Below are 72,089 nucleotides of genomic sequence, written 5' to 3'. Positions count from 1 at the left end.
GTATGAATTTCTTTTTTTTTTCCAATACAATAATTATGGGGAGGAGAATTAAACATCCGAACCTCTTAGGATGGAGGTCATCCTGTACTATCGAGCCAAACTCACCTTGGTTGGCTCCTTTATGAATTTGATATAAACAATATTAATATTATGAATTATTAATCCATTAATTTCTACAAATTTAATACATAACTATTTTCTTCCCCTAAAAAAAGAATTTTTTATTAATACATTACCTGTGGAAAAAAATAATAAAAAAAAAACCTTCTTCGAATATGTGAGTAACATTTTGATTTCAATTGAGGTTTATTTTGATAGAATTTTTTTTCCAATTCTAACTCATTAGAATATATGTTTATTACAAAGTGATATTTGGGTGTAGTTCAGGTACACTCATTTTCATGGATTCTATGAAAAAAAAAAAATTCTAGTATTAGTGTAGTATTAAAAAAAGTTATATTACCTTCATTCATTAATTGCCACAAAAGTAAAATTTAAAATTTGTATGGGATCTACAAAATAAATGGATATATTAATTGATGATGTGTCAAATTACGATGGTAAGTAGTAAGTCCTAACATACTACTAGAAATTATCCTCATTCCCTTCAATCACCAAGGGAAAGAAAACTAAAAATATCTTTTTGAAAAAGAAATTTGTCTCGTGAAAATTTGTGATTAGACATGGGAAAAACTGCACAAAGATAATTTGGGATGTACACACGTATTTTTTCTTATTATTTTAATGTTTCTTATAACTTTGGTCAGTATTTTATAAATCCTAGAATATATTTTAAATATTAAACAGTTCTGTTTCAAAATTTTTCCTAAAAATTATTATTATATGTCAAAGCGAGCATATCTTAACTGATATACGAATGTGTTAACGATAAAGAAACATGTGGTTCGAATCTCTCTACCCTATTATACTTTAAAAAAAAAGAATTTTTGTTATAATACTGGAAAAAATAAAACTAAATAAAAACTATATATATATATATATATATATATATATATATATTATATATATATATTTCCTAGCTAGCTTGAACTTACTAATATTATTTATTTTATTTTTGAAAATAATAATTTGGTTGAACATGCATACAGCTTGATGTGTCTCTATCTATAGCTGTTGCTTCACATTCTCTATCGCTGATTGCGGTTTGTGAACTCAGTCTCACAATAAGTCTTTTAATTTTCTCACTATATTAATTAATCATAATATTCGGTTCCACAATTAGGAGTGCATATTTTATTTGACTTATGAGTTTTGGGTTTATCAAATTTGGACTTGAGAATTCTCTTCCTATCGTTTGGATAAAAGGATAAGTTATCCAAATATGGATTTGTGCTGAGTGTTGATATAATATTAAGTTTGCTGAAAGTCGTACGTATGGTTTTTAGGAGAGATCTTTTAAACATTTTGATTCAATCCATTCATGGAGTCAAATAATGTTGTCGGGTTTAGCGTGTGAATGGTGTTGAAAAAAAAAAACCCTTCACTACTATCACGAGAATAAATAAGAAAAATAATAGAAAAATTAAAAAAATAGACGTAAAAACACAATAATTAACGTGGAAAACTCCAAACCTAAGAAAAAAAATATGAAAGAATCAAATTTCTTGCGGAAGCATGTAAACGTCGTGCAATTGAATTTCAATTTTGAAGAATCCAAAATACATAGAAGAAAACATGAAAATTACAGGATAAACAATTAAATTCTAAGCATGCTTCTACAAAGGGAAATAGGAAAGAAGAAATACTAATCCTTGATAGTCACTTCTCCTTGAATTTCCACTCGGATGGTCATGATCAGCAACTTCACTATAAGAACAAGAAAGTCTTCCCTTGAACCGATAAGATCACAATCACAGCAAAAACTTCTGGACATCACCACGCGATCAACTTGCTATTTTCAAGAACAAGTAATGAGGATGAGTGGGCTCCTTATTGGATTTTTGGGGAAGGGAATTAGAATACAGAAAAGATGAGAAAATTTTTTTTGCTTGAGAGAGTTTTCTCTATCTACGTGTTTCTGGTGTATATCCACACTACTGTGTTTTCACAAAACACATATTACTTAGAGGTGGGAGAGGGCGTTACAATAACTCCCTCACATCTACATCAAATAACTCCCCTATAATGGGGAATTAAGAAATTATTTAATAATATTAATATATAATCTTTGTAATATGGTTAACTAATTAATTAAAAAACCATATATTATGCATCTTAATCACATTAAATTGCAACTCTCTCTTATAATCTATAGTATGTATGTGAATCCTATCCTTCTAAATAATATAAATAATATTTAAATTTTATTCAAAATTTTATCTCTCATATATTATATAATTTTAAATATAAATCATATCTATAACTAACTATATACTACAATGTATCAATATACATTATATTTTATATTAATCACATTAGTATAATTAATGTCTTTAATTCCCTTAAATAATTTGAACAATTCAAACTATTTCAAAAACAATTATTACTTGTTTTAACCTTAATGAGCTAGCAAGGAGATCTTATGGACCTACAAATCAGAAGCTTCAATGATACGAGATTAATTAATTAAGCTCTCTAAATAAATTAATCAATATTCATTAACTATCGGCCACTCTACTGAAGATAAGCAACTGCACTCTTCACCCTGTAGATATATTTATGTGTCTAGGGATATAACCAATCAATAGTAAGTCAACCCTTCACAAATTTCTCATAACTACAGTTGGATCAAATTACCGTTTTACCCCTGTAGTTACATCTAACTCCTTAACTGCTACTGATCCCTCTAATGAAAGAACAGTTTATAATCCAACTATAAACTAACCCTTCTCGGGCCAATAAGAGAGTGAGGTCGCATTGTTCAAGACCTAGAACCAACTATTAACGGAGCAATTCATCTAGTTTCCCTAGAGAACCCATGAGGAGCCTAAAATGAGCATATGAGTCAAATGAGGGAACTTAGAGAACTCATGAAAAGACCTCTGTCGAACCTTAGAATGGTAGAGTTTAAACCGTCTAAATTCTAAACAGACGAGCCATAAAGGAAATGTTGAGAAATTGAGTGGGTGGTGCACTTAAGCATTAGTTACAATGATGGTGTAACCATCCAATGATCGAGTATTAACTCAACACTTTCAAAGATTTAAGATGGGGATTATGGGCTTGAGCACTAGTTACGCTTTACTATTCTATATAAACGGACAAAGTTATTGGTCAAAGGTATGCCTAAAATATCCCATCATTTTCTACTGTCAAGTCACTCAAAAACTCGATATTGACTTGAGCAACGAACTATGTGTGGCTTGACACTACACTGGTGCTCAATTTCTTTTGTCTTGTAGGCACTTGGACTATTATTCTCCGTAATACAAATTTATGGTTGATCCATTTTTTGGTATCAACGAAAATGACTTAGCTCAATTGAATAGTTTTAAAGTATTTAACATTATGTTATTTAGTTTAGGTTTACTTCATTTGCAAAAGTCCATTGGGCCTGTTAGAGATTTTGTAGTATTTTAGTATGCATTCATTCTCATTGTAGGCTAGTTGGAAACCCTAATATGAAAATCTCCATAATCTATCTCTCTCTATTTCTCCCTATATCTCTCTATCGTCCCTTGAAATGGCACTAATCAAATTCCAATGTCTATGCTACTATTATTAGATATTTATGAATATTCTTTAAATAAAAAAAATGAAAACATGTCTGTTTTGTTTGGTTTTAAAAGTGAAAGAAGCCAATTTTTTAAATAATGTTATTTTAATAATTATTAATAAAAATAGGGTTGGGTTGAAACTATTGTCAAAAATAGATTTTTAAATCGTGTACTAGGTACACAATTGCGCCCCTAAATCGTGTACCCGATACACGACTTCCTTCAAAGCACATGAAGTGGCAGTGACCTAGCACACGTAAACTGCTACATGGACAGTCTATTGGGTTGTATGTCCTTAAACTCATAGTTTGTAATGTTAAACATATTCTATTATCAATAAAGATGTTATTGACGTTTATTAAACAAAACTGCTATTGAATATGTGAATTGCACTTATAAAGACTAAATCCAATAAACTAAAGATCCATGACTATTGAATGAATACATGAACTTTATATGGAGATATAAGAGTAGATCAAGTTCAGTAAATAGCCAAAATGGTCTATAGTTGTGACATTCCAAATTAATTTGTCACTTAAACTCAATATTTTGTGGTAATTGCGAATATTTTTATTTCGGTGGATAAATCGAATTGTTGTAAAGGATGACACAATCTAATTGATTTGTTCAGAGAGGAATTTTGGATTTGATTGAAGGAAATTTTGGGATTTATGTCGAACTTGTTGAGGTTAATGCCCTAAACTCTTGTTGGGTTCTATAGTTTGTAAACACCTGTATTGAACAAACGCTTGTAATGTAATAATATGAGATATTTTCTTCACTGTTGTCTATGAAACATGAGATGTTTTGTTTTACCACAAACCAATAAACTAAGATCTCTGGTTGTCGTTATAACTTAAGCATGTATGTGGAGACATACAAATGGATCATGTCTTAAGTGATGACCAAAATGGTCTGTAGTATATGGATATAGGAGGGAAACCTTATCCTGGTGACACTATGGATGCAGCCCGCTTTATAGATAGTTACAAGTGCTAAGACGTGCTACAGATGGTCTGATCCTGATCATTCATGTAGAAACATGCGAGCAGGGGTGTCCTATACAAAGGTTTTTGTATAAGACTGGACCACGAAATGTATAGTCTCGTTATATAATGCTTTTCAGACAGAGACTTCACTTCACTAGGATGACCATAGGTAACATGACCTTAATCCTGAGTGAGTTAGGAACTTCTGCCTTTGAGGGCGGTCCTTTGATTTGCATGGGCGCGAGTGGCCAGATCGTCGACTCAAACATACCACTTTGGGGATTCGTCTGATTGGGGAGTAGGAATCTCAACTACACAAGATGGAATTCGCTTATTCCCCAAAGTAGGGGTAAGTAGATAGATTGGTCCCTTAAAGGATGATTCCATGGCTTGAACGATGTGGCGCTATACACCTTTTCATGGCCTGAGAGGTGTCCACTCATAGTAGGAATATGATATATTGTTCATTAGAGGGATTAGTGGTACTTAAGGAGTTAGATGTAATTACATGGACAAAATGATAAATTGGCCCAGCTGTACTTACGAGTATCTATGAAGGGTTATCATATTGTTGACTGGTTATATACGATGGACATAAAAATATATCTGTGGTGAGAAGAATGCAGTTGTTAGTCTTTAGTAAAGTGTCCGACAGTTAACGGATAGTAAATCTCATGGCTAAATAGTTTAGTCAACTATTCACGTATCGTTGGAGCTTCAAGTTACAAGTCCATAAGGTCCCCTTGGTAGCTAAATAGATTCAAGTTGAGAATCAGTTTTTGGGTCAGTTTGAAGTGTTCAAATTGACAAGGGGGAGTTTGATTATATATGATATGATAAAACTGGTTCTGATATAATTGACATGATATATGAGATACATTAATTGGAGGAAAATTATATAAATATGATTTATATCAAGTAAAGGAGAAAATGATTATGGTTTCAAATTATGGGTTATAAATATAATATGATAAGTTAATTATTATATTTATTTATGATTAAAACAATTATGAGATCATTGTTGGTGGTTTCTCCTTAATTGTGCATGATAGTGGGAGGTTGTATTTAGTTTTCATAATTGAAGGATAAAATGAAAATTGTTTCATTTTGGAAAAGAATCATTGCATCGCTTTATTTGAGTACACAGCCTATCGTTTAGCTCACGAGAGACTACACGACAACTTCAAGTGTTTGTCTAAATGATCGTGTACATGCACTGTTAACTAAACGATCGTGTAAGGTTTTACTAAACGGTCGCGCGCCTAAGTGAGCTTCACTAAACGATCTCACCTAACTTCCTAAACGATCGTGTACCTTTACTAAACTCAAGCATAAGTCTATACAATAGATACTTTCCTTCTCCCACTTGCTTGGTCGTTGAATACGATTGGTTTTTCCTCTTTTTCTCTATCAAATCCAACAGAGCCCACACCTCCTGGATTCTCACTCCGAGAATACCAAGGTCACTAAGTGGTGGTGTCCGAGAGGCTGCTTATTTGTGGAGAAGACTGTCCGTGTGCTAAGCGATAACGAGAGAATTGGGTAGACAATTGCAGCAATAGCGAGAGGTGCTAGTTCCAGTAATTCATGAGAGCGAGAGAAAAACAGAAGAAGAGTTCTTCAAAGGTAAGTTTCTCGTTCCTTTGTATTTAATTTATGAACGCATGTTGTAATTTATTCTGAAATGCATAACTTGTTTCTATGTTTGTGAATGCTTCTAAGTCTGTCATAATGAATTTGGAATGATCTTGCTTCCGCTCATGGGTTCTCTTTTTGTAGAGTTCCTTCAAAACTGTTTCGATTTTTAATTTAATTTGGAAAATTTAATTAAATTTGGACATTCGAGTTCTTTTGTATTTTTTGGAGAAGATAATTAAATTGAATTGATTAATTGTGATAATTGGTTTAAAGCAGTTTTCCCGGGGAAAAAAAAGGATTTGAGATTCTAAATCCGAAAGGGATTTGGATATCTTTTTTTTTTTTTTTTTTAGGAAAAGGGTAAGGTGTAAGTAGCTTTAAATAGGTTAAGTTTCATCATGGGTTTAAAGAAAGAAAAAGGAAAAAAGGGGAAAGTTTTTTTCTTTTATTTTCCTTTTTTCCTCTCTCTCTCCACGCGTTAGCTCTCTACCCCCTTCCCCCCTTGTTTTCATTTTCTACAAGCACCAAAGCCCTAGCCGCCCAGACCTCCATTCATCGTCATCGAACTCAGCGCGCCTAGACCTCCATCTGTCGCTCGTCGAACTAAGCACCACCCAGACTTCCGTCCTCCGTTCGGTCTTTGAGGCTTAGTGCCACTTCGGCTGGTCGTCTTCTACATGCGCGAGCTCCAAGCTACGATTAGAGGTCACCGTTCATGGTCTGAAGCCGTTCGCGGACCTGAAGCTGGTGTGGATTTTCTTGTCACCAGCCTCGTCGTTCGCTATCGCAGGGACCACCGGCCTTGCCAGTTGTCGTCACTCGCGATTTCTGCTAGTCTTGCTGTCAAGTTCTCCAATCGTGACTTTGTCATAATCTTGAGCTTTTGGTAAAGATATTTGGGTTTTGTTGTTTTTCTTGAATAGATGTTGAATACCCATTAAGTTCGTGTTGAAGCTGGTTTTATTTACATTATTTTGATTTTTAGATGCAAGTTTTGAGAGGAGTTGGGGTGTTGTCGTTTTGAGAGGAGTTGAGGTGTTGTCCACTTGATCTGAGACCGCTTTCAACAAGATTTAGGTAGGTTTTGAGTTTTTCTATGGATAATTTTTAGTTACCCACTAAGTATCGGCTTAATTATTAATATAGAATGTGCATCGAGGTTATGGTTTATTGATTGTTTTCAAATTCAATCTTTGAGGTTAGATTCGAGGTTTGGAGATCAGTGGCGTGCTTTCTAGCAGGATTAAAGATTATTCGATCCTTTCATTGGTTTTAGTTCAAGTAAATTGTTGGAGTTGGTTATCGAGATAACTTTCTTTGACTTAATTTGAGCTAAGTGAATCTGTTACCAATGCTTCCGTGTCAAGCACCCTAATTTAGATTTATCAAGTTACTAATTGGAATCTAGAAGTTAAGTCTTGGAATTTGTGATACGTTCTTGTTGCATGAATGTTTCTTTATTTGAGGAGTTTGAGCATGTCTAAGCTTGTATGCTATGTTATGTTATGAGCTATGGGACTACTCATGAAATTTATTTATATGTTGTATGATTAGACTAGTAGGGGTGATATGTCGTCTCATCTCGATGCATGTTTATTTATAGGGGACCAATGGGTCCAATTTCATGTTTGACGGTGTGCCTTCGGGCCACTAGACATACGTGAATAAACGGGTTCACGTTTATGTTACTTTTTCATGTTTGACGGTGAGCCTTTAGGCCCTAGACATTCGTGAACTGACAGGCTCACGATATGTTTCTTTTCCATGATTAACAGTGTGTCCCAGGCCACTAGAAATGCGAGTTGATGCGAGTAAGGTTATCCCTTTAGTTAGCCATGCAGGAACAGTTTCATCATGCATGTTCCACTAACCTCAGACATTCATTGCATGTGAATGCACTGCCTATTCTCGATAATGGAATCACTTACTGAGTATTTTATAGTTATCCTTTATGTCTACATGTTTTTCAAGTAAGGGCAAGGACACCCGGGCGACTGACAAGAGGAATCCATGACAGGGCCAACGGTAGGAAACGCTTCCGTATTTGATTTAATATTTCTCCTCATGCTTTACAGTTTCTTTTCATGAGTTTTTTTTTTTTTTTTTTTATCTTGACTGAGTCTAGGTGCTGGATATTTTCTTTTTAGTTAATATTTTTTTTATTTCCTAAAATTTATGCTTTAAGGGATACCCCGTTTCAAATGAATTGGAATATTGAGTAGGAATAAATTCAACATTTTCACTTTTTTTTATAAGGCAGTCCAAATTTTCTTGTTTTCAACGTAAACATTTATGCATGCATGTAGTAACGACTCTACTAGTTGTCTTAAAAAGTTGGGTTGTTACAATAGTATACGAATAAGGCTGGGTACCTTATTTTGGTAACATTATCGGATGCGGCCCACTCTGTACTTGTTACAAATTGTTGTAAATGCTACAAACGAAGTGATCAGGATTCGTTTATGTATTGATATGAGGAGCGGGGGCGTCCTATGCAATGAGTTTGTATATGATCAAACCAAGAATTAAGTCACTTTTACTTTATAATGTTGTTTACTTTTTAAGACTGGGTATTTCGAAGTGATGACATAGGTAACTTGACCTTAATCTTGAGCTAACTATGAACTCTTGTTTATTCAGGATTACCTTTAGATTTTCATAGGTGAGGGTTGGTTCAACAACGCCGACTCAATAAGCCTCCCATTTCAAGGGTAAGACTGGACAAATAGCTGAGGACATGGGATGCAAAACGAAATTCATTTCTACCCGCTTTTAGGGATAGAGAAAGGTTGTTCCCTTAAATGCTAACTCCAGGTCTTGAACAAGGGGCCCCACCCTCTCATTGGCTCGAGGGGGACTCAGTTTAGTGATTGGATCACAAACCAATTGTTCATTAGAGGATCAGTGGGACTTAAGGAGTAAGATGTAATCTTGGGGGTAAAACAGCTTTCGACTGAGCTGTTATTACGAATAACTTATGAAAGATTGACTTACTTATCATGGTTATATCAAATGGACACATAATATATCTACAGTGAGGGGAGTGCAACTACAGGTTATAGTGGACAGTCTTATTAGTTAACAAATATTGATTAACTAGGTCAAAGAGTTTGACCGGTTAGTCTCGGATTGTTGGAGCCCATGATCTGTAGGTCCATCGGCTCTTCTAACAAGCTCACTACGAACAAAATCGAAAAACTAGGTGAAGTAAGAATTTGAAATGTTCAAATTTGGGCATTGAGGAAAATTATATTTTATATAAGTTATAATTTACAATTAAATAATTAATTTATTAATTATTTTTTAGAGTATTCTTGAACATTAGCATGAAACTATTTTTTAAACTTGATTAATATGATTAATCAAAGTTAGGTGTCAAAAATAATTTAATATGTGATATTAAATTTATTTTTAAATATTCTCTAAATTATGAAACTGTTTTTCATAAAAGTTTGTTTTATTTATATTAAAATTAGTTAGTAGAAAAACCCAATTATTGAATTTTCCCACTAACTAAGTGGACTTTGAAGTGGCACTTCTAAAGCTTGACATCTAATGATTACATGCTAGTGGATTTTGAGGTAGAAGACGTGTAAAATAGGATTGTGCATGTAATTTGTCTTTAAATAGTTTGTTTTTTGAAATGTGAAAAAACTAATGCATCTTTGACTCTTCACTTGACTCTTCCAATAAAATCTCTTCACTCTCCACTTTTCTAGAGTGAAATTCCCTTGTCTTCACTAACAAAACGGTCCCACCACCGTGTTCTTCAACCGAAAAATAGTGAGATTTACCGTTGGTGGTGTCAATCGAGCACGGAGAGGAAGATTGCGGTGGATTCTACAAAGGTTGTATTTTTCAACCCTTTATGCATGCTTATTCTTAGTTTTATGTAATAAGATTGTTATCGATCCTTGCTTCTGTTGTGCATGTTGTTCTTTATGTTCCATTGCAGTCATGCAACATTGACCAGGTAATCGTGGACGAGGTCCACGATTATCCTAAGTCGAGTACACGACTTAGTGGTCCCATAAACCCAACGACCCTTTCCCTTTCCTCCCATCCGAAGCTTTTGAACCTTCTTCCTCTCTCACAGTCACCGGTCGCCTACTCTGTCGCCGTCCAATCAATTGTCGCCGTCTTCGATCTTTTTGCTGCTGCCACCATGAGCCGATCTACCACCTGCCATCCTTCTTCTCGTCGATCTACCATCCGCCTTAGGTAAAGTTTTTCTTATTTATTTTTTTCCAATATATGATTTTGTTCATAAAATATAGAGATTTCTTCCATACATGTACCACTTTGTTTTTGTTTGGGCTCATTTAAGTGTATGGTTCATATATCTATTATTTTGTTTTTATTTGGGCTATTTTAAATGTATACTCCATAGATCTCAGATTTGAGCTGATTACTTTTTTTGTAGTTGAATATCAAAACTTGGACTGCCGATTTTTTTAGATTTTTTGGACTGATTTTTTTTTTTTTTTTTTTTTTTGCTATTTTTTGGATTGATTTCTGTAGTTTAATATCTACTATTTTCTATTTTTTGTTGTATCATAACTTGGATTTTTCATTTGAATTTAGGCTGATTTAAGAAAATATTTGGAATGTTTGGACTGGTAATCGTGTACCCGGTATATGATTTAGAAACCCATTTTTTACAATAGTTTCAACCTAACTCTATTTTTGTTAATAATTATTAAAATAACATTATTTTAATAAATTTTAAAAAATATTTGTATTTTTTAACAAGAAGAAACAAACTTTTTTTTTTGTATTACATATTTTTTGTCAACTATAATAGTTCTAAAAATTTAGTCATTCTTGAACCTGGAAATGACGAAGACATTGATATAGATGTTGAACTTGATGAATTATTTGGAAACGTTAGAAGTGAGGAACCTGATCTTGAGTTGGTACCGTCAGATATGTTCACACAAATAAATTGTGAAATTATTAATTCAAAATTTGAACAAGGGTCAACATTGGAGGAAAAGATTAGATGTGTAGATAATTCTAGTTTAATACAAAAAGGAATGTTATTTGATACTAAAAATGATATACGACTTGCTATAAAAAAATATTGCGCGACAGAATACTACGAGATTATAGTAGTAGAATCAAATCAAGATATTTGGTATGTGGGATGCAAAAAGGGGAAGGATGGTTGTGATTGAAGGTTGTGGGCATGTCGGCATAGGATGGTTGTGATTGAAGGTTATGGGCATGTCGGCATAAAATCATGGGATGTTTGAAATCACCAGACTTGAAGAAGAGCAATCATATTTGTATTTAGAATTAACACAAAATCATTCACAGCTTGATTCAAAAACTTTTAGTATCGAAATCCAAAATATGGTTAGAGCTGATCTTGCGGTACCTGTGGCCCTGCTTCAAGAAGCAATTAAAAAATAATATGGGTATAATGTTAATTATAGACGGGTGTGGTAATTTAAGATAAAAGCATTGATTGTTGTGTTTGGTGATCGGGAGAAATCATATTCAGAGCTTCCATATTGGTTGAGTGTTGTTGTTCATTACAATCCAGGAACACAATCAGATTCCTATTTCCTTCCGTCTGATGTGTCAGGTACAACTATTTTTATCAAGTTTTCTGGTCCTTCGGTCCTGCAAGAGAAGGGTTCAAATATTGTAAACTATTAATCCAGATTGATAGAACTTATCTCTACGGAAAGTATAGGGAAAAATTATTGACCATCGTATATATTGATGCAAACGGGCATATATTTCCCCTTGCTTTTACTATTGTTGAAGGTGAAAATTCGTCCAGTTGGTCATGGTTTTGTGGGCATTGCGTGAATATGTTATTCAATGAGATGGTATTTGCTTGATTTCTGATACATATATGGCCATTTTTGCTGCAATTAAAATTGAGAAAATTGGTTGGAGTGAACCTAGTGCATACCATCGATATTGTCTTCGTCATGTTAATAGTAATTTCAACACGATAAATCGAGGCAACTGAAATATTTGGTGTCTAAGGCATGAAATCAACACCAAAGACGCAAATTCATTTCGTGCATGAAAGAGTTGAAATAATTGAACCTTAAATGCCTTGAATACTTTTCTGATATTGACTTGAAAAAATGGACCCAATCACATGATGATGGGTACCATTATGGGTGGATGACAAGCAATGCAGCTGAATGTATGAATGGTATTTTCAAAGGTGCTAGAATTTTACCCATTACTTCTTTGGTTAGGCTAACATTCTAGAAGAAAAGAGATAAGCGAAGCACTCGATCGTGGGGACATGTATACAGAATATACCATAAGAAAGCTTAAGAAGTAGGGGAAAATGAGCATCTATGCACGCAGTGACATCTATTGATAGAGAAACTCAAATTTTTGAAGTACAAACTGGCATAAGTATGATTTCTCCTATAAAAACCAACGCATACAAGTTGTGAGCTTCAAAGAAGGAACTTGTTCTTGTAATAAGTGGTAGTCATTCAAGATTCCATGTCCTCATCTAATTGCAGTTTGTAATTATATGTGTTTGACATACATACCTCTTATTGATGAACGTAACAAATTGTCCCATTTCAAGCGATGTTATGAAGGTCGCTTCCATCCAATACAACACCCAGATTATTGGCCAAAATTATCATTTACAGAAGTTCGTCTAAATGTAGACTTACTAAGCGAACAGAGTCACCCAAAAAGTATGCGTATTCATAATGAAATGGATTGGAGAGAGGCTAACCAAAAAGTTCGATGTACAATTTGCAAGGGAGAAGAACATAACAAGCTTGGAAATTCCAAAAAACTTTCTAACCCAATATCCTATTTTGTGACTAAATCATTAAAAGAATATTCAAAATGAGACATTTCAAATGTTGGGGTTGGTGCCCTAAATCTTGTTGTTCTCGTAGTTTGTAAATTTTATATGTGAATTATTTATTTAATAAAATAAGGTGTTATTTTATTCGACATTTAGATTTCATTAACTTAATCCAATGAATTAAGATCAAAGGTTATTATTATTTTTTTTTAACTTAAACATGTATATGGTTAACATACAAGTGGATCATATTTAAGTAATAACCTAAATGGTCTGTAGTATACGGATAAGGTTGGATGTCTTATCTTAATGACACTACAGATACGACTCACTTTATAATTGTTACAAGAGTTGTAAAGTGTTACAAACGATCTGATCATAATCGTACATGTGGAGACATCCGAGTAAGGGTATCTTATATAAAGAGTTTGTATAAGAACGAACTGTGAAATGATTAATCTCTCTTTATAATGTTGTTAATTGAAGAGATTAATATTTCATAGAATGATCATAGGTGACTCAACCTTTATCCTGAATGAGTTATGAACTTCTATTTATGAGAGCGATCCTTTGATCTGTATGGTGGAGAGTGGCCAGGTTCGTCGACTCAATAATCCTACCATTTTGGGGATTTTTTCGAATAGGAAGCTGGGAATATAGCTACACAAAATGGAATTCACTACTTCCCGTCTTTAGAATAAGTAAATGAATTATTCACTTAAAAGCTAACTTCGGGTCTTGAACATTGAGGCCTCATCCTCTCATTGGTCCGAGAGGGATTAATTTATAGTTGGACTATAAATTGTTTGTTCATTGAGGGTTTAGTGGTATTTAAGAAGTTAGATGTAACTATAGAGGTAAAACGATAGTTTAACCCAGTTGTAGTTACGAGCGATTCTTGAAGGGTTTACTTACTATTGATTGGTTATATCCATAGACACATAAATATATCTATAATACGAATAGTGTAGTCGTGGGTCTTTAGTGGAGTAATGAAAGTCTACGCGATAGTGTAGTAAACATCCATATGCGTCGAGTATCAAATATTGCAAGATCATGTAGCTAATGACTATGCGATTAGCATGATAGTCTGCACGATTGTTTAGCAGGAAAGGATTCATCGAGTATCATATACCGCGCGATCTCCACCAAGTGAGCGTCTATGCGATCATACAGCCAATGCAACATGATCATGTAGCAAACTCTACATGATCACGTAGTATTAGCTATGTGATCGTTTAGCAAATGTTACATGATCGTGTAGCAAACTCTATACGATCACATAACAAAATCTATATGATCGTTTGAGTTAGTGGATTTTTTAGTGTCAAATTTTCATAATGTAACGACCCGACCCCCTAAGACTTAGGTAAGGCCGTTACTAAAATAAATGCATGCACAGAATTTAAAACGACGTTCAGTTATTTAAAATAAATGCTAATTAAACAAGAGAAGTTCAAAAGATATTTATTAAATGCAATTGTTAAAACAAATTATAGGGTACCCAAAATTCTTAAAGACTAACAAAAGTATATAAAAGAAATAATCCTTAGTAATAAATTTTAAACAGTAAAACTAAATATTAAGAGGAAAGTAAGGACTCAAATTTCAAGGTGCGGAAGCGAAAAAAATCTAGTCCCAATGACATGATCACGAATTCCACTGCGCCATCGCCGGTGCATCTTTACCTTTTTCTAAAACATCAACATAAGAAAGGATGAATATGAAATACTCAATAAGTAACCCCACCACTGGGATCAGGCTAGGCATCTATGTCCTCTAGATACCCACCTATGGCACATAAACACATGAAACAGACAAGAGACTGAGTCCTATTTTATTGTAGTTAAGTATGCCCACAAAACTGGTAAATCCCGAAGGAAAGACAAGAGACTGAATCCCGAAGGAAACACGAAACTGGTGAATCTCGAAGGAAACACAAAACTGGTGAATCCCGAAGGAAACACAAAATTGGTGAATCCCGAAGGAAACACAAACTGGTGAATCCTGAAGGAAACACAAAACTGGTGAGCATCTAACTAATCAATAAGGATATTCACACAGTCTCAACGTTCAAAGAATCAACACCGTACCATTCTAAAACATACATGAAATCCTTGGTATTATGGCTCCATCACATACACATAATCCTTAACAACATATTATACAACATTCATGTAAACCTTACATCATAATTCTACAAGTATGCCTCAACACCAGCAGATCAGACGTCGACATATGAAAACACATACCATCATATATTATCGATCAAATGCTTAGGTGTGTATTTAAACAATTCAGAACTCGTGTCAGAACATACTTTGATTCAGGTCATACTATCAATCAACATGCTAATAATTTACCATAATATACACTCACCATGCTGCATACAACTAAATCCTGGCCCGTGGGCAGTTCCAGTGGTAAGATTACTTACCTCAAAGTCAAAATTATGTCTAAGCGACAAGCAAATTAATCTTCCTCCTAGCTTAGATGGATCTTGAATTAGGCCTAAGCATAATCCAAATTGCAATTAATAAAAGAGCTTAGTTCCAATAATAAAATTAACCAAATAATTCCTAATAATCTTACCCCAAAAGCTTGTCGAAACCACAACCAAATCCTCTTGACAGCACACTTTTAACTTCAAAGCTTCTCCAAAACTTGATTTTTAAAACCCAAACAAATATGTGTCAATAGATTGAAGTAGAATACCATTGGCCAATAAATCCAATTAAAAAAAAAATGGCACAATCTTACCCCAAATCCACAAGTTCCGACAACACTTACTGTTGGCAGCACAAACGACGAGAAACGACGAATTCGAAGCACCCTTGCGTGACTGACGGCGAGCGACCTGGGCGTCGGGTTATGAATCTTCAGATTTAGGCGCGAGTGACTGTGGAATCTCGAGACTCTAGGCGACGACCTACAATCCACGGAGACCAGGTTGGCAAGCGATACCGTCAGGGTTCGACAATCATAGACGCGGCTAATCTCGTGAATCGAGTGGCAGCGACTGCTTCGTGGCCCAGATGACTGAAGAAAGTTGAGTCGACTTAGGAGGCACGCCGTTGAACAGATGCTCGCGGTCGGAAGAGATCTAATTCTTAGGAAATAAATTTTGTTATGTAATGTAATTTAAACTTCTTAGGTAATGGATCCCGGTCTTTCTAATCTTGTGCAACTATCAACAAAATACCCATCGTTCTCAATCGATATAGGATAGTTCTTGAATCGTAGTTTTGGGTTGACGGAGAAGGGAGGCATCTACACAACATACTATCCCATTTGATCCACGTATTACTCCTTACATTGAACAGGCTGCTTTTCTTGGGGTTGTACAGTTCGGATTTATCCAACTTGATTAGCACCTCATTACTGGTTTAGTAGAATGTTGAAGACCAAAAACCCCACATTTCACCTACCTTGTGGGGAATCTACAATTACGTTGCAGGATGTTGCTATTCAATTTGGGTTATGAGTGGACGGAGAACCATTAACATGTTCATTATAATATGATTGGAAAACTGTTTGTGACGAGCTCTTGGGCATTCTACTAAATGATCTGAAAGGCTCAAGATTGAGTATCCCATGGTTAGTATCCCAATTTCTAGAATTTCCTCTCAATGCCAACGACATCAGCGTACATAAATATGCACGAGCATACATTATGCAGCTTATTGGAGGATTTTTGTTTGCTGGCAAGTCGAACACTCTGTTACATCTTATGTTTCTCCTTCTACTGTCTAATTTTGAGCATGTTGGTACGTACTCGTGGGGTGGTGCCTGTCTTACATGGCTTTATAGAAAACTTTGTCAGGCTACTACTGCACAAGCGTTGGAAATAGTGGGACCACTGATACTACTATAGGTATGGGCTTATGTTAGATTTAAAATTATAGCACCACAAGTCCAGTTACATGCCCCATGTTATTTTCCACTCAGTTCTAGGTATTATTTCATTTAAATATTTATTCCTTATCATTTTATGTAAAAATATAAATTAATTGTATTTTTTTATAATTTTAGATGGAGTGGTGTATTAGCTGCCTCTTAATAGTTGGCAAATATGTTCCTAGTATACCGACAAATATTTGATAGACTTATGCATAATTAGGTAACAAATGTATATATAAATGAATATTTAAAATTTTTTGGATGTATAATTTATCTTCTTTTTTTTATCAGATTAATTAGACACCATACACACAAGATATTTGGTCATCACTACCTGATTACTATCGTGATGGTCAAGACATCTGGTTGATCGTTAGCCCTCTTTATGCTTCCATATAGTAGAGTGACATCATCCAAATCGTGTATTGAGACAGTTTGGTTGCAACAAATGGTACCTTCGTTCTGCTATACACTCCCAACACTACACCATATTGATTTGAGACGTAAGCACAACCAGGACTGGTGTTGAATTCATATAGAATATATATCCTACTGGCGTGCACATCATGATCTTTGTGCACAGGGAGAAATAACAAATGGACCAATTGTATCAAATGATTATTTTTCTTGGTACGATTCAATCACGAGGTGATTTATCACACCTGATGACGCTTACTAGTACTACGTTGTAAGAGATGTATAATCTTACATTTCCCAAATATATGATATGAATATTATTTAATATTAATTTTTTCATCGTGCAGAATAATTTTATCGAAGATGTACAACAATATTCAGTATAGCACAACTTACCAGAGTTGAGTTCAATGTGTGACCAAACATTGGTTAACGTAGAAAATATTGTTCAACAAACAAGATGACTCAATATTGCTGACACTAATTGAAAACGTATTCATCGTAGACAACAACGGAAACAAGGCGAAGCTAATTTAGAGGCACGCGAAAATAAACTTCTATTTTAAAATTAAAGAACTAATTTCTCTTTTTATAAATAAGACTCTACCATATATATGAGATCTATTTTTTTTATTTATAGAGAGATGTATTATCTAGTTAAGTCAAAATTTTATTTTTAATATGGGTGCGGACTAATTAAGCTTTCATTGCAGATTAAATATATAATTAAGTTTGGTAATAAAGAAATTTGATAGTTAAATTTTTTTTAAAAAATAGTCAAAATCGAAAAAAAACAAAAAACAAAAAATAAAGGCAAATCATGGATCCGGTCCTCTAGTATGCCTTTAACCAGTCCACCAGCACTAATATGGTGCTGACTGGATTAAAATCTAATCATGTACCAGGTACACGATTATCCTTCCCCCTAAAAACTACCATATTTTAGTCAATACTTTTCATTCCAACCTATTTTTGAAAAAAAAAATTCCATCTACCCCATTTTTATCATTAGTTTGAAAAACCAGTATATTCTTGAACTTTATACGAAGAAGCCTTAATAATTAATAAATTTAAAAGAAAAAAGAAAAAAAAAGTTAATTTTTTTTTCAATTCACTTCAAAATAAATTCTTTAAAATGTTAGGTCCACCTGATGATGTATGTTATTACATTGAATCTCTCTCTCAATTAAATTCAATTGAAATATCTAATGAAACAATTTGCTTTCTCATGCCATCTACAACTAAGGCAACAATTACAGGTCATTGAGAGAGAGAATGAATGAAATTTTATTGTAAGCATCAATGTTGTGAAAATTCAAAATCAAGTCACGAAAGGAGTTAGGGCTGAGATGAAAACTCATCAATCAGTTAATAATAATATCTAGAGTTGTGCCTAGAGGAATATTAAAAATAAAAAAAATATAACATTGATATTAGAGATGTAAAAAGGAACATCCAAAGATTAATTTTGTACATAGAACTATAGGTAATTTAACACAAGCATAACTTATAAAATTGTTTCACATAATAATAGGCTCCAAATGTCAAACATTGTGGTGTCGTGGAAGAACCACTGCCTTGAAAGCATAATTTGGTGTGATCAGGTGTTAAATCGTGAAAGTCGGTTGCTCATCAAGTTAACACAACTTCCCAACGCAAGTGTGCACTTGTCAGAGAAAGGAATGTGATCGTCGAAAACTATGCTCAGAAACGTGTAGAAAAGAAAACATAGGAAAAAAAATCCATTAGGAAAAAAAAATGTCTATTTTCTGTAAAAGCGCACTGTATATGAGGTATATGAGGAAGAAGAAGGAGGAGCTACGGCTGGGGCAACAGGCAAAAAGTTAATTAGATTCAATAAATATGGATCTGAGTTTAATATAAAATTTTAATAGAAACGGTAAAATTTTAAATGGAAATGTAGTAAAAATTAGATCTTTTTCAAGCGAGCTCAATTATCTGAACCCAACCGAATGACGACGACAACGCGCACATGTAGGTAAAGTCTCTATTTCCACCACATCCACAAGTCAAAAGCCCCTTAGCATGCCTTTATATTTATACCTTTTTGACATTACTAAAACTTCCAACGTGAGATAACTCCTCTCCCACTTCCTTTTCTTTTTTTTTTTTTTTTTGCTTTAGGCCTTGGCCCAAAGCCATTCCCAACACCTTTCAATCACCACTACAAGAAAAATTGGCTAGCTTGACACTTACTTTGTCAACATTAAAAAAAATTACATATATCGGTTAAGTTGACCGTGTTTGATCGTTGGCCTATCTAGATTATTGACACACCATATCGATGTCGGTGTAGGACTAATATGATGATGCTAAATTTATAGCCTCGGCATAGGTTTAAGGTGACCAAATTTGGCTTTCGCAAAAGTACTTTATTCCGACGCTGAGTCATTTCACATCGACAGTTTGTTTATTGATGGATGTATGCTGACAGGCTTTTTGTACGCATATGCTCTTCCAACGCTTTCTTTAATATACGCGGATGCTTTTTTACATCAATAAAAGGTTGAATTCTTAAGTCTTAAATTGATCCTTCTTCTTAATCTTATCCTCATTCCTTTGAAGGGTGAACTCTTCTATTTGTAAAGTTTTAATGGACATTGTGGGTTTAAACTTAATTGACTTTGGTCCCAATCATTGAGTTTGAGTTTAACTAAAATTATTTCAATAGTTTGGACTGCTTGCATTTGATCTCATCTCGTAAACTTGCTTTGAGCCATATCGTCATGAGACATAATCCAATTAATTAAACATAATTTAAGATGTCATGTGAATAAACAAAATATTTTATAGAGTCAATAGTGATTCATAAGAGAGATAGAGCCATGTTACTATATATTGTATCAACTAAAAATTAAAAAGAAAAAAGAAAAGAACTCTAGTTAGGTGTAGTTAGTTATGTGGTAATAGTTTTCTATTTTTTCTAAATAGGTGTAGTGATAGTTTGGTGTCGAGTGAAATGTCGAGAGCATTCAATGATAGTTTGGCTCCCTATAAAACTAATTTTGGGTAGGGATGTAAGAAGCTGAATTAGAGATATAAGAAGCTGAATCAAACCAATGAACCGAATCGAACTAGCTCGGACTGATCGATTCGGTTTCTAACTAAACATTGGATCAAACCAAACCAAACCTCGATTCACAAATCTGTCCAACCCGCTTAAGTAGGGTTGCTTCTTTCGATCTTCATCCTCATTTTTATTCATTTTGTGGCTCGCGCTCTCCGTCCACCACTTTCTCTCTGTTCGTCGATGTCGCCTCTCTCTTTGTCTATGGCTCTCCTCTCTCTCCATCGATCGCTATCATCGACTTATTCACCACCGTGGCCATCATCCCTATTCCGATGGAAGAACCCAACATTCCTCCCCTCATCTCAACCCCACCAACCCCATATCCATCTCTATTAATAATTCTTCTCTCATCAATCACCTTCTTTTTTCTGTGGGTTTTGGAGATTTTGATTGTTATCTGCTACTTTTGTTATGCTTTTCTTTATAATAACGTTACTTGAAGAGACTTACATTTCACTAAGATGACCATAGGTGACTTAACCTTAATCCTAGTGAGTTGTGAACTCCTGTTTATGAGACCAATTCTTTAATCTATATGGGTAAGAGTGGCCATGTTAATCAACTCAACAAGCCTACTATTTTAGAGATTTGTCCAATTAGAGAGCTCGAAAAATACCTACACAAGAAGAAATTCACTCATTTTCGATCATAGGGAAAGTAGATAAATTGCTCTCTTAACAGCTGATTCTGAGTCTTAAATAATGAGATCTCAACCTCTCACTAGCTCGAGACGTGTTAGTTTATAGTTGGACTATAAATTGTTTGTTCATTAGACGAATCAATGGTACTTAAGGAGTTAGATGTAACCATAGGGGTAAAATGGTGTTTCAATCTAGCTGTAGTTATGAACAATTTGTGAAATGTCGACTCACTGTTAATTAGTTATATCCATGGACATAGAAATACATCTATGGTGCGAATAATGCAACTATCGGCCATTAGTGAAGTGACCGGTAGTTAATGAATATTGATTAGTTTTATTAAAGAGTTTAATTAAATAATCTTATATCATTCGAGCTTCTAATTTGTAGGTCTATAAGGTCCCCTCGTTAGCTCGCTAAGGATAGTAATAAGGAATGATTTGAATTGTTCAAATTACTTATAGGAATTTTATATTAATATAATTAATATATAGTGTATTCTGCTATATTATAGAATATGGTTAATTATAAATATGATTTATAATCCATACTATGTAAGAGAGATATATTTGAATGGGATTTGAGTATTAAATTTATATAAATTGGACTTATATAGAATTATATTATAAGAGATATGTATCCATATAAATATGTGATATTTATATGTTAATTATTTAACTCTATATTAAATATGATTTATTATATAATTATTTAATTTATATGTTAATTTATTAATTAAAAATTAATTAATCAAGTAACAAATGATTGAGAGCTGAAAACTTGGAGAGAGGGTTACCTACTCCCTATAAATACCATTATAACTTATTTAGGGTAAAGGTTTTATTTTGTGAAATTTAACGTAGCCTCCATTCTTATATTCTCTCTACTCTTTGTATTCTACTCTCTCAAGAACATTCCCTCAACGTTCATTCCCTCTTCCAATGTGTTAGAGCCCACACATATAGCTCCTTGGAATCCTAGAGCATAATGGGGAAACTCTTGCGGTGGTGTTCATATGCATTGAGAGGTTCAAGTTTCTTCGTGATCAAAAGGAGGGCAAAACGTGAATAAGGAGAATCTTCAAGGGTAAGTTCTCTTCTTCTTTTTCTTCCTCATTAGAAGCATTGTTAGGTTTATTTAATGTTTGTTTTATGTTTGTGTTATTTAGTTCACTGAATTTATGTTTTATAAAATCGATTTTCAAATTGCACGGCGATCACACGCTTCTGCAAGAATCTGATTCCCTTCAATTGGTATCAGAGCTCAATTCTTGCAACTTTGATTTTTGGTTTTTAGAAACAAAAATTAGAGAAAATGGTGGGTGGATTTCTATATTGTTTTCATGAGATGATTATTGTAAATTTCATTTGGGTGTTTTTTCCTTAATAGATGTTTTCAGTATTTGGCATATAGACTCGTTTTACTTGATTTGGTCATGTAAGGGCCCATTGTTTTTGGGCATTTAATTCAATATCGAGTCTGTAAGTCCGCGTCACAAGTTTTACAAGTGTTATTAATGATCGAGATGAAAAACGAAGTATTGATAATCTACATGTCTTAGCCAAAAGAATTCATTGAACAAGGTCAAGAGCAAAGGTTTGCAAGCTAAATCGGTCCATTTATGGATTGCAAGCATCATGATCTTAGAATATAAGGTTTGACGTTGCGGTCAAATTTCATGGTTTTGATCAAAATGTTGATAAATCTTGTGTTTATAAGAAGATCACCAATAGTTCAGTAGCTTTTCTATTCTTGTATATGGATATCCTACTCATTAGGAATGATGTAGGTTTTCTGACTAAAATTAAGATATGGCTAGCTGCTCAGTTCCAAATGAAATATTCGTGAAGACAGATCGTTCTAGGGATCCAAATTATTAGGGAATTTAAGAACAAAGCATTAGCCTTGTCTCAAGCATCGTATATTGACAAAATGCTTGTCATATATTCGATTCAGAATTCCAAGAAAGGTTTATTACCTTTTAGAGATGGAATTATTTTGTCTAAGAAACAATGTCCTAAGATGTCTCAAGAAGTTAAGGAAATGAGGCAAATTCCCTATGCATCTACAGTAGGTAGCCTTATGTATGTCATTTTGCATACTAGGTCCGACATCTGCCATGCAGTAGGAGTGGCCAACATATATCAATCCAATTCAAGATTTGTCACTTTACAATGGTTAAAACTATTCTCAAGTATTTTAGGAGAACGAGATACTATATGCTTGTGTATGGCGCTAAGGATTTGATTCTTAAAGGAAGTGATTCGGCAGATATGGATTCCTATATATCCACTCTCTTTACTCAAGTTCTCAATTAAGACCAAACAACATTTCATTAATTCTTTTGCTTTTTTATTTCAATTTTCTGAGTTCTTTATTATTATTATTGATTTGAAATATATATATATATATATATATATATATAAAACAATTAGAGATTTGGTGAGATTATCAAATTTTTAACATCTGACTTTTAAACTGATAAAGATTCTAGGAAATCCACATCAGGATCAGTGTTCACTCTGAATGGAGGGGCTATAGTATGGCATAGCATTAAGCAAGGATGTATTACGGAGTCCACTATGGAGGCAGAATATGTAGCTGCTTGTGAAGCTGATAAGGAAGTTGTCTAGCTAAGAAAATTCCTGACGGATTTGGAAGTCATTCCAAACATGACCTTTCCCATCACCCTTTATTGTGATGATAGTGGTGTTGTAGCAAATTCCAAGGAGTCTCGAATTCACAGACGAGGAAAATATATTGAGCACAAATATCATCTCATTAGGGAGATTATGCAACAAGGAGATGAGATCGTTACAAAGATCGCTTGGAGCACAATGTTGTTGATCCATTTATAAAGGCTCTCATGGCTAAAGTTTTTTAGGATCACTTGGAAAGTTTGGATCTACAGATATGAGTCATCTAATCTCAAGCAAGTGGGAGATTTTATTAGGTATATTGTATGTCATAGTTTACTGTATTGTATTTGATACCATACACTGTGGATACGGTCCACTTTGTAATTGTTACATGAATTGTAAATGTTATAGACAGTATGAACCATATTGTTCATATGAAGACATGTGAGTGGGTTTATCCTGTATAAAGAGTTTATACAAGACCGGACAGTGAAATGATTGGTTTCTCTTTATAACACTGTTACTTGAAGAAACCAATATTTCACTAAGATGACCATAGGTGACTTGACCTTAATCTTGAGTGAGTTGTGAACTTCAATTATGAGGGAAATCCTTTGATCTATATGGGTGAGAGTTGCCATGTTAGCCAACTCAACAAGCCTACTATTTTGGGGGTTTATCCGAGTAGGAAGCTGGGAACACACGTACACACAAAGGAATTCACTCATTCGCGATCATAGGGAAAGTAGATAAATTGCTCTCTTAACAACTGATTTCAAGTCTTGAACAATGAAGCTTCAACCTCTCACTGGCCTAAGAGGTGTTAGTTTATAGTTGGACAATAAACTTTTTGCTCATTAGATGAATTAGTGTTACTTAATGAGTTAGATATAACTATAGGGGTAAAATAGTATTTTGATCCAGCTATAATTATGAGCAATTTCTAAATGGTCGACTCACTGTTGATTGGTTATATCCATGGACACAGAAATACGTCTATAGCACTAAAAGTGCAGCTACGGTCTTTAATGGAGTAACTGGTAGTTATGAATATTGATTAATTTTATTAAAGAGTTTAACTAATTAATCTCATATCATTGGAGCTTCTAATTCATAAGTTTATAAGGTCCCCTCGTTAGCTAGCTAAGAATAGTAGTGAGGAATGATTTGAATTGTTTAAATTACTTAAAGGAATTTCATATTAATATGATTAATATATAGTGTATTCTGATATATTATAGAATATGGTTAATTATAGATATGATCTATAATCCAAACTGTATAATAGAGATATATTTGAATGAGATTCGAAAATCCAAATAAATTGAATTTATATAGAATTATAGTATAAGAGAGAGGAAAAATTAAAAGAATATTGTCCTTTTAGAAACTATTTAGGAAAATATTGTTGTTTTCAAACTATTTGTAAAAATATTGTTGTTTTTTTCTTTTTAATAAGTCGAGGGTTGAAAATTCGACCTAGATGGGTCAAATTTTGAACCCTCGACCTTCTCCTTTCCCTTTATATTTGCACGTCGAAATTCGAACCCTCGACCTTGCCCTAACATTATTATTGAGTCTGTTTAATTATCATTCTGGAGACCTTCCTCATAATTATTTGATGTGGAGAGAACGAAAAACCTTCCTCATAACACTCATAATTATTTGATGTGTTAAAAATAATTTTGTGTTGGGAGAGAACGAAAGAGGGAAGAGTAAGAGAAAGACCTAGATTTTGAGAGCCCGAGAGTTTGAGAGAGCGAGATCGAGATTTTGAGCGAGAGCGAGATATCCGTACAAATTTCTCTTTTTTTTCTTTTTTTAATTATTACACATTCCACCTTCTTTCTTTCTTCTTTTCTTTTTTCTTTTTCTTTTTTTTTAATTTTCCATTTTATAAAAGCAATTTCTAAAAATATTTTTTTTATTATTTATAATTTAAAAAAAAAAAAGAAAAAAAAAACTCCATCAAAATCTTGGTATCAAATGTACAAAAGGAATCCAAGATCATTATTGTAAAATCTTTTAAACTATTGACCTCACTACTGTGATTAAAATTTATATTCTTTATATCAATAATACAATCTTATTTATAGACTTGCATGTGAAGGTTTTGAGTGTTGGTTTGATTTATTATGTCCCCAAATTATTATCTAAAATATGTAAATTTGAATATTGAAGTTTTTTTTACCTAACTTTTAGATTTAGACTATCTGATGTTATTATTTATGTAAGTGACATTTAAAAGCTTCTATATCAAAATAATTACTATTCATAATATATAAAAAGAATAAATTAAAAAAATAATATCTCATAAAAATTAAAAAAATGTAAATTAAATATCTCATTTATATAAAAATAATTACAAAAACCAATGTGTCCCATAAGGCGGACGTCGTCGATTTCGAGCTGGTTTTCGTCGTCGACTTCGAACTTGAGGTTGCTCGGGTTCTTCTTGATGTTGCTCTGTTACCTCTGCATGCGCTTCATAATATAAATATTCATTATGCTCTCCACGACCCCGACCATGTCCATGCACGTATGAAGACGAAGGACCAGCCTCTGAGTCATAATGTCCTGAACCAAATGTTGGCATCATCATCATCAGATTAATCAGTTTGACTCTACGTTTGCATTATAGGGGGCAACTCTTCCACATTATGTGCAACCTCATCAAACTCATCCTCTTCCCGAACAGGTTCTCTACGTCTAGGAGCTGATGGAGGAACAATAGGTATATCATACGTATAATGAATTTCCTCTATATAGCTTTGGTTATCACTACATATAGCAAGAACCTGGTTCGAATCATTCGCAACCTCACGGAGTCTACGGTTGTTCAATCTCTGTGAATTGTAAAACAATTAGACAATATTTAAAATAAATTTAAATTAAAAATAATTAGATAATATTCATTTACGAGATGACCCACAGCTGCTCCCGGACGAGTGACATAGCGCCTTGTGATATTATTATACCAATGAATATATTCTGGAGTGACATTTGTGTCAAACTGTTCAAGAGAAACCCCTACTGCAATAAACCTTGTACGATAGTGCTATCGCACTACCAAATGTGCAACTTTTTCGGACCAATCTCCAGTTCTTAGATCAATATCATGCAGTACGGGTTCCGTATTACAAGGCGATGGGACATTCTGCTGAAAACCGAATTGTCTCATCACCTTGTCAGGAAGATGCCACTCTCCAATGTGAAAACATATGAGAGGACTCATCGTCTGCCATATGTTTTGACCATTCGTACAAAAATTAGGCAAAGTATGCATAATAATTTTGTACGGCTCCCAAATAACCTGAAACATAAAATATTATATTAAAGAATATTAAAGACAAATACAATAAAAATGTGTATAAAATAATCAATTAGGTTTAGTGTAATGTACCTATTCAGGTTGAAGCAGATCAAACATCTATCTGGTTGACTACATGTGTGGCTATCCTAGTCACACAAAATTTGTCTCTCCACCTAAATTTTTAAATTGATAATTTATAATTTAAATTAACTAGATCAGTGATATAAAAATTAAATTGAATTAAAACAACATACCGAGAATTGTAGGCTCGTCCAACCAACTGAGCGTCATTAACATGTTGTAGCTGTGGACCCATTGTTGGAAATCGCTCCCAAGCCCATAGTTGCAAAAGTATGAGAGGCCCAGCTATCTCTCGAACCTCAGGTCTTGTTGGTTTGCATAGTTTTCTCTACAACCATGCCAAGCATACTCCACCCCACGAATATCGCCTCGCATCATAGAGGTTAGCTAATAGTGGCAGGAACATCAAGTGAACAAAATGACTTGATTTATCTGAAAACAGACTTCCACCATCTGTGAGCTCACGAAATTGTGTTCCTAACTATATTAAACTTAACCTCGATCCTTTAATCTTGTCGGCGGGTGGGGTCACGCCGAGGTACAGTTGACAAACTTCTAACCAGTCATCGTACATCACTTCGGTGACCGGCTCATCGTTAACAGGTAACCCCAACAACACTTTTATGTCTTGTAGAGTGATTGTGCACTCTCCAACAGACCTATGGAATGTATGCATCTCGGGCCTCCATCTCTCGACCAAGGCTGTGATCAGATGCCAGTCCAACTGAATAAATCCTAATATGGCAACCCCATAGAATCTAGATGTACGCAGTAGCAGTAGTATTCGTGGGTGGAGCGGGATAGTGCACTGGAGAACTGCCTCTCGATGCTTGCAAGATATTTCTCCAGTAGTACGATCTTGCCATATAATAGATGATCGATGAATGGACTGGTCGTACAAAACATCGGGATCAACACGTCCTGGGTTTAAAGCCATGATCTGAAAAAAAAAACATATTTATTTCTTAATTAAAAAAATATTTGTTTCTCAATTAGAAGAATAATGTACAACTTAATTAGAAGAATAATGTACAACTTAATTTGAAGAATTATGTACAACTTATTTAAAAGAATAATGTACAAGTTAATTAGAAGAATAATGTACAACTTAATTAAAAGAATAATGTACAACTTTATAATAAAAAAAATTGAATATACAATAAATATATTTACTTTCCATAGATATATATATATATATACATGACCAATGAAAAAAAAAGCTAGTAATCATTAATGAAAAAATAACAACAATGACAGAATTTTAAATTGTAAGAGAAAGCGAGATTGTAAAAGAGAGCGAGATTGAGAGCGAGATTGAGATAGCGAGATTGAGAGCGAGGTTGTAAGAGAGAGCAAGATTGTGAGAGAAAACGAGACGCATACATTCCATAGACGTTGGAGATTGTACCATCCTACAATCTCGCTCTCTCCTACAATCTCGCTTGCAATCTCGCTCTCTCTTACAATCTCGCTTTCAATCTCACAATCTCGCTCTCTCTTACAATCTGCTTCACCCACTTATCTTCCTTGTCAAGGGTTGAAGTTTCGACTTATGTAAAACTAGCGAGATTTCCTTTTCCTTGTCCAGGGTTGAAGTTTTGACTTATGTATGTCGAAACTTCAACCCTCGACAACCATTGTTTCCAAGTTTTTCTTTGTTTTTCGAGTTCTCGACGTTCGACCTCTACATTAGTTGAATCCTCAACACTCGACTTCTAGCCTCGAACTCCCAAAACAACAATATTTCTCTAATAAGTTTCAAAACAAAAATATTTCTCTAATAAGTTTTGAAAACAACAATATTAATATTAAAGGTCCTAAGATAGATGTATGCATATAAATATGTGATATTTATATGTTAATTAATTAACTTTATATTATATATGATTTATTATATAGTTATTTAACTTATATATTAATTGATTAATTAATAGTTAATTAATCAATTAACAAATGATGGAGAGCAAAAAGCTTAGAGAAAGGGTTACCCACTCCCTATAAATATACCATTATAACTCATTTAGGGTAAGGGTTTTATTTTGTGAAATTTAACCTAACATCCACTCTCATATTCTCTCTCTCTATATATATTCTACTCTCTCAAGAACAGTCCCTCAACTTCCAATCCCTCTTCAAAGGTGTTAGGACTCACATATCTAGCTCCTTGGAATCCTAGAGCATAACGAGGAAACTCTTACGGTGGTCATTTTCATTTAGAGGTTCGAGTTTGTTTGTGACCAAAGGGAAAAGAAAACGCAAAGAAGGAAAATATTCAAGGGTGAGTCCTCTTCTTCCCTTTCTTCCTCATTACAAGCATGCTTAGGTTTATTTAATGTTTATCCTATGTTTATGTGATTTAGTTCACTGATTTTGAGTTTTATAAAATCGATTTTCAAATTACACGGTGATCACACGCTCCTGCAGGATTTGATTTCCTTCAATGCTAAAATAGAAGGAGCTCGTTATCTAGATGAGGCTTGTATAGAAGATGAAAATTTAAGAAGTGAAGTAAGTATCATATATTATACATCACAAGCGTTCGTACAAACTGTTTACAAACTATAGGACACGAGACTTTAAGGCATCATCCCCAACACCTATATCTACTGTACCATCTGAGTCAGTCTTTAGCATTGGAGGACAAGTGTTAGATTCTTTTTGTAGTTTATTAACTCCTCAAATCACAGAGGCACTCATTTGTACTCAAAATTGGCTTCAATCTAAAACTTTTGATGACATGAGTTAAGAAATTGATGGAGCTAAAGAAATTGAAGAAGGTAATATATAATATCATCGTAACGACTACAAATTTTATTTATTTCATTATTTCCCAATTTACATTTAATGAGCCAATTCTTTTTTATTTTGATCTAGAATTCATAAACATATGAAAGGAGATGGAGATTGCCTTTAAGAATTTGAATTATGATTCTACAGTTCTAAGTTTCTACTCTCAACTCTTATTTACATTTAATTTTATTTATACTGACTATTGACTTGTTAAGTATTATTGAACTTTTTTTCTTTTTAATAGTCTTAAAACATAATAATGGAATCAGAGTTGTGTTGGGAACCCAAAGGAGTCAAACATGAAACAAGTGAAGGAGCTGTGAAGTTCCGTAGCAGAAGCGGGGATCAAAATTTTTATTTTCACAGAACAACGAAATTACAAAACATACAATATGCATCAAAATAAAAAAAAATTACAACATGCATCTTTAAAAGAAAAGAAGAGAAAGGGTTGGGAGAAATACGTACCCTTGAAGAAACCAATTTCTTCACAAATTTTTTCCTCTTCGATCGCAATCCAAAATGGCCACCACTACAAATGAGACCTTCATATTCTCTTGGGAGGAGAATTTCTCAGAAGTGTGTGGGTTCTGAGATTTTAGAAGAGGAAAAAAAAGATTTGAGAGGAGAAGTTAATATGATCTCTTATTTTTTTAATTCCAGAGAGTTTTTTTTTTGTATCAACCTTAAAGAGAGAAGAAGAGAGAAAAGAAAACCTCTTGCAAAACCCCACCACACGTTAGTGATTGAGAGAATTAAGGGAATGGAAGTTATTTCAATCCCTTTAATTTTGAAATTTAAAATTAAGTTAAAAAAAATAATTTAATTTAAATAATAATTATATATATTATTAAAAATGTCCTAAAACTCAAATTTGTAAACATTAAATATATTCTATTCATAATAAAGGTATTATTGAGATTTTGTTCAATAAAAATGTTATTGACTGTATTTATTTATAAATTCAATAAAAAAAACTCATGGCTATAGCATGAATACTTAAACTTTATGTAGAGATATTAAAGAGGATCAAGTTTTAGTATAAAGCCACAAAGGTCTATAAGTATATGAATGAGGTTGGACACCTTATTTTGGGGACACTATGGATGCGGTCCACTTTGTATTGATACAAACGATGTGATCTCAAAGTCGTTCATATGGAGACATGCGAGCGAAGGCATCCTATGCAAAATATGTTTGCAAAAGATCGGACCACGAAATAGTCATTTTTCTTTATAACAACTGTTTACTATTAAAACTGACTATTTCAAATTGATGACCTAAGGTAACTCGATCTTAATCTTGAGCTAACTATGAACTCTTGTTTATTCGAAATTATCCTTTAATCTGTATAGGTGAGAATGGTTCAACATCACCACTCAATAAGCCTCCCATTTGAGGGATAAGACCGGATAGATAGTTGAGGACATAGTCATGCAAGAAGAAATTTGCTCTTATCCATTTTAGGGTTAACGAATAGGTAATTAAGTATTGACTTCTGGTCTTGAACAAAGAGGTCTTCCATCTCATGATAGAAGATAAATTGGTTTATTGGTTCGACCATATACCAACTGTTCAAAAGAGAATCAGTGGCGACTTAAGGATCAAGATGTATTACAGGGGTAAACTGATAATTTTGACCTAGCTGTAAATACGAATGACTTATGAAGGATTGACTTATTAATTATAGTTAAATCAAGTGGATAAAATCATTGAAGCTCATGATCTGTAGGTCTATTAGGTCCCTCTACTAGCTCGTAAAAGGATTAAACCTTAGATTAGAATATTGAGTGAATTTAAAATGTTCAAATTCAAACTAGGGTTTAGATAATTATATTCGATATAATTAACGTTTAAATTTATTTAGATTAAAACGTATTTGGAGAGTTCAATATATTTAAATAATGATTTAAATATTGATTACATGAATAGGAATTTATATTTAAATTAGGTGTTTAACAATTTAATATTTTATATTAAATGATTATTATTTAATTAATTATTTAATTAAATCAATTTCAAATTTTAAAATTCAATTTCAAAAATTGAATTTACATTTTATTTAATTTAATTAAGTTGAAGAATTAAATTAAATTAAATTAAATTTTGAAAATTGGATTGTTAGTGGATATATCCAAAATTAAACACCTAGCCCACTAATTTTGTGCTATTTGAAGTGTCAAATAGTTAATTAGTTAGTTTTTGCAGGTTCAGTTTGATTAAATAACTGAGATTTCATCATAATTAAGGGCATGATTTGAAATTTTGAGAAAATTTCTGCTGAAAAACTAATTTTCTATCAAACCCTCAAAAACAATCTAAATCCCTTTCCAAGAATTGAAGGTCAATTTCGTGGAGATTACAAGGAACAAGTGGAAATCATCAAAGATCAACAACTAAACTCTTCTTACCACAGATATATTTTTGTGTCCATCAGATATAACCAATCATGAGTACGATGACCCTTTACAAATGCTCTTAAGTACAGCTGGCCAAATTACCATTTTGCTCCTGTAGTTACATCTTACTTCTTAAGTACCACTGATTTCTCTAATGAACAATACAACATAGTCCAACTATGTGTGAACACCTCTCGGGGCAAGAGAAGGTGTGTGGCACCACTTCGTTCAAGCTCCGGAATCAGCCCTTAAGGGAGCTATCTATCTACTTACTCCTGCCTCGGGGAAGGAGTGAATTCCATCTTGTGTAGCTGAGTTTCCAGCTCCCAAATCAGACAAATCCTCAAAATGGTAGGTTTGAATCGGCGAACTGGCCACTCGCACCCATACAAATCAAAGAACCGCCCTTAATGGCAAGAGTTTTCAACTCACTCAGGATTGAGGTCATGTTACCTATGGACATCCTAGTGAAGTGAAGTCTCTGTCATGAACAGTGTTATATAACGAGATGTTAACACTTCGTGGTCATGTCTTACACAAACTCTTTGTATAGGACGCCCCCACTCACATGTCCTCAACACGAATGAATATGATCAGACAATCTATGACAAGTCACAACACTGGTGACCATTCAACAAAGAGGGTCACATCCGTAGCATTACCATGATAAGGTTTCCCTCCTATATCCATATACTACAGACCATTTTGGTTATCACTCAAGACATAATCTACTTGTATGTTGATAACAAACAGAAATGCACGTTATTACATGCTAAGTTCTTAAACAATGCTAGCTTGCATTGATAAGATATGTTAGATTGCGTCCAAAAAGCATTAAGTTCATAACATTGCAGTCGCATACGTCCATCGCATAGAAACAGTTAACTTTTATGTTTTTATGCAGAATATGCGTTGACGCAAGGCGAAAATCGCAATCACAAGAAATCAATGGTCGAGCGCAGCATTACCGTAAGATTTTGTGATGATTTGTGCTCGCAAACATCTGCTCAAGAAGGATTGCCGCATAGAGTCACCGCAACTTGGTAGGCGCATCTGGGTGAAAGGCATAATTAATCACGATGGGACAGAAAGCTGATGACAGTCGAATTCGAATTAAGTTGACAAGCTGCTAACGATAACAACTACACTAAGCTTTTCGGTAACAAATATTCAGCGCATCAATCAGAGAATTAAAGCCATCCCATCCGTGCAATCATAAGAAAGAAGTCGTCTTAACCCCGAAGGCTCTATAAATACCGAAGGTAACCTTCCGAAAAGGAGTTTAGATAGTTAAATAATTTTCTCCCTAGTTAGTTTAGCCTTGTCCATAGTTTTCCTTTTTATTTTCAGGCGGACCGAGAGAAGAGAAGAGACACTGGAGGATCGCTCAGGGAAACTCGAGAGAGAATCCGGAGGCGTGGAAAGCAAAGAGCGGGCTGACTTTCGCAAGATTGAGACTATCTTTTGAACACGAATAGAAAAGATACTATAGAAGCTTGGGAAACAAGAAATTGCTACCAAGCTCTTTATTCTCTTCGTGCATTGTTATTTTGTATTTCAACTTTATATTTATACAATGGAAGTTCTTATTCTACATCTGTTCACTCTCTTAGCACGCATGAGTAGCTAAACTAATCGAATGGGTTGAGAATAACTAAGCTAACATGACCTAGGATCTTCATCGCATGCGATTATCTTGTTTTATGTTGTGCACAACACCCCTTTAGAGCTACTCGAGAGAGAGTCTAAAGAAAGAACCTAAAGACTCGAGAGAGCTAGGTTAGAATCTAGACTCGAGAGAGCAAGATTAGATCTACATAAGCAAAGGATAGGGACTTAGAGATAACCTCTGTTTGTCAACCTGCATCGCATGCACCCTAAAGATAGGTATGATATTATGTGGTCGGCTTATTTATGTGTGTATCATTTTGTCATCGCATAAATAAGAATAGAGTCTTATGTGTAGGTTCTATAGACTTATCGCATATATCTCATGCATTCTAACATTAGAAGTCGTAGCATTCGTATCAAGAGGTGGTTTATTATTGTATGTGTGTTGCATGATCGCATAGCATGAACGCATCTTAGGAAGTGTTAGCTAAAACCCTTTTCAACTCGTTTACCGCATACTCATCGCATTTTTCGTATTATCAACTCTTTTCGAAACTCCACCGCATTTGTTTATTTTTATTACCACCAACAATAAACCAAACAATTATTGAGTTACGGTTACCGCAAAGTCTTTCTGAAAAATTATCACCACATACCGTTTTTCCAAGTCCCTAAGTTCGACTCTAGAGTTACCAAGAAACTCAGTGGGGTTCACATTTAGATTCTACTGAGAAAACTTGAATACTCAACGCATTTCCATCACCGCATTTCATCCATTATTCCACCTCATAAAATAATATATCATATGTCACCACATACATGCTCGAGTCACATACAGATAATCAGGGATTTTATGTTTATTGGTTTGTGGTAAAGCAAATAAAACAAGTAACCGAGAAAAATACTAAAATGTGAAGTAAATATCATATATTAACAACACAAATGTTCGTACAAATTGTTTACAAACTACAAGACACGAGACTTTAGGGCATCAACCCCAACAATCTCCCACTTGTTCTAAAGCGAAGTGGGGTGTACAAAAAACTTAGTACAAAACAATCAACTAGGGCATAAAAGCCCAGTACAAGAAAATCTCCCACTTGCCCTAGTCCAACCTCGAGCTATCCTGTAGACCCATGTTCTGTAGGTGATTCTCAAACACTATAGTTGTGAGAGCCTTCGTAAACGAGTCAGCAACATAAAATGGCCTGGGTCAGATTGATCCATCTCATCTTCTCAACCCTTGAGGCGTATTAGGACACATTTTCTTAGACAAAGTGACTTCGTGCTTGAATGGCAGTAGGCCCCTCCTAGATTCCTACATCGAGTACTTGAGCAACATCTTGTCAATGTACGATGCCCGAAACAGTGCTAGTACTTTGTTCTTACAATCTCATAAGATCTGTATACCTAGAACAAACTGACCTCTCCCAAAACATTTATTTGGAATTGGGTCGATAGCAAGTTCTTAACTGTAGTCAGTAGACCTACATCATTCCCAATTAGTAGAATGATGTCTACAAACAACACTAAGAAGACTACTGAAGTGTGGATGATCTTCTTGTAAACACAAAGTTCATCAACGTCGCCATCCCGGTCAACATCCTCCATTGCCTTCTTATAAGACAACGGATCCTCAACGTCCTCATCTGCTACCATAGCAAGGATTTTCGTGAAACCCAGATAACGAACGAATGGGTTTGCAACCCTCCCACTACCTCGAGGTTCCCTCAAATCTTGAGGTGGAACCGACCTACTGGATGAACTTCCATCAACAACCCTTGCTGATGAAGCAGGCTCTTCAACAACTCTTGTTGAAGTGTCAGTAGTTTCATTGGAAAGCTCACGCAACATGACTTTGCTTCGTGGATTGTGCTTCCTTATATGATCCTCCTCCAGGAAAGTAGCATTTGTTGAAACAAACACCCTATCTTCCATCGGATCATAAAAATAACCCCCTCGTGTACCTTTGGAGTAGCCTACAAAGAGGTAGAACTTCGACCGTGGTTCCAACTTCTTGGGATTAGCCTCAAGCACATGTGCAGGGCAACCCTAAATGTTGAAGTGACGTAAACTAGCTTTACGCCCATTCCACAACTCGGAGTTGTTTTTGCACCACTCTTGGAGGGAATACAGTTGAATATGTACATCGCAGTCTAAACTGTGAAACCACAAAACGAGTCTGGTAAGGAAGTGTAACTCATCATCGAGCAAACCATGTCTAACAAGGTCTTATTTCTCCTCTCCGCCACACAATTCTGCTAAGGTGTACCTGGCGCTAAGAGTTGGGAAATGATTCCATGTTCTATTAAATAGTCCTGGAATGCCAAGTCCAAAAACTCTCCACTTCAATCCGATCAAAGTGTTTTAATCCATCTATCCAATGCATTTTCAACTTCAGCCACTAACTCTTTGAACTTTTCAAAGGATTCAGACTTCTATTGCATAAGATAAACATACCCGTACCTTGAATAATCATCAGTAAAACTGATAAAATACTTATAGCCACCTCGGGCTCGTACATTTATAGGACCTCAAAGGTCAGAATGTACTAACTCAAGAGGCTTCTTGGCTATATAACCTTTTCCAGTAAAAGGTCGTTTAGTCATCTTACCCTCAAGGCAAGATTCGCACAGTGGTAATGAATTTTCTTCTACCTCACTTAGAAGTCCATTCTACACCAATCTCTCCATTCGATTGAGATTGATGTGCCCTAAACGAAGATGCCAAAGTTGGGCATTTTCTTTTGGAGAAATACGTCGACGTTCTGATTGAGTTACGGCAGTTCTGAACAATTCAATATTATGGAGAGAAAATGTCTAACGACCTTAGTACATATAAATTCGATTCCAGATTTGTCATGCAAATAAAAATACCATCTTTATGAATAAACGCTTTATTCACATTAAAAGAGATAATATATTTACATTACAATAAACACTTTACAGAAATGAGGTTCCTCTTTAGTTCAGGAACAAAATAAGAGACCTATTCTATAATGCTAACTGGAGTCCTCCCACTGCCACAGCTGAGATGACGTGCCCGGTGCCAACTCACACCATCATCTCATCAATCTCCAACTGTCGCCAAGATCTAATCCCCTAAAAAGAAGAACAAACTTGGTTAGTGGCGGCTGAATCAATTATCCAGGCAGAATCATCATTCTTCACTAAACAAGATTCAAGCACAAGTAAATCACATTTACCTTTATCGGCCTTGGCTGCTTTCTTCTCTTTCAGATACCGAGGACAGATCCTCTTCCAGTGTCCATCTTGGTTGCAGTAGAAACACTTTTCTTTAGCAACTTGTGGACGCCTACTTTGGGTGACAGGCGGTGGGTTAGCAGGTGCCATCCCTTTTCCCTTATCACCCTTCTTTTTCTTCCCCTTTGCAGAGTTAGAAGTAGAAGGTGCAGACTTCGTTCCTAAGGCCAAACCTCTATGGAACACTCTGGAGGATAAAGCAACATTCGCCTCACCCTTCTGCCTCTCTTTACTTTTCAGTAAAGATTGGTATGTCTGCAACTCATTGAGGAGAGTTGTAAGGTTATATTTCACTTTGCTAAGAATCACATTACTAACAAAGTGCAGGAAGCTCTCCGGCAATGAATGCACAATTATGCTAACCTAGTTGCCCTCATTGATGGTAGACCCATTCAACTCCGCCACATTAAAGTGGAACATCATGTTAAGCACATGTTCATGAACAGAGGTGCCTTCTTCCACTTTGGAGTTGAATATGTATTTAAGAGCCTCATGCATAAGCTGTTCAGACGGTTGTCCAAACATCCCTCGCAGGGACTCCATGACTCACGTGTTGAGACCATAGGCTCATGTTTCTTGGCTAAGACTTCAGAAATACTTGCCAAGATATAGGCTCGGGCCTTTTCATTCGCCCTTGTCCATCGCTCATATGCCTCCCGAACACTTCGAGCGGCATTTGTAGTTGGAATAGAAGACAAGCCTCTGTGAGAGCGAACATAAGATCCTCGATGATCAGGATCGTCGTGATCATGTGTTTCCATGATCTCACGCGTTGAAACTATAGGCTCATGTTTCTTGGCCAAGACTTTAGAAAGGCTTGCCAAGATGTAGGCTCGAGCCTTCTCATTCGCCCTTGTCCATCGCTCGTATGCCTTCAGAACACTTTAAGCGGCATTTGGAGCTGGAATAGAAGAACAAGCCTCCGTGAGAGCGAACATGAGATCCTCGATGATCAGAATCATCGTGATCATATGTTTCCATGTTACAAAATTATCGTCAGTAAGTTTTTCGGCACTTAACAATGCTAACGTGGCTATTGCCATTTTGAAATTTTGCTGAAAATACGAACAAAACTTTATTAGAATGCTAAACAACTTTTAAAGCAATCAGTTTTGCAAAACAGTTTCAACTACCCTAAGTTATAGACTTCTATTTTGCAATGATGCCTCAGTGAGGCAAAAAAAATGTCATCAGTGGGGTGATCAGTTGCCCCTTCGCTGGGATGAGACATTCTCAACCATTAGGCAGAACCAACTCTTCGAACTGAACCTAACAGCCACCATTTTTCGGTCCAGAATCGTTAACCTTTAACTATTACATGTAAGTATAACCCCTCGTTTTCGGTGTCAGAGTCCTACCCTAATGAGCCCACCATAGGGAAGAAACATATTAGGACAAGAGACTAAGTTACCTTATCCCCTTGTAGGAGATCAAATAAAGCAATGCGCAAAACTGCCATCCTTTAAGGGGATACTCCCAGGGTGCCCCGAGGCGATGCGAAGTAACGTTATTCAACCTAACGAGGGAGACCGAGGGATATGCTATCGCACTTCCCGTTCCCACTTACTATGAACACTCTCTCCATCCACCTTGATATTGACCTACCCAAACACCATCCGTTGGGGGGTTACGCCAAAGGTGTCGCGAGGTCGATGGTAGATCTCACGGTGTGGACTATTTAGGAGAAATGTGAAAGGTTTAACTGAACCATCTTATGCCCCAAGTACCTCCCACTGAATTTTCTTCTTAGGGATTCATTAACCTAGACAATCCGGCTACTGATTTTAGTCTAGGTCGTCTTTTTAAACTCTGCTCATAAACAACGTTTGTCTATGAAATATGAACAAGTTCAAGTAGTCACATTTAATCACTTTAATGGACTGTCCTTAACTTGCATGCATGCATCAAATCTGTCTAATTCACCTTTCCAGGTAAGTTTCCAGGTAGGGGCGCTACATTTCCGTCAACTTAAATACCCCAGCCTAGACAGAACCCACCTTAGACAAAAGGTCTATTATGGATAGATTTGCTACACTTTAACCTTTTATTAGCCAATTTAATCCTATTAAACTGATTAAAAGATTAAAGCCTTAGGGTTGCTAATCGTATTAGAACCGTGATCTTAGGTCTATGTGATCCAAGTTTTAAACACTTTAAAACCATTAATTAAACCTAAGTGAGCATGCATGTCTTCCTTATTTCTTTTAGTTCTAATTTCTCTTTAACTTTTAAAAAGAAACAACTAAAACCATTGCGCACAACGAGGCATTTATAACATTTATAAAATAACCTATGTGTCATGCTTCATGCAATGTCCGGCCATTACTTTATATAATTTTTATATAACACATAACAACCAAGCGAACGTGCTATCATTCACCCTTATACTATAACATTTATAATATAAAGATGATGCATGTCAATGCTTTTTATGCATGCATAAATATAACTCTTATATTATATGATGCATTAGCATGCTCTTACATAATTAAATCATGCTTCTCTAAATTATAACAATTACAATAAAGAGATGATGCACGACCATTGCATAACCTATGGTGGGATTTACTATATGTTCATACCATATGACATATAAAAACATACATCGCATGTAATAAATAAATGACCGGGATGAGCCTTTACGGAAATCGGAGTGAAAAAACCCTATCTGTTACATTTTTCATCAAGCAAACTGGTTCACAAGCGAACCGAGACTTGAACCGCCAAGAGGTCTTCATCATGTAGTAAACTCCAGTAGGTAGACGATCGTTCAGTGCATACTATACGATAGAAGCATAAGTAAACGATCGCCTAGACGACGACGAGGCTGCAAAGCCTGATCGTGTAGCGCAAAGACAAGTAAATGATTTACTTTGCGTTACTAAGCGATCGTTTAGTCAGTTACTAAGCGATGAAGCTTGCTGACCAAAATGATTGTCTAGCGCGCCCGCGCATTAAGCGATCTGCGAGCATAATGTCGTCTACACGACACGATACTCAGCGATCGCGTACTCGATCGTCAAAACGATACAATCAACTCTTGATCGTATACCCCATCGTTTAACCGATGTGTTCAACTGTGATCGCGTACTCATTCATCTTTACGATGCGATCAACGGTGATCGCTTAGCACATCTTTTGCACGATGCGATCAACCCTTGATCGTCTCCTTCTTCGAAGAACCGCAATGCTTGCCCAGATCGCGTGCCACTCGTATGCAATGCTTGCACAGATTTTCTTCTTCGATGAACGACTCAAAACTTCAAACAAACTTTGAATACAGACTCAATAACGATTATTAATGCCAAAAAACGTAAGGGCTTTTACAAACAATCGCAAATGTAAAAGGATTTCAATCAAACCAAGGCTAATCATCCCGAAAACATCCATTAATTCGTACATCTACAGCAAAATTTAACAATTAAATTAGTGTAGAAATGCACCCACCATGAATGTAAATATCATTTCGTTACAACAGATTAAATCGGAGTATCAGAACCTGTCTCAGATACCAATTGAAGGATCTCATTTCGTAGAGTTCCATGAGCGCATTCAGATCGTTCCGATCTCACAGTGACCGAAATACATATTATACATTCAATACATACAGTTATGCAAACAAATCTAAATTAACGGCATGCTATGAACAAGATAAACAACAAGGGAGAGTGTTCCATATCAGTTGAAGACACTTTTCACACTTCGGAACTTCAACGCAGCGAAAAAACTTCCACGCGATCTATCAGCGGCCAGGGAAAACGTCGACTGCAGCAGCACGAACAATGCAAACTCACGACCGCAACGGGGACGACACCACCACTAAAGATCTCCGGGTATTCTCGGAGTGAAAACCCAAAGGGTGGGTTTTGGTGAATTTGGTAGAGGAAGGAGGAACACGAATCGTGTAGGCGATAAGCAAGTGGGAGGGAAAAGGCTACTATCGCATAACAAAAATGCTTATTGTTTAGGAGGAGCTACACTATCGTGTAGGATTTACTGAACGATCGTTTAGGAAAAGGTACATGATCGTTTAGTAAGATCGGCACACTATACGATCGTTTAGAGAAGCTATCTGATTGTGTAGGCGATAGTACGCGATCGTTTAGCTCAAGGTGGACGATTGTTCAGGTGGAGAACAGCTATTGTATAGTCTCTCAAAATGCTTAAGCGATCGTTTTGATCAACACCAGCGCGCTCTCACTTTTCTCCTCGGGCGATTGAATGACAGGGGATCAAAATGAAACCCTTTTCATTTTAATTCATCGGTTACATTAACCGACACTCCCCACTAACCCACGTCCGAACGGGAAATTTAGCATAATTATCTTATAATTAACCAATTAATTAATTAATAAATATAATCATATTATATTTTTATCCTATAGTTTGATATCACATATCTACTATAGTATTTTCTCCTCTACTTGATATAAATCATATTTATATCTAATTTCCTCCAAAATAATGTATCTCATACATTTAGCCAATTATATCATATATAATTAACCAGTCCAATTATATCATATATAATCGAACTTCCTCTTGTCAATTTAAACATTTCAAATTAACCCAAACACTAGTTCTCGACTTTATCCAAGCTACCCAGGGGACCTAATGGACCTGTGGCTCGAAGCTTCAATGGTACGTGAATAGCTGACTAAACTCTTTAGCCACAAGATCCACCATCCGTTAACTGTCAGGTATTCCACTAAAGACCAACATCTAAACTCTTCTTACCACAGATATATTTATGTGTCCATCGGATATAACCAATCATGAGTACAATGATCCTTCAGAGATGCTCGTAAGTACAGCTGAACCAAATTACCGTTTTACCCCTATAGTTACATCTCACTCCTTAAGTACCACTGATTCCTCTAATGAACAATACAACATAGTCCAACTATGTGTGAACACCTTTCGAGCCAAGAGAAGGTGTGTGGTGCCACATCGTTCAAGCTACGGAATCAGTCCTTAAAGGAGCTATCTATCTACTTACCCCTGCCTCACGGAAGGAGTGAATTTCATCTTGTGTAGCCGAGTTCTCAGCTCCCAAATCAAACGAATCCCTAAAAGGATAGGTTTGAATCGGCGAACTGGCCACTCGCACCCATACAAATCAAAGGACCACCCTCAATGGCAGGAGTTCCCAACTCACTCAGCATTGAGGTCATGTTACCTATGGTCATCCTAGTGAAGTGAAGTATCTGTCATGAACGGTGTTATATAACGAGATGTTAACACTTCGTTGTCAGGTCTTATACAAACTCTTTGTATAGGACGCCCCCACTCGCATGTCCCCAACACGAATGATCAGGATCAGACCATCTATGATAAGTCATAACACTTGTGACCATTCCACAAAGCGGGCCGCATCCGTAGCGTTACCAGGATAAAGTTTCCCTCTTATATCCATATACTACAAACCATTTTGGTTATCACTCAAGACATGATCCACTTGTATGTCACCACATACATGCTTGAGTCACATACAGATAATCAGGGATTTTATGTTTATTGGTTTGTGATAAAGCAAATAAAACAAGTAACCGAGCAAAATACTAAAATGTGAAGTTAATATTATATATTAACAACACAAGCATTCGTACAAACTGTTTACAATCTACAGGACCTGAGACTTTAGGGCATCAACCCCAACAAACATGACCTCAATCCTGAATGAGTTGGGAACTCCTGCCATTGAAGTTGGTTCTTTGATTTGTATGAGTGTAAGTGGCTAGTTCGTTGATTCAAACCTACCATTTTGAGGATTTGTCTGATTTGGGAGTTGGAACTCAGCTACACAAGATGGAATTCACTCCTTCCCCGAAGCAGAGTTAAGTAGATAGATAGCTCCCTTAAGGGCTAATTCCAGGGCTTGAATGATATGGCGCCACACATCTTCTCTTGGCCCGAGAGGTGTTCACACATAGTTAAACTATATTGCATTGTTCATTAGAGGAATCAGTGGTACTTAAGAAGTGCGATGTAACTACAGAGGCAAAATGGTAAATTGGCCAAGTTGTATTTACGAGCATCTGTGAAGGATCATCGTACTCATGATTGATTATATCCGATGGACACAGAAATATATATGTGGTAAGAAGAGTTCAACTATTGGTCTTTAGTGAAATGCCCGACAGTTAGCGAATGGTGAATCTCATGGCTAAAGAATTTAGTCAGCTATTCATGTATCATTGGAGCTTTGAGACACAGGTCCATTAAGTCCCCTGGGTAACTTGGATAAAGTGTGTTTGGGTTAATTTGAAATGTTCCAATTGACAAGAGGGAGTTCGATTATATATGATATAATTGGACCAGTTAATTATATATGATATAATTGACTAAATGTATGAGATACATTATTTTGGAGGAAATTAGATATAAATATGATTTATATCAAGTGGAGGATAAATTACTATAGTAGATATGTGATATCAAACTATAGGATGGGAATATAATATGATTATATTCATTAATTATTAAATTGGTTAATTATATGATAATTGGCCTAAAACTTCTTTCGGATGTGCATTAGTGGGAGAATCCGAAGTCAATTATTGTAACCGAAGAATAAAATGAAAATTTGTTTCATTTTACAAAAGTTCAAAAAGATTGCAATCGTTGTGAAAACGTAACGATCGCATAGCTTGAGAGCCTATATGATAGTCGTTCATTGCCTAAACGATCAAACACCAGCACCTAAACGATCGCACGCTCATCCCTAAACGATTGCTTAGCTTTCGTAAATGATCGCATAGTGTGCCGTGTTTTCTAAACGAACATCTGCCATTAACTAAACGATCGCTCAGTAAAACCTACACAATTGTGTAGTTTATTCTAAACAATAAGCACATAGTTATACGATAGCTCATTTTCTCTCCCACTTGCTTATCGTCTACACAATTTATTCTTTTTCTCGACCTCTACTAAATTCACCAAAGACCACGCTTTGGATTCTCGCTCTGAGAATACCAAGGGCTTCATTTGGAGATGTCGTCCCCGCTGCTATTCATTTGTTCGTGCTTGTTCGAGTTGTTGTCGTTCGTGTAGACGATCGTGCTACTGCAGCCAACTGGTTTGTTAGGCGATAGAATTCGCGTAGAGGTGGTTTCGTTACGTCTGATTCAAAGCTTGAAAAGGGTCTTCAACTGGTATGAGAACTCTTTCCCTTGTATTTTAGTGTTCAAAGCATGTCATTAATTAGTGTAAATTGCATAACTGTCTGTTAGAATGTATGTGTTGTATTTCGATCACGATGAAATCGAAAATATCTAAACGCACTCATGGATGCTCTTCGTTAAGAGTTCTTTCAGATTCTGCCAAGATAGTTGATTCAAGAGCTACTAATCACGTATGTTCTTCCTATCAGGGATATAATTCCTGAAGACAATTAATAGCTAGAAAGACGACTCTAAGAGTCGGTACTGATAAGGTCGTTTCAGCTGTTGTTGTATGTAGGCTTAAGTTATTTTTGGACAACAAACGATATATATTATTAGATGACGTATATGTAGTTCCTCATATCAAGAGGAACTTAATTTTTGTTTTTTTGTCTGATTGAACAAAAATATTTCTTATCATTCTCTGAAAATAAAGTGTTTATTTTTAAGAATGGAATGGAACTAATCTTTGGTTCAATGGAAAATAACTTATATTTACTAAGGCCGTTAGTTACAAAAGTCGTGCCAAATATTGAAATGTTCAAAACGGCAGCAACTGTTAAAAGATCGAGAGTTTCTCCTAAAGAAAATGTCCATCTTTGGCATATAAGGTTAGGTCACACTAATCTCAATAGGATTAAAAGATTGGTGAAAAATGGACTTCTAAATGGTTTAGAAGAAAACTCTTTACCTATATGTGAGTCATGCCTTGAAGATAAAATGACAAAACGACCTTTTACTGGAAAAGGTTATAGAGCCAAAGAGACCTTGGAGCTTGTACATTCAAATCTCTACAATCCGATAAATGTAAGAGAACTAAGAGGGTATGAATATTTCATCTCTTCATAGATGATTATTTTATATATGGGTATCTATACCTAATGCAACATAAGTCTGAAACACTTGAAAAGTTCAAGGAGTATAAGATTGAAGTAAAATAGAAACTAACTCATGAATTAAAGTCTCATTTGATAACTTTTTTTTTCTTCTTTTTAAAAATTAAACCTATAGATACTCATTCTACTTCTAAATTTCTTGTTTTGTTATCTACTTTTTATCAATAATTTCAAAAATCAAGCCAAAATTTGAAAACTAAAAAAAATAGTTTTTAAAATAACTTATTTTTGCTTTTAGAATCTTGCAAAAATTCAACTCTTACTTAAGAAAGATAAAAATAATGTAACAAATTGAGAGGAAATAAGTTTAATTTTCAAAAACCAAAAATTAAAAATAAGGCTCTATTTGATAATCATTTTTTTTTTTTTTTTTGAAAATTAAGTTTGTTTTATCCATATTTCTTACAATAATTTGCATCTTTCTTAAGTACAATAGTTGAATTCTTGATCAAATTCCAAAAACAAAAAAAAACTTTTTGAAAGCTTCTTTTTTTAGTTCTCAAAATTTGGTTTAATTTTTTAAACCGTTGGTGAAAAATATATAACAAATGAAGAAATTTAGAGATTGAAGGAATATTTATAGGCTTAATTTTCAAAAACAAAATGGTTACCAAACAAGACATTGGCTTTTTGTTTTTGGTTTTTGAAAATTATACCTATAAATACTTATTGTACCTTTGAAATCCTTGTTTTATTATCTACTTTCTATCAATATTTTCAAAAACTAAAAAAATAGTTTTGGTTTTAGAATTTGCCTAAGAATCCAACTCTTTTAGGTAAGAAAAATGAAAATCATATAAGAAATTGAGAGGAAATAGATTTAATTTTCAGAAATCAAAAATTAAAACTCAAATAGTTACCAAATGGGACCTAAATTATTTATGATGTAACTATAAGCCTCTAGATTTTAAAATGCATCGATTTTTGTGTGGAAGATAAATAAGATTTAATGTCATAACAAAAATAAATATTACATATTAAAATAACTTGATTTTATTTGTCCTCTACGCAAACTTTTTTTTTAATTTCTTTCTCTAGTTTTTTTTTTCACTCTCTTTAGTCTTTTTGTCCCCAAAAAATAATAATTAATTATCTATATTTTTCTCTCTGTAAAATCTTTCTTCCTCTTGGTAACTTTGTTTCATTCTCTAAAACTTTCTAAAATTTTGTCCCTCCTCTATATTTAAATTTTGATTAGCTTTTTTGTCTCCAAAATATTTAGTTTTTCTTAATATAGATATGGAAAGTTGCATAGCATCAGAGAGAAAAGTGAACATTTATGTAAAATATAACTCATTTATTTTTTCCTTTTTTCTAATTTTGAATTTTAAATAAAAAAAACACTACATTTGGCACATTAGTAATTTAAAATATGGCTTACCGTTCAAATGGCTTTGTCATTGATAAAGATGATATTTTTAAGATCCATGATATTTTTTGAAATATAAGCTCTTGGTCTATTCATATCATTAATCCTTTTTTAATATGAAAGAATATCTCGATTCAATATTTTTAAATTTATTTTACCTTGTCTCTATAAAATTTTTATTCTTTTCTCTAAACTTGGTTCATATGAAATCATTTTCTAAGATGATAACGAGCACATGTTTTTATTATATATGTATCTAACCCCATAAGTGAAATTCGATATGTAATCACCTTCGCCTGAATAGTTGCAACTCATTGATATCATTTGGATCAATTGGACTCAACAAACAAGTACATTTAAAGAATCGTGATCCATCTTGAAGAGTTTCTTCTCGTCAGCATCACTTGCATCTATAAGACTCAACAAGCACCTACACTCAAAGAGTTGTGATTTACCAAGGAAATGTAAAATAGAAATTTATTGAAAGAAAAAGTAGGGACAAAATGGAAAAATAAAAATTGTCCCTATATAAGGAGATTTTCAAAAATAAAAAAATAAGAGAAACAATTTATACAAAATAGCAACATTTAATCTTCTTTGACAGAGGATAGTCTATATTATGCGATAGACGATCATGTCTATCCGTGTTTTTTTTTTTTTTCTATTTCTATAAATAGTTTTAACATTTTTTTATATCGGTAAAAATTTTCAAAATGGTAATGTGATCACTATGGTTTTTTTTTTTAATTAATTAAGATTTAATAGTATAACTTTTTAAAATAGATGAAAAGGCTTTTTGGCTGGTTTTGCCGACGGATGGTGTGGGACTTCCAAAAAGAAGAATAAAATTTCCGTAAGGACAAAGGGAAAACATTCTCTACAACATCTTCCACTGCCCCATTGCCAGCTTTGGCCTATTATTTGGACTTCTTTTTTTCACTATTCATCTTTTTTTTCAATAAAATTCAAATTTTTAAAATAGTTACAATATAATATATTTTGATTCCTAAACTTTATTCTATGCTTTAGTTTGGTTATTAAAATTTTAAAAGCTTTATTCTTGTTTCTAAAGTTTACTTCTCTTACTCTTTCTACTTTTTTATTAATTAACATTCGTAAGAAAAATAAGATCAAAATATGTTTAATAATAGAAGTGAAATGACCTTAGGATTAAAAAAAAAAATTAAAGATTTGAATTTTGTTTCCCTCTCTAATATCTACTTATCTCCTTTTAGTTTTTAATTCTAACCAATTGTATATTAGGAGGTAGTAAAACTTTATCTCAAAGAACTAATCTTGCTAAACAACGACAAACAGAGTATCAACTAAAAACAATTAATCATTAGGTCAGGTTATAAAGATGAACAATGTCTTTCAAATCTTTGAATGTCCTTATGTTCCTCATCCCTCGAACATTCAAGCTAAGAAACTAACGGTACCTAATTAAGACATTTTTCAATAAATCAAAAGCCAAAATCTCTCCCTCGAATTTATGTTTTTTAACAGATAAAACAATACTCCTCTACTATTTCAATCATCTTCCTTTTTTTCCCTCTACATTGAGCTAATTGACCTCCTCCCTCCTTATTTTGTACATTTAAAATGTTTTTCCTTCTAATTTCTTTTTACAAAAGAAAAAATTTGGGTGTAACTTTGTGCATTTCAGCTACACAGTGATAAAAATCTATCACGTGACAGATATTTTTAAAATGAATTGTTTTTATTTTTTCTTTTACTATATAGCATAGAATTAAGTACAAATTAGATTGCATCTAATCATTATCCTTTTTAAAATTCTACATATTCCATGCTACTCAATCCTATTCTAAAATCCCTCAGTCCCACCATCATTCATTAGATCCTTTGAATGAACGTGTTGACAAACCCACTCATTCAATAAAGAGTGTCAACTTCCATTTCACCATTAACTAGATCTTTTTTTCTTTTTTAACTTGCATTCCCCTTCATCAAATTCCCAATAATACCACTACCAAAGATGATCTAATTTTTCATATTTTAAAAGACACCAAACTAAAAGGGTATTATTGACCTTTACAAGATGTTTGAAATGCTTAATTGAGTAAATATATTGAAGTTAATTAAAAATTTATGTTTAAAGTGTAATATTGTTTAGTTTGACTTCTTTGATAAATGTGAAAAAGAAAAGAAAATAAAATTACTTGATAAATGTGTAAACATCATAGTGAATATTATTAAACTTACTGAAATTGTTATTTAACACTAACTTAAGAAGTCTGGCTAAACATCCCCGTAATGTGATGCCCCTTTGCAAAGGCTTTTTCACATCCAGGTTAACCCTCAACGCATATATACAAGAGAGTACGCTTATTCTATTCATCACAATCTATTTTCCTCCCCATCACAATTCAACTATTTTTTAAGGTTAAAATGCAAATTAAGTATTTGGATCCAAAAAGTTGTATGAAATGAATGAGTGTTATTTTTATAAAATCGACATAAAAACTTATGTAGTTGACTAATAGTATATTAGCGATATCCACGGATAGAAGGTGACGATATACCATTAGAAAGAATAATTCAAATCACAGATCATGCTTCTGTAAGATTAAAGAGTTTATACAATGTACTTATCTAAATTTCAACGTCAAAACGTAAATAACATGAATTTGAACCGATATAAATAATTCTAGGATTCCAATAGTTATCAAATTCCTTTGGTAATCAAATGTTTGTCAAACATCCAAGGGCTAGTGTTAGAAAATCACATTATCCGCTGCTAAATCTATTTTGGTATTATTATGAACTCCGCATACTGATCTCATCACAGATTTAAAAGCTTTTGCATTTGCTTTTTTGGATGACATGATTTTTGCTGCCACACAGTGTTTCAAAAATCTTTATCTGGTAAGAAAATAGACTTAATTTTAAAAAAATATATCAATTTTAAATCAATTAATTTAGACTCCATTTGATAACCATTTTATTTTTTATTTTTGTTTTAAAAATTAAGAATATGAACATTACTTTCATCTCCAAATTTCTTCCTTTATTATCTACTTTTCACCAATAGTTTAAAAAACCAAGCCAAATTTTGAGAATTAAAAAAAAAAAATAACTTTCAAAAAGTTGTTTTTGTTCTTCAAATTTGGATAAGAATTAAACCATTGTATTTAAGAAATATGCAAATCATTGTAAAAGATGTGAATAAAATAGGCTTAATTTTCAAAAACTAAATAGTTACCAAATGGTTTTCAAAAACAAAAATAAAAAAAACTAAATGCTTATCAAACGGGATCTTGATTTTTTATTTTTATTTTTTAAAATTAAGTCTATTTCATCTACATTTTTTATAATGATTTTGCATCTTTATTAATTACAATGGTTGAGTTCTTAACCAAATTTTAAAAACAAAAACAATTTTTTGAATGCTACTTTTCTTAATTCTCAAAATTTGGCTTGATTTTTTATACCAATCGTGAAAAGTGGTTAACAAAGGAAAAAAATTAGAAGTGGAGGTAATGACCTAATTTTCAAAAACAAAATGGTTATGAAACGGGACCTTGGTTTTTTGTTTTCTTTTTTTGAAAATTTGGTCTATTTCATCCACATTTCTTACAATAATTTACATCTTTCTTAAATACAAGGTTAAATTCTTGACCAAATTCTAAAAACAAAAACAACTTTTTGAAAGCTACTTTTTTTTAAATTCTCAAAATTTGACTTGATTTTTTAAATTATTGGTGAAAAGTAGATAATAAATGAAGAAATGAAAAGGTAAAAATAGTATCTATAGACTTAGTTTTTCAAAAACAAAAATCAAAATCAAAATACTTAACAAACGGGGTCTTAGTGGTCGTTTTTTTTTAACAATATGTAAAGTGAGTAGATCCAAACCATAGCAATTGAGTTATGTTCATTTTGTTCAATTAATTAATTTAGTCTTCAAATAACTTTGTGAGTGACAACATACAGTAATATTTTGGTCAAATTACTTTGTTCATTTGATCAATTAAAATTTTTTTCTCTCTCTTTTTTATACATACATACAGATATTTCTTTGTGTTGTACATCTGCAGTTACCTCAATCATTTTGTGAAAGTCAGGTATGTTGAAAAAGACAAGAATTTAAGGCTATCAGTTAGAATTTGAATGGAAATAGAGTAATAAATGCAATCAAGGAAGGTAAGACTAAGAAGCAGTATTGGACAAACAGAAAGAACAAAGTACCAGATTTTCCCATCTGACCTAAAAGAAAAAATATATATACATATTCGTGTCCTTCTAGATTTCGTATACATTACTTTTCAATTAAAAATAACCTATATTTAACTTTATTCAACAAAAAAAAAAAAAAAAAATGGACAAGCACTTTAAAAGAGACAAGCACCACAAAATAGGAATGGATTGATAAAAGACTTTACAGAATATATTCATCCATATCAAGAAGATTTGAACAAAAAAATTGATATTTATTATTAGTAAACATTGAACAAATGCAAGAACATATTACCCAACAAGTCAAAAACATTCTACTTTCTCTGGAAATGTGTAGGAATCTGATCTAAATAGAGAAACTCTGTCCTATCTATAGTTGTGTATTCTCAAGTGGAATAATAATATCGAGGGAGGGGAATGTGTTTTTGTTTCAAATCACTTTCTTTCTTTATCTTCTTTATATCTTTTTTATTCATCTTTCACTTCATTTCATTGAAACGTACCTTTCAGTGTTGCCATTGCTCCTTCCCATGCTGTATTTTTGTGTTTTTTTCATCAACTTTGATCATGTCCTTGTTGCCTTTTTGCTACAAAATCTAATCTATCATTATTCCCCTGTAGGAAACCGTGTTTTGAGTAACGGACAAACCTCGCCGGGGCATCGCTTTCTCTAAAAGGAGATTCTCTGCTCACCCATTTGTGTTTTTTGGACTGAAAGATGCTTAATATCTACGGAACTAGTGAAATTCTCCCTCTGCTCCATTAATGGGGAGGATTAAGCTAACCTGATGAACTTCCTAAAAGGTATAGTTATGGGAGTTCATGGAGATGAGCTATCCTCGTCGGAGCTTCGGTCGTGTTGTTTGATATTATACCTGCTGAGGACTGGGAGTGAGGCTGTAGCGGATATCCGAAAGGATCTAGCAGCACCAACCATTACTCCGTCCTGCATTGTCCCGACTTCTTTGCATACTTGATCCAGTACGGTTAGGAAATCCCTAACGATCATGAAGATTCGGAAGGGATGTGCTTCCTCCTTAGCAGCATCACCATGGAAATACTCCGTGACTGCTTTTACGAGCGATAAAGCTTGTCTTTCGTCAGCCTTAATCCTGACTATTTCCTCTTCTGCCTCTTTCAAGAATGCTTTCATTGAGTTGAAGAACTTTCCCTGCATTCCTGGCCTTTCAAATTGCAAAACCAGCCTTACTTTTTCGAGCCCCATTTCGAGCTTTGTGACGTAACTGCTCAAGACATCTGAGTCCATCCCTGCCGCTTTTTTTACATTGCTGAGGTCTCTGCTTAGACCAGCCACAACTTGCAAGCCCTGCTTTCTGAATTCATCCTCAATTTTAGCTTGCGTGCGGGGTTGAAGGTTGTCATTAGTTGAATCAACACCACCTTCTGATCTGATGATTTCTTGAACAACAAAATGAAGCAATGTTGTCTTTCCATCCGTTCCCTTTATATCTACTAATTTTAACAGGGTTTCAAGCTTAAAGGCTTTAGCATCACCACGATTCGTACCAACATTCATCCTATTTCCTGTCTTAAGAACTGCTTCAAGGAGTTTAAGAAAAAGTCTACTGTTCTTCAATTCGTCACTTGCACCCTGGAAAAAAATTAAAATATTGATTACACAGGGATGAAAGAAAATTCATTGTATCTCATATGGCTAACTAAAAGAATCTTGGACAAACTACCTCAAGGGTTTGAAAAGATTTTCTCAGGTACTTTACTTCCGAATCAAAATTGGCTCTGTATAGCATTGCCTCAACTCTTCTAAAGGCAAATGGAATTTCAAGCACTGCCTTGAGAAATCTTTCTGCAGTCCCTAATTTTGAAACATCACCACAGTACTCTCTGAGTTTTATCTCTTCCTCTTTGGTTGGAGCCATCTTTACAAGAGTTTCTAAGAGCTCAGTACCAAAGCCTTCTGGGTTACCTGTTAATGAAGATATATTTTATATGATGAGAATGAAACACATTCTAAACAGAACGTACTATTGATTAAAAAAAAAATAATTCAGATTATATTGTGGGAGTCCAATGGCATGACTCAGATTTTTAGAACTCGAGGACAATATTGTACAACTTATAGAACAGATCATGCTTAAGTAAGGTCATCTATGACTCAGACGATATGAAATGAAAAAAAATGTTCATATGTTCCCATACAGACTCTTTGAAATATATGCCGCAGCTGAATTATGTTATTGCAAAGAATCTTTTTCTCAATGCAATTCAGTTGAAACATCTAATGAGCAAGGTACTTTCCTTAGACCAGCTAGAACTAGTGAAGCAATTCTAGTTCATTGGCAGAGAAAGAATGAACGATACTCTACAGTAACATGCCAACTTTATGAAAATTCAACATCAAGGCACAAAAGCAGGGTAGGGATGAAAAATCATCAGTCAACAAGACAAATATGTGGAGGTGTGACAGGAAGAATAGCAAAAGTGGCAGGAAAGAATATGGCATTGATATTAGAGATGTAACAAGTAATGCCCAGTGAATGAATACCGTATGAAACTTAGGAATCAGTAACATCTGATCACTGTATAACAATCCAGAATGCACAATCTTAAAGTTCAAGATGACATGAAAAAATATAACAAAATCTTGATTTATTCAGCTAATGTTATATTTTGTTCATAATTGAAATTATAAGAAAGAAACATGAATTTCTAAAAGATTCATAACTAAACCTATGGTGAGAACAAAACAGCATCAACTAAAATAAGGATGCAAAATGATGACAATCTTCTAATGCTGATAATGATGGCGATGTGGTCATTACTTAAAATATACTGAAACTGCTGATCGAAAACAGTCATTACAGCCATGATTCTGAGCAAATTCTTCAGTAAGTCAGATCCCAAATTATGAAAAGAATTCATAATTGGACAGCAATATAGAAAGCACTCACCATCTTGAAGAGCTTCGATCACCTCATCGCGCGTGACATTAAGTGCTCTTAGAAGTATTGCTATGTTCTGCGACTTTTTTGGGTCCAATACCCGATTTTCCTTCTCAACGGGGGGAAGAACAGACTTTCTAGTGGCTTCTTTGGGAACGGAATTTGCAGAATTGAAGCCGAAAAGTGTCTCCATCATGTCCTCGTTTAATCTTAGGAAATCTCAGTAAGAACTTCACAAATATTCAAATAAACTGCAAGAATTGGAATTAAAAGGCCTACTTACTGGAATGAGCTTGATTTAAGTTGATCCCAAACTGTAGCTCGGTCTGAGGTTGCTCGTACTTTGTCCCAGTGCAAGGGCTTCAATCTCGGTTTTGCACCTTCTGCATCTTCTGATTCGAGCTTCTCCATAGAATTAATCCTCGGGACAACGTCTTTAGCAGAATTTGTTGTCGCAGAACTCGGTGTTGATTTCGGAGAAGAGTTTGATCTCGCTGTTGAGTAGATTTGTGACTTAGAGGAGTCTGGAGGAGTAACTGCCGACATTCTGGTTTCCGATAACCCTAGTTTTTGAGGCGTTGTATAAGAGGCCGGACGCGCCGGTGGCCGTGGTGGTGGAGGTGGGGGTGGGGGTGGCGGAGGCGGAGGTGGAGCTGCAGCAGGTTGCGGAACTTGAGGAAATGTGGCTGAATTGCTAATTGTTTGAAGAAGGGCCAAATTCGGCGGAGGAGGCGGCTTTGAAAATTTAGGTCTCGTGGAAGAGAAAGGCATTGTTTCTTTCGAATTCGGAGTTTCACGAAAATCATCAAACGAACGCGGTGGAGGAGGAGGCGGCGGCGGTGGCTGAGGTTGAGACGTAGTGCGCTTCGTCGAAGAAACTGAAAATCTCGATTTAGGAGAGGTTCTTTTGGAATGAGGAATGGGAGGAGGAGGATTGGAATTCATATGGTCATTCTTAAAACTGGCCGTTGAACAGCTTTTAACCGAATTACTCCGACGAGAAGCCGGTGAAAAATAGCCATCATCATGACTGACAATCGACGAGCATTGCGGAGTATGAAATGCCGTATCCTGGCTTTCGTCATCAGAAGACGACAAAGCCGGAGGCGACATAGCCACCGGCGGCTTAGGCAGAGGTGGCAGTGGCTGCAACTCCGGACTCGGACGGTACCGATCCGACCTCTTAATCGAATTCAGCTTCCTATAAGGCGAACTATTAGCACCATTAGCACCATTCTGCTCCACAACAGAGCTCTGACTCGGCTCAACAGTTCCAATATAGAAAAAACTCGAAGGCGGCGCTCTCGAATCCTCCACAAATCTCTCCGGATTATTCCCTCCAACAAGCTTCTGCGACTCCCCGGGATGTTTCGCGCGGTGACGATACAAAAAGAAAGCAAGAGCTGAAAGCATCCCCAAAGTCACAATCCCAACCGAAATAGCAATCGCGACAGTCTTCGTAGGCTTGGACGGTTGCGCCGTAGAGGCGGGGATTGGCATAGTTCCATTAGTATTTGAGGAAGGAGATGGTTGACTCTGATCTGGACTCGTCGGCAGCTCATGGAAAAACGGCTGATCATCCGACGGAGAATCCGGCGGCGGTGGAGGCGGTGGAGACAAGTCAATGTCCGCCGGTGGCTCGGAGCCTATTGGAAAGAGCGGCTGATGTAGAATTCTCCGGTAGGGAATGCCGGAATCGTGGAGAAACGTTAATCCTCTGGCTGTGATGAATGTAGCGAATAAAGATAGAAACGAAATGAAGAAGCTCAAACGATGAGCTTTCATGGCGAATTTGTTTGAATCTCTGTTATCTTGTTTTCTTGCACCAAATTCATCGCTGTCTCGTATCAATCCTTCAATGTGGTTTGAGAGAAAAAAGAAGAACTAGAGAGAGAAAGAGAGTGAGGAGTGAGAAAGGGAAGCTTCTTAGAGCTGCAAGATCTGGATACCCCCAAGTAGGCGTTCACGTCAACAGAGCCAAATAATCTCTCTCTCTCCCTTATTATTATTATTATTATTTAATTATTTAATTATTTAATTATTTAATTTATTAATCAATCAATATTCCTTGTTTAATACAACTCTTCTCTTCGGTATGTATCAGGACGTTACGCATTGTCACCATGGCCATGAGCTTACACGTGGCAGTTTCAATGGAAGTAGATTTGCTTTATTGTTTTTTTTTTTATTATTATTAAATCAAATATTATATATATAAATCACGATCCCTTGAGGCTAAAACTAGAAGTGCTCTCTACAAATTAAAAAAATTTGTTTGTTTGTTGTTTTTGTTTTATAAAATGAAATCTATCAACATTACTTTCATCTTCAAAATTCTTTTTTATTTTCTGTTTTTATCAATAGTTTAAAAATCAAGTCAAAATTTAAGAATTAAAAAAAAATAGCTTTCAAAAAATTATTTTTATTTTTAAAATTTGGTTAAAAATTCAATTATTATACTTAAGAAATATACAAATTATTATAAGAAATATAGATTAAATATACTTAATTTTCTAAAACAAAAATAAAAAACCAAATGGTTACAAACGGGACTAATTTATCATTTTTATCTTATACTTTTATAGTTTGTTCAAATTTAATTATACAATTTTAGTACTGCTTTTAACATATATATATATATATATATATATATATATATATATATATATATATCAATTTACACTCCTACGCGTTAAAAATTATATTAATTTAAATTATGAATTAATAATTATATCAATTTAAACATGAACTTTCATAAATATATCAATTTACACTCTCCTTCATACTTAGTTCAAAATCTATCGTGTGAAACATTTAATCTTTTTAATTAAATTCCTAAATTATTTTAAGTGAATTAGTTTAGACTCTTTTATTAATATTACATTTGAAAATTAGACATGCGTTCAATTCTTATAAGTGTGTAAACTTCTTCAATTGTTAGGTTGATAAAATGAATGATAATAATTTATGTATTGATAATTTTCAAAGGAAATCTTGATTGAGAATTTAAATTAACTCCATGTAAAATTTGGAGGTTTGATTTATAAAATCATTAGTTTATGTGATGCTTATCCAAACTGAATGAATGAACGTACGTTTAGTTTTAAATTGATATAATTATTAATTTGGAATTTAAATTAATAAAAACTCTCAAAGTTTAGAGAGTACAAATTGATAGTTTTCCTTTAATAAATATTAATTTAGTCCACACTACACGTTTATTTATGATTTAAAGAAACATTTTTTGTGGTCTATTAACATTTTTTAAAAGATATTCACTCGTTGCATTTACTTACATGAAAATTATTATAATAATTATTATTATTACTACTTTAACCAATTTTAGTAAAATTTATCTTTGAGAGACTATATTTAAGATTTATTGAAAGTACAAAGATTAAAATTAAACAATTGAAAATATAAAAACTAAAACGGAGCAAACCTCAAACTAAATCGATAGCTTAACCAAAGAAAAAAATAATTTCATTAGTTAACACATGTTTTTATCCAGAGTTTGAATCTCCGTCCTATGTTTTTAACTTTGGTTAAACTATCTCCACCTTTCAAATGTCTAGTTTATGTACTGAAATAGAAAAATTGGCAAAAGAGAAAGAAAAAAAGAAAAAAAAAAAAACAAACAAACAAACCAATATTTTTTTTATAGGATTGAATTGGATGGACTGTAGAAGAAAATTTAAATTCAACTTAAAAAAAAGAAGGATTTAATACTATTTTGGTTTCTAAATTTTGAACATGATATATTTTGATTTCTAAACTCAAAAAATGTTAGTCCACGAACTTTTAAAAAGTGCTTATTTTGATCTATATTATTAAGATTCTGTTAACTCTTAAACATAATGGTGAAATGACTTTTTCAATAATTAGACTTCCAAACATTTTAGCTATTCTAAACAATCGAGTGTTCCAATTTTGAATTAGGTGGTAAAGTGTCTTTCTATAGGAGATCTCAAATGTCATTTTGTGTCAAAGATTTTGGTTGTTCACTATTTTAGCACGTTTGTATTGATATTTTACTTCACTTTCGTCTTGCTCAATCCATACTTGATGCAATTTGATCTTTAAATATATTTCATCTTTAAAGAATTATCGTAACCATAATAGTATACACCAAAATAAATATTTTATAAGAGTTGGGTGACTAAAACGTTAATGAGTTTTTTTGGTGAATTAAAAATAGGCATTTTTAGGCATAGTACATTAAAAGAAAAAAAAAACGTTGATGAGTTATTTGGTGAATTAAAAATAGAAAGAAAAAAAGAAATAAATAATTGAGATGCATATGAATTATCTCGAGGGAGGGCAAAGCACATATTCCCATGAGTTTTTAGCTTTTTTAATTTTTTTCCTCGGTGCCGTGATATCCTTCATCAAGGATCATGCTTTAAGTACTTTTTGGTCGACCCCAATCCCCTACAAACAGAACTACGCAAACATCGAGGTTTTTTAACATCACTCTCAAGATCGACGGTTATGATCCAAAGATACGGAATGTTCACATTGAAACGCTTGTACGGCGATTTGGATGCTTAATAATTAAATTCATTCGAATTATAAAAAAAAAAAAAATGAATTAATTAAATAGCCAAATTCACCATTTCTTCTTTTAGAATTCGCTTGGGGATTTGGAAGGCTATGTAAGTAATTTCGTTTTTTTTTTTTAAAAAAAAAAAGAATTTATTTTATTTATTTCATTTTATTTAATGTTTGCCTTACAAATCAGCTTTGTCTTTATGCTTTGATGTAGATAGATCTCTCTCTTTTTCACCCCATAAATCTTTTTTCTTTTCTTTTTTTTTTTTAGGAAATTCCCCACAAATCTAACTTTATGTCCTTGTGGTAAAATTTAGATTGGTCCCAACTTCCCATCATAAGATTTACTATGCTAAATTGTAAAAAAAAAAATAATTTACTATTCTAAATGCTAAATTATAAAAAATGCATGGTAAATTATTTATTCCATCTTTAGAGTTCAAATTTGTTTCAAAAAAAAAAAAAAAATTAGGGTTGTTTGAACGTAGGATTTATTATAATAGTGTATTATTAATATATGAGGTTTAATAGTCTACAAAATTGAATAGTTTGTATTTGTGATATATATTATTTTAGTTTGGATTCCAATAATCTGTTTTTAGAGTGCCAATTATTTTAGTATAGATTTAGGAATTCTTCCGTGGGGTACATACTATCTTAATTTGAGTTCAGGTTTTATGTGTTTCAGTTTCTGGTTTGTTTAGCATGAGATTTTTTTTTTTTATGAGTTTAGGGTTGTTTTTTACTTGTTTTTCTTTTTTGTTATATTATACAAGTTTTGATACTTTAATACCATATTTTGTAAATATAATAAAAACATATGTTCCACCCATTTTGAAAAAATGTGTTAGATTTTAAGTTACATGTTATATTAGACCGTAGATTCACGTTGTTGATTAAGGGAGAAAACTTAATATTTTGGTGTGTACAAAAGCAGTCATGTCTTTAACTCCATAATATTACAAAAAAAAAAAAAAACGATTAACTGGGAATGATAGTTGTCAAGTATAGGGCATCACCACGATGACACACAAAAATGATGGTAGGTTATCATTCAAAAGAAGTTTAAGAAAAATTATTGATCATGCGTGTTTTCTGAGGAGCTCACAATACTAAAATAAGTTATTATCTATACTATATTGGGGGATCTTTCTCTTCCCTTTTTGCCCTTAAAGTTTTTAAGGATTCCTATTTTACCCTCACAACCCTTTATAATATTTGTAATAATTTTTTAAACGAACACATCCTAAGCAAAAGGATCCACATTTTTGCCTTGATGCATCACTTCATATAATAGCTAAATTTCATATAGACACATCCTTCACATTATAACTGCAAATTTTATAGACATATTTGTTCACGTCGTAACGACCAATTTTTCATAGTATGAATAATACAAACTTTTTCCGTTATTATTTGGCCTATTTTCATTTTCAAATATGTCCTATGATAGAAAGAATTTTAGAATGATAGTATTGAAGTTTTTCGTTCTCCATTTCGAGATGGTCGCAATCCTCCTATCTTTGTTTTATTGGTTTTTTCAATAGATTTTTGTTGCCATCACCCACCCAAGGCTCTAACTATACGGTGAAGAATCCATGGAAATTCTCTAAGGATATTCCATTCATGATGGAAATTTGTGAGTTTATTCTTTCCAAACTTTTTTTTCCCTTAATAAAGAGAATATAGGATGTTGAGTAAAAAAATTTGAAAATTTGAAAATATTTGAGGCATTTTATGTATATTATTCTATCAAAATTGAAGACATCTAATATAAAGAAGTATCGATACAAAGATCTAAAATACAAAAGGGAAGATACACGTGTCAAAATGACATTGGATAACAATTGACAATCAAATAAAAGAAACAAATAATACATAGTTAACCACTAGAAAGGTAACTTTAATACTATGGTTTAACATTTAGTTTAGATTAATAAGATACGTAGGGTTGGGGATTTAAATAAATTTCTATTGTTATATATATATATATATATATTGTTATACAGTTATATACTAATATAAAAAGGGTTATTAGAAATCGAGATCTTTATCTTCCTATTTTGTTATTCATTTTAAAATAAATATATATTATATCCTCAATTTTAATGGTTTTTTTTTTTACCTTTCTTCTTATAATTGTGTGTTATTATTATTCATTTATTTTCATGTATTCTCTTTAAGAAAAAAAATAGAACAAAAGGGGCATCCTTGGGTACCAAAGAGAAGAGAGAGAGGGGAAAAAAAATGGTACAACCACACCCACCTATAATTAAAAACAATTATATGTGTACTTTTTTTTGTTTTCGTAGAATAGTGCATACCTTTTCGATTTATTATTTATTGTGGTTTTTTTTTCTTCTTTTTTCCTTCCAATTTTATGCCTTTTTGATAAACATAGTAATTTTTTGTGTTTTTCCTTCAAGTAAATTTAATTATTAACTCATGTACACTTTTTAATCAATTATATATATATATATTTTTTTTCTATCTCTAGAAATCACTCTATTTCAAGATGTGTGCGATACTTTATGAAATATCAATGAATTTATTTTACAAAGCCAAAAGTTATATAAAAACTTATTTGATGAAGAAGTTTTGCAAAACTTAACATTGCATTTACATGACTTCGAAGTGAAATTGGAATGCACATAACATGAGGTTGTACTTTATTACTAATCCTAATTTTCTTCTAAGTGATCATATACTTCTCACACAATTCAATTTATATATACATTTATAAGCGACATTTTTAGAATATAAAATGGAAAAAGAAATATAGAGAACATGGAAAAAATTGTGACTGATGTAAACAAATAAGATCAAATAATAAGTTATCTTATTTTGTCTATTTTTCTTATCAATTTTATTTTACAGGTTTCATTTTAATTACATCACATGTATTTTAATTTTATCATCCAATCTATTTTATAGTATTTTTTCTCTTTCTTTACTTTTATTCATGTCAATTATTTAAAATTTGAACTCATTTACAAGTGTAATCATTCGAAAATCTTATTTCTACATTAAAAATTATGTTTCAAATTTTTCTACCACGATTTTGTTATTTATATTTTGATTTAAATGAAGAAGAAATAAATATATTTAAGTTTCACCAATTTTTTAAAATGTAGAATCATTGTCACGGCGGTTATACAAATTATATTGTTTTGGTTGTTTTCACCTTTCAATTTTATTGAACTAATGATTCAAAATTATTTAATTTATAAGTTAAAATAAAATTCTTGAAAATTTCAGAATTACATGATATAATTTTTAATAAATATACCGTATGATAAACAATAAGTACATAGTTTTACATTCATAATAAATATATAATTTTAGGTACTTTATTTTTTACTTCATTTGATGGTAACTATGTACTTAATAAACTCGAAGAAAAATAAATACTCGATCAAAATGTAAACTTTTCCATAAAAAAATATGTCAAAAACATTTTAAATATTTGATGTCATAAACATTATAAACATTTTAAGTCATGTGCATCACACATGTCTCTAACTAGTATTATATAAATTGAAGTAAGAGATTCCTTGATGGATTTCTTATCTTATTCTCCAATTTTAGGAAAAAATGTTTTTAAAAAATCACTTTCATTTATACATTTTTTGTAAAAAAAAAAAATGTTTAAAATAAAAGCATTCACGTGTTGGTTACATTTTCTAAAAAATATCTTTTGTACACAAATCATCTACATTGAAGAGACTTGAACACAGGTTTCCTTATTCTGGTACCATCTTAAATCACCGATTGACCCAAAAAACTTAAGTTAATGGATGAAAGCGAATTTAATATTATATCATGTAATAAATTTGTTTGGCTTGATAAACACAAAAATGTTTCTATTGATGCCTTATTACTATTTTTTAAAAAAGAAAAAAAGAAAAAGAAAACAGAAAAAGAAAAAAGAAAAACTATTAAACACTGTGAACTAGTTGCGGGAGGTTATCATCCGAATTGGTTGTCAAAGGTGGTTGCCACCAAAATTGAACATAGAGGTAGTTTTCTTTAGAATTAGTCGTCATAGATAGTCATTGGAAACATTAAAGGAAGGGAAAGAGTTGATTATTTTAACTATTGAGTTGTAAATGGTGATGATATAGCAAAACGGGAAGTCTACAATAATCCTTACTTCCATTTTTTTAACACACGACTCAAACGCTAAGTGGACCCCAAACACACCCTAAAATTTTAAATCGGATATTTATAGTTTAGGTCCAATTTTATGGTTTCAAATATTTTAGTCCTCCCAACTTTATTAGATCTTACAAAATATCATTAAACTAATTTTCACTTATTCGAAAGCCTTTATTTTTTCTCGTATTTGTACTCAATTATAGACCCTTGTATCATTAGCTAACATAGATATGAAAGCACTCATATAAACCAGAAAAAGGGACGTGCACGAAGAAAAAGTGCGAAGTTTACAAATTATTGAACAATCTGATCATTTATAGATTGTAAAAATAATACCTTTAAGTTTTTATCTTACAAAATTAGCATATTTTTTGAAAGTTCATTCAAATTGTTTTTCTCGATGGATCTCGGGCGAGATCGACATCAAAATTTAGATTAAAAAAATAATTTTTTTCTCATTGTTTTGGCCCTTTTGGGTCAGTACATACTCGAAATTGTAGTAATTTTTTCAAAATATTACGTGGTTTTCTTAAATCTTATACAAAATCTTATATATTTTTAAAACTTCTCCAAATATTATATCAAAATTTTACATAATTTTTTAAATCTTTAGTCCAAATTCTAATTTCTAAATCAATTTACCAATTATTCAAATGATTTAATTTACATGCATCTCATGTGGTTGATTTTATTTATTTATTTTTTAAAAAATTATTGAAAGATTACATTTTTTGCATTTAGTAAAATATGAAAAAAAAAATAAAATATTGGACAGATTAACACCGAGATCAGTGAATTATCGGGCAGATTAATATCGAGATTTTATATATTTTCCTCATCATACATTTTTTTTTGCAAAATTTAGTATTTCCCAAAATTTAAAAATCAAAATGAATATAATATTCGGTAAAGTTAACGAATTTTGGAGGAATTTGAAAATATATAAGATTACTTAATATTTGAAAGAATTACTTGAATGAATTTTTAACTACATTTCGGTGGTCGATCTTGTTCGAAATTCCCAAAAAAAACGACTTTTAAAAAAGGATTTTGAAAGATGAAAAATTGTGATATTATTTTGGACAATTTCTCCATATTTATAGACAAATAAGTTTCAAATCTTAAACTTGGTTAGTGTAATTTTTTAAAAATAAAGGTGAAAAAGAAGAAGAAAGAAAAATAATTAAAAATAGGGGAACATGCACACGCACAACGGCTTAATGGGCAGAATGCTTATGCTTTATATATATTGCTTTAGGCCTTTGGTTGGACACCACCCAAAGAGACGATAATACAAAAGACAACACTGTCCTTTTATGCCCATTGTTATTTGTTTTTTTTTGTTTTTTGTTTTTCCAGTCCCTTTACTTTTACTTTTTATTTTTTATTTTTTTAAAAAATGATAAATAATTAATTAAACAAATAAATAAAGTTATTTTTTCTGTTTGATTGACATAAAATAAAAGATGATGATAATGATGATGGAGTAAGTAGTGGAATATAGGATATTAAGATTATAATGATAGTTGTCTCATGCTTTTCCTTCTCATTTTATAGATTCACAGTCGTTCGGTCTTTTTTCCCCCTAAATTTACAAAACATTCCTCGAACTTTGCAAATAATGTCTGGAATTTTTTTGAACTTTAAAAACCATCTTTAAAGATTTTTTAAAAAATAATATGAAAATTAGCTTAGGACTAATATGTAAAACTTGGAAAATGTTTTTGACGTCATTTATATTGTCATTACAGTCTATAAGTAAATTTTGATTTTGTAAAATATTTTAACAATGTCTTTTGAGATTACATAAATGATAATATATATCGATCTAAATCGTCACATATATCTAATTTGTATAGATCAACTACCACATCAAGGACTGAAAATTATAGAAGTTATATCTTTCACGTGTTGATTTTCACCATTAAATTATTTAATTACCAATAATTACGATGAATAACACAAGATTTAGACATGAAATAAGCGCATATATGAAATTCAAAAATTGCTATCAAATGAAGTCTTAATGAATCCACAAATACCTTCTATTCATACATTTTTAAAATTTCTTCACATATCATGCATACTAAAAGCAATTAATGTCTTTCTCCAAAAAAAAAAAAATATTTGTCTTTTTTTTTTTAAATAATAAAATCCTTGTAATATCTAGAATATTTGTCATATTTTGTCAATCTTTTATAATAAAAATAACTTAAGTTCCGCACAGAGTCATGCAAACACAAATGCTATGTACTAAAGAACTATCAATTGAACCTCATAAATACTTTACTGAAAACCTAAAGTCTTTCATGGAATAGGATACTCCAAACAAACAACTTGGCCAAAATCTAAACGACTTATTCTCCTTCTTAACTTACCACGTTGCTACAAACTAGATTCACCACCACCATATCCGCCTATTCTTCTTCACAATTTCTCATGTCGTCTACTCTACTACAACTCTTTTATAGAAATACCGATTCTCTTCAAATCTCTATTTCATCGTTCATTCTAATCACCATCGATTTAGAAATCTCACAAATTAGGATGCAAAAAACACCCAATCAATTTGACTACCCCAATAATAATAATAATAAAAAAGTAATACATACCATAAATTTAAATTTATTCTGATAATGTCAATCCAATAACCAAGTGATTGAGCAATGTCAGTTACATAAACCATCAAAAGACTAGTAATATAACTAATCTTGAAAAGATAAAAATATTTTTTTTTTATATGATTCATGATGAAACAATAATAGAATCGACTACAATTCTTTCTTTCTTTTTTCTTTTTTCTGTTTTTTTAACCGATACACATAATACAAAGAATGGAAAACGTCAACATTACTAAATAAACGTAGAAACTGTTTTTTTTTTTTTAATATATAAAAAACCATCATTATATTTCCAATTTGTTTTTAAAGTGTCCCTAAGATATCTACATACCAAATTTTAAAAATACAGAAGATTTTTTTTTTTTTATCAATTTATCCAAATAGGAATGGGGCCTCAACACAACGTAATGACCATAAATCAGAATATTCAAAAACGGATCATTTATCCAAATAGGGTTATTTTGAGAAAATATGAACAACTTTGTGAAAATTTTAAAATTTGGATAGTGTTTTCTATCAAACCCGTTGGAAAAGAAGGTTAGTGTTTACTATTCAAGCCTATAAGAAAATAAACTTGTCCCAAACAAGAGTTGGGCTTAGATGTAAATTTATTCAACGCAAATAACCTTAATAAAATAATGAACCGAACCAAACCGTACCATAATGATTCGGCCATTTAAGACCTATTTAATAATCATTTGATTTTTTAAATTAGTATGAGTCTTTACCCTAAATCTTTGAAATATTTTTCATTGTATTCTTAACAAACATGTGGACTATTAGTCAAATTATAAAAACAAAAACAAGTTTTTAGAAACTACTTTTTCTTTTTTTAGTTTAAAAAACCTAGTTTGATTTTTAAAACACTTACAACAAAAAAAAAAAGTAGATTATATAACACAACAAAACTTTAAGGTACAAGCAGTATTTATACACTTAAATTTTTAAAATAAAAAAAAACGAAATAGTTATCAAATAGAATTTAGATTTTTTAAAAAATTATTATCTTAAAACAACTGTTTATTTATATTCAAACACAAAATTAAAATCAGCAGGGTGATTTATTTTTTATTATAAAAAATTGAGTTCCAAAAAGATGAAAATTTATTTTTTTTAATTGTTTGATAACCAATAATCTAAAGACAATGATAAATATATGCATTAGGATAAGTAAAAGAAATACTTAGACACTTGATAATATATTCCCGTCAATCCAAACCAATTTTAGGTGAATTCATGAACGTTGTGAATTCACACAATTTTGACTTAAACCCAATGCAACCCAAACAAATTTATAACCCAACATTGGGTGGATCTGATTACCTTAGTTTCATTTTCATTTTTCAGTTTGTCATTTGGTCAATTTCTCACCCTGTTCCCTCGACCTTCAGCATCATATCTCCATTCTCCCACGTGTCGCAATTTTTCATCTCCCCCACTTCACCATTTGCTACTTTGCTATCTCATCGTCAATTTACCCCTAGGCCGTTGATATCCCCCAACATGCCCCTCTCGTTTCAGTCCATTAGTCTCCATCACAATATCTCTTTCATCCAATCCATCATTTCCAGTGGTAATGAGTTCAAACTCCAAAGGTAAGTCTTCATTCTTACGTCTCCCACATCTCTCTATCTTTCTCGTCTCCCTCTCATTTAGAGGCCTAGGCTTGGATATTTTTCAATGTGACGTATATAAAATTGTAAAAGAAGTTTATGTGTTTATACGTTGGTGGCTATTTATGTGTTGATGTGCTTATCTCTCATATTATCAATCGAAGGTTGCATTGGGGTTGAAGACCCTATTCGAGTAGCCAACCCAACCATATTCGAGTTGAACCGCCTCAATTGATTATCAAACATATGTGATGCTCCTATAGCATATATTGGGAGTAATTTTGAACTTGATAAACATGAGTTTAACAATTTCAAAATAATTTTCATATATGTTATAAAAAACCATGTCTAAACATAACTTCATTTGGTCAATGAGTTGAGGTAAAAAAGAATAACATATGGTAAAAAAGAATAATAAATGATAAAATTTGAAGAAAGATGAAATTTTGCCCTCTTTTGGCATTAAGTCAAATATCCGTATGGATATTTTTCTCGACAACTTGTTGACGTTTGTCTTCGTAAGCCCTAACTTCACACTCGTCTTATATATGATTTCTTTCGGTATTATAATAGAATAAAAAAGTTCAAACGCATATTCGAAAAATTACCTCTAAAGTATGGTGGTAGTAACATCTTTACCCATTGATTTTCAAATGTAAAAATTAACTACAAACGACAGTGAAGGTAAAAATCAAACCTGTGAAAATTAAATCCATTTAACCCAACCTTTCTCAAATATTTCTCACAATTTCACTCAAAATCTCCCACCCCAAATCAAGTGTTGAGCTTGGTTCATGCATGAACCATTAATGGGGAAATTTGCAGATTCTTCATCTTAATGGGAAATGCAACACAGGGCCAGATGGGAGGGAAGGAGGAAGTGAGGGAGAAGCATCTGGGAAAATTTTAGTCTAGTAGGGAAATCTTTTTTTTCTTGAGTGGCACGTGACACTATTGTTGTATTTTTATTTATATAATTTTTTACATGGTCCTACGTTGATTTAAAGCAACGTGTTCTTTCTCTTTTTCTCTCAATCAACAATTTTCTGTCTCCTCTTTAATTTATATTATTCTTGTATACGTATATACTAATTTTTATTTATTTCATTTCCTCTTTATTTTAATTAATTTCCAACTCTTCACATTTTTTATTTTTATTTTTATTTTTTACTCTCTCATTTTATCTTGTTTACCAATTTATTTATTTATTTTCATTTAAATGCAAAAAGATATAAATTATTCATCTCTATCAAGTAAATATTATTTTTCTTTCTTCAGTTTTTATTTTTAAACCAATTTCAACACTTTTCTTTTTATTCCTATTTTTATTTTTTTTCTTCACTATTGTTTTATTTGATTTCGTATGTTGGTTTATTTCAATATGACTATTATATTTATATTATTCTTGGGACTATAATTATTAGGATATACTTTTTTTTTTAAAAAAAATATAACTTTATATTTAAATAATTAAATAATTATTTTCACAAATTAAATCAACAATTAATTAAATAGAGACTTTTATGTACAAATAAGAATTTCATATCTAGAGAAGACAATAAGTAAAATCAATATCACATTAAATTCTACTTCCACACCAAATATCTACATTAATAAATAAATCAAATATAAAATAAATAAATTATGTATTTATGTATTTAAGAAATAAACAAATCAAATATAAAATTACTTGAACGAAGAGGGAAAAAAATAAATAATAATTTAAAATAATTGGAGTGCAAACCTTCAAACAAGATGAAAGAGCGTGAAATTGTAGAAAAAAATGTGTCAAAAATTGATGAAAAGAGTAGAGAATATGAAGATGGGAATGAGAGATGAGAAAGTGAAATTGTTGAATTGTGTTGAAAATAAAAGTTTTAGAAAAACAATAAATAATGTAAATGGTTGGAAATTAATTAAAAGTGAGAGAGAGTGAAAAATAATATAAATTAAAAATGAGAGAGAAAATAGTTGATTGAGAGAAATATTTAGGGAAAACATTGGTTTAAATCAATATGAGGCCATGGAAAAAATTATATAAATAAAAATGTAATAATAGTGCCCCATTGTGGCTATGATGGAAGCGAGGAGGTAGGGAATATATATATATTCATCTGCAAAGGTATTATAATTAAGGTGTAGATGGGAAAATCGAATATCTGACCTCGAGGTCGATAACGAGCACTGTGTCAATTGAATTACGCTTATGTAGGAAGAGAGAAAAAATATGAAGAAATTTTGAGTGAAATGAATTTAATTCTTATTTAATCTAAAGACTAAGAGTTTGATTTTTGCATCTATTAACATTTAATTTTTACATCCGAAAGTTTTGGGGGACCGTTATTACTCTTCAACAAAATTGAGGTTTTAATTTGTAAAATTGAAAGCTTAAGAGTGCAATTATTACTACCATCATACTTTAGGGGTGATTATTGCGATTTGTTAAAAAATCTTTAATATGACAATTCACAATTGATTAAAAAATTTATAGTACTACGATAGTATGTAAAATTTTTCATACTATTGTCCCGGCACAAAAAGTATAATTTAATAATTATATATGAGATTCACACAATAAATGAATAAAATTAATAGGAAAAATATCTTTTTGGTATAGAATTTTGGATTTAATTTCTATTTTGTCCCTGCTTTTCAAAATGCCACACTTTTAAGTTTTGAGTTTGGTTTCAATTTAATTCATAGGTTTCAAAACGTTGCAATTTTACCAATGTTGCTTCAATTTGCTCCCTATATTTGAAGATTTACATTTTTAACCTTGATTTTTCAATAAATACTTTTATTCGTCTTTATTGTCAAAATAGGTTAATAAATTTAAAATAATAAAACGAATTATAATTAAATTAAGTATCATTCTTTTTCATCAATTTTAAAATTAAAATTAAAATTTCACTTCTTAACTATTTTAAATTAATTAATAAACATTAATGTCAATAATTGATATATTGAGTATTTAATGAAAAATCAAAGTTAAAAAATAAAATATTAAAATCAAGGGTCAAGTTAAAACATAACATAAATCTCAAGGGTAAAATTAAAATATTTTAAAATTTAGGAATTGAATTTAAAACAAAATCAAAGTTAAAGGATTAAATCATAAATGTGTAATTTATTGAAGTCTAGGAATCAAATAGAAATTAGACCTAAAACTTAGGGATAAAAATATATTTTTTCCTAAATTAATATATCATTTTGTGTCAAAATTATGAATAGAACTCTAATAGAAAATTTACCAAAATTTTTTCCCACGATTTATGCCTTTAAGAATGACACTGCTTAATTTTGAAGGGAAGGAAAGAAATCGATATTATCCTGGTACAAGAATGTTTCCTTTTATCCTACCATGAATTTTAATTTAGTTTTAATCTAGGTTAAAATAGTATTTTAAAATCGATTCAATTTTAGTTGATCTACAATCTACTTTTAAATATATAATTTTAGTTTATCTACTTTTGATAAATTTCATTCAACGTTAATTTTTTATTGAAATTAATTAAGAGATCATAATAATTTTTATGTAAAAAAATGCAACCATGTAAATAGATTTTCAAATTTATAGTAAAAATGGTAATAAAAATAAAAATAATGAAAAAAATTCACAGTATACTAGTAGTAGGAATTGCAATTACATTTAAAATTTATTAAAAATACATAAATTCAAATTAAACGGACAAAAATAATATTTTAATCAGAAAAATAAAATTTTCAATATCAATGTTCTTTTTTTCTTTTGATAGAAAGGATTGCTTGAACTTGAAGGGCAAGTATTTTGTTTTGCATATATTTATTGAGAAAAGTATTTATATTTTGCAACTTGACCCTTGGAATGTTTGACTTCATATTTTCAATCCATTAAGTCAAAGCAAGACCTTGTCCTAAAATTGGACTCCAACCGGCAAGAATCTTACTCTCCACAGCCCACTGATTCCTTTGATTTCCCTTTGGTTTCGTTTAGGGTTTTCTCCATTATCTCCACCCTCAATCCTTCCTCCTTCTTCCCGAATCCCGACTCCATTCCCGATCCATCGAACGCCATTAACGCTCTCTCTCAAGCTGAAATGACGGTGAATAATGAGAATATCGACAAGGAAAAGTTGCTGGAGCAGTTTTTGAGAATCGGATTGGATGAGCGCACTGCACGAAACACCGTCGCTAACAATAAAGTCACTGCCAATCTCAATGCCGTTATTCATGAGGTATTCTCACTTTTCTCTCATCCATCTGTTAGTTTCTGCGATTCCTCAATGAAACAAATGAAATATTGAGAAGGAAAGGAAAGAAGGCGATATGTAATGTGTACTGAATCGTCATATGAAATGGATTTATTGCCTTTCTTTAGCCTAGTAATTCTGCTATATGTTGTCCTTATTTGCTTGATTTTCAGGCTGCCATGCTTGATGGATGTGATAGGGCTGTTGGAAATCTCTTGTATACTGTAAGATTCTTCAACTACTTCGAAGTTTTCATTTACTCGTTTCATTGAGGGGAGATAGGTTTTCTTCGAGAATACTTAATTCGCTTAATTGTTTCTTACTTATTTATTAGCATCTACTCTTTATTTTTCTTATTTTCCTCTGAAGGAAACAATTTTGTTTGAATTATGAATAGCTTTGCGTTGCATTTCTGTTCAGGTTGCGACAAAGTATCCAACAAATGCACTTGTTCATCGACCAATATTGCTGCGATATATTACCTCGAATAAGGTTTTCAGATGAAGACTTCTTAAAGAAACAACTATCTCGAACATCATTGAAATACTTTCTTATTGTGTTATTACTTGAATTTCTTGTTTAAGTTGCAGGATAATTGTAATCATGCAACAATATGCGATCTTTTAATATTTTATGTTACTTTGCAGGTAAAGATGCCGGCTCAATTGGAAGCGGCATTTTCATTTTTTTCTGCTGCAGGCCCAGAAATTAATTTAAGTGAATTTGAAAATGCATGTGGTGTTGGTATGATAATATTATTTGTCATTTGGTTTGGTCCTTTAGTAGGAGTGCACATTTATCGTTGGTTTCTCTTCATAGTTACTTATATTCTATAAGCTAATATCTTGATTATATTATATATTCATGCAGGTGTAGAAGTTTCAGTTGAAGAAATTGAGAAAACTGTAAATGAGGTTTTTGAAGAACATAAAAATGAAATTCTGGAGCAACGTTATCGGACAAATGGTTAGTACATTTCTTGTAGTTGAGAATCGACATGTGATACCTCCAAGACCTTTTTCTTTCTTTTTTTTTACCCCTTATTTTTTAACCTTCTATTAGAAGATATGTATTTTATTAAGCTGTTAAACCTTATCTTTCTTCTGGATGAATTCCT

The 72,089-nt window shown here is 32.8% G+C and overlaps 3 protein-coding genes across 24 annotated transcripts in view; 2 read left to right on the top strand and 1 right to left on the bottom strand.

The window, feature by feature from the left end:
* The first annotated feature begins 6,710 nt into the window (after positions 1–6,710).
* Positions 6,711–17,924, top strand: LOC120088404 (uncharacterized). 22 transcript variants are annotated; one of them, XM_039045678.2, is made up of 6 exons: positions 6,719–7,190; positions 7,290–7,381; positions 8,276–8,329; positions 10,024–10,152; positions 10,260–10,525; positions 17,301–17,757. In XM_039045678.2, exons 3-6 carry the CDS (start codon positions 8,315–8,317, stop codon positions 17,377–17,379), a joined length of 489 nt encoding a protein of 162 aa, XP_038901606.1. In that variant the 5' UTR covers positions 6,719–7,190; positions 7,290–7,381; positions 8,276–8,314; the 3' UTR covers positions 17,380–17,757. The 22 variants fall into 22 exon arrangements, 11 of the variants coding, with proteins under 11 accessions (XP_090162382.1, XP_038901602.1, XP_090162384.1 ...); XM_039045677.2 differs by having other exon boundaries at positions 8,247–8,329; XM_039045672.2 differs by having other exon boundaries at positions 8,080–8,329.
* Positions 17,925–51,112: 33,188 nt separating this feature from the next.
* On the bottom strand, positions 51,113–55,849 carry FH6 (formin homolog 6). Its single transcript, XM_039045407.2, has 4 exons — positions 54,084–55,849; positions 53,810–54,009; positions 52,583–52,824; positions 51,113–52,491 (listed from the first exon to the last, which is right to left on the bottom strand). Exons 1-4 carry the CDS (start codon positions 55,583–55,585, stop codon positions 51,700–51,702), a joined length of 2,736 nt encoding a protein of 911 aa, XP_038901335.2. The 5' UTR covers positions 55,586–55,849; the 3' UTR covers positions 51,113–51,699.
* Positions 55,850–70,498: 14,649 nt separating this feature from the next.
* Positions 70,499–72,089, top strand: part of LOC120089191 (glutamine--tRNA ligase-like) — a 7,971-nt gene continuing 6,380 nt past the window's right edge. Inside the window, exons 1-5 of the mRNA XM_039046604.2 lie at positions 70,499–70,957; positions 71,146–71,196; positions 71,393–71,464; positions 71,620–71,716; positions 71,843–71,938. Of these exons, the coding sequence (XP_038902532.1) occupies positions 70,820–70,957; positions 71,146–71,196; positions 71,393–71,464; positions 71,620–71,716; positions 71,843–71,938 (454 nt within the window). The 5' untranslated portion in view covers positions 70,499–70,819. The remainder of the gene's footprint in view (positions 70,958–71,145; positions 71,197–71,392; positions 71,465–71,619; positions 71,717–71,842; positions 71,939–72,089) is intronic.

The sequence above is a fragment of the Benincasa hispida genome, chromosome 10 (genome assembly GCF_027475165.1).
Source record: "Benincasa hispida cultivar pf3 chromosome 10, pf3_genome.v1.1, whole genome shotgun sequence".
Lineage (NCBI taxonomy): Eukaryota > Viridiplantae > Streptophyta > Magnoliopsida > Cucurbitales > Cucurbitaceae > Benincasa > Benincasa hispida.
This window is presented reverse-complemented; position numbering and strand designations above follow the sequence as displayed.

What these genes read in the sequence shown, in the direction of transcription:
- LOC120088404 (XM_090306256.1), top strand. An exon ending in TTGCGGTGGATTCTACAAAG is followed by an intron (nt 10,153 to 10,259) that starts GTTGTATTTTTC and finishes GTTCCATTGCAG; the next exon opens with TCATGCAACATTGACCAGGT. An exon ending in CGATCTACCATCCGCCTTAG is followed by an intron (nt 10,526 to 17,300) that starts GTAAAGTTTTTC and finishes TTTTTTTATCAG; the next exon opens with ATTAATTAGACACCATACAC.
- FH6 (XM_039045407.2), bottom strand. Translation starts at nt 55,585, where the DNA reads ATGAAAGCTCATCGTTTGAGCTTCTTCATTTCGTTTCTATCTTTATTC. An exon ending in CTTAAATCAAGCTCATTCCA is followed by an intron (nt 54,010 to 54,083) that starts GTAAGTAGGCCT and finishes AGATTTCCTAAG; the next exon opens with ATTAAACGAGGACATGATGG. An exon ending in AATCTTTTCAAACCCTTGAG is followed by an intron (nt 52,492 to 52,582) that starts GTAGTTTGTCCA and finishes ATTTTTTTCCAG; the next exon opens with GGTGCAAGTGACGAATTGAA.